Here is a 72089-nt window from a genome sequence, read left to right as displayed (position 1 = left end):
CTACCTTTTAATTCTAGAACTCCAAAGAGAAGAACACACAGACACAAGAGAACAAACCCCCTTAACCTAAAAAAAACCCCAACGCCGCTCCTTCCCCCTCTGCTTGGACGAGTACAAGAGAGAACAGACCCTCCCCTCGAGAATAAGTGTCGGGTCAGAAGTCAATTACTTTGCTTATTTAATTCTTTACTCAAAAACTCTTCGAGTTTCCAACCAAATAGGGGCAGCTGTAAACACGTAATTTTAGACTCGCACAACTTTTAAAAGTAGTATTTACTTATTTTTATTTTAATAGAATTTTTGTCAACTTTTAATTTTAATTTTAAAAAAAAACATAAGTTTAAAAATATAAAAATAATTTTATAATACTTCTTCTCCTATTAATTAGTATATTCGGTAGTATTTTTATTTTTATTTTTTGTTCAATGAGAAAGAATTGGATTTGGGCCAATTGGGAGCTCATTTTCGGGTTTAGTGGCCCAACAAGACAAATGTCCTTCTTTCCCAACTCATTAGCCCACTCTTCAATTAAATGTAAGATTTAATCTTAGCCATCGATTCCCCTCCAATGTAATGGCCCATGTCAATTCTTACACCCCGTATTTAAACCCAATTATAACCAAACCCTAACCTGCCTTTTAATTCTAGAGCAGCTCCCAAAGAAAAGAACACACCGACACAAGAGAACAGACCTCCTTAACCTAAAAAACCTCAACGCCGCTCCTTCCCCCTTTGCTTGGACGAGAACAAGAGAGAAAAAACCCCCCATTCGAGCATAAGTGTCAGATCAGAAGTCAATTACGTTGCTTACTTAATTCTTTGCTTAAAAACTTTTCGAGTTTTCAAGCAAAGAGGGGCAGCTGTAAACACGTAATTTTTGACCCGCGCAAGTTTTAAAAGTAGTATTTACTTATTTTTATTTTAATAGGATTTTAGTCAACTTTTAATTTTAATTTTAAAAAAAAACATAAGTTTAAAAATACAAAAATCACTTTATAATACTTCTTCTCCTATTAATTAGTATATTTGGTAGCATTTTTATTTTTATTTTTATATTTTGTTCAATGAGAAATAATTGAATTTGGGCCAATTAGGAGATTATTTTCGGGTTTAGTGGCCCAGTACGACAAAGGTCCATTCTTCCCAACCCATTAGCCCACTCTCCACTTAAATACAAGATTTAATCTTAGCCATCGATTTCTCTCCAATCTAATGGCCCATGTCAATTCTTACACCCATATTTGAACCCAATTATAACCAAACCCTAACCTACCTTTTAATTCTAGAGCACCCCCAGATGAGAAGAACATACAGACACAAGAGAACATACCCTCTTAACATAAAAAAATTTTAGTGTCGCTCCTTCCCCCTCTGCTTGGACGAGAACAAGAGAGAACAGACCTTCCCCTCGAGAATAAGTGTCGGGTCAGAAGTCAATTACGTTGCTTACTAAATTCTTTGCTCAAAAATGCTTCGAGTTTCCAAGCACCTAAACACGTAATTTTTGACTCGCGCAACTTTTAAAAGTAGTATTTACTTATTTTTATTTTATTAGGATTTCAGTCAACTTTTAATTTTAATTTTAAAAAAAACATAAGTTTAAAAATACAAAAATAAATTTATAATACTTCTTCTCCTATTAATTAGTATATTTGGTAGTATTTTTATTTTTATTTTTAATTTTGGTTTAATGAGAAAGAATTGAATTTGGACCAATTGGGAGCTCATTTTCGGGTTTAGTGGCCCATCAAGACAAATGCCCATTCTTCCCAACCTATTAGCCCACTCTCCACTTAAATGCAAGATTTAATCGTAGACATCGATTCCCCTCCAATCTAATGGCCCATGTCAATTCTTACACCCATATTTAAACCCAAATTATAACCAAACCCTAACCTACTTTTTAATTCTAAAGCACCTCCTAAAGAGAAGAACACACAGACACAAGAAAACAGACCCCGTTAACCTATAAAACCCCCAGCGTCACTCCTTTCGCCTCTGCTTGGACGAGAACAAGAGAGAACAGACCCTCCCCTCGAGAAAACACCTAGCAGCCTTCCCCTCTTTCTTCTTTCTACTCTCTCTAATCTGCACACTTCTCTCATTCACTTACCCTCATAGACTCATTGCTTCTCTGCACATGCGTTCAAAGTACATGATTAATGTGTGAAATCGTTTTTTAAGTTCGGAAGCATTTCCAAGATTTTGAACAAAAGATTCAGAAAACAGAGAGAGATGAGAATCAAAAGCAGTTTTCTGAAATTAATCTTCTATTGTTGTGTCTTATTCCACACTTTTGGGTTTTAAAGAGAAGTTCGATTCAAATCGCCGTTCGATTTCCGTTGCAATTGCTATTGCTGGTTCGTTGTTGTTTCTGTTGTTGGATCTCATCTTCTACTTCATACCCTTGCTTGTTGCCTTCGGCTTATTTTTGCCTATATCTAGGTATGTTCTGAAACTTCAAATGTTGAACTTGTAGTATGTGAGATAAAAAATTGAAATTCTGTTCTCCTTGATTTCAATTATGGTTGTCGTGAGTTTTGTTTGGTTGTGATTGTTATTTCTTTTGTTGTGGTTTGGTGAAAATAGCGTTAAAAGGAATTAAGCTAAAATATATCTTTAGTCCAATGCATATGTATGTTGATTTTATATAAATTCCAATGAAGTGTTGAATCCAGTTAGCTATAGAGATGCACTTTGGTAAAGTTCTGTGAATTACAAGTATTGCTACAGTTTCAATTGCAAAGATTGGATTCTTTTAAAATTGTTAAGAAATATCAAAATTTTGCTTCTATGTGTTTCATCTTTTGGAAATAGAATCGCAACGAGGATTTCATCATATGTTCATTGGATGTGTTAATTAGTGTCCAGTAATTTTTAACTGGGACTTTACATGCTCTTGCCTAAAAATAAAAATTCCTTAAGTCTTAGATTTCCACAACAATTCCAGAATCTAAGAAGTAGTAACTCATAAACATACGTAGTTGCTTTAGGCGCGATTAATAATAAATCATCATGGCCGTGGGTACGGTTCCCGTGGCATGGTCATGATATGTAATCCCCAATTTGGGTGTGCGTTTCACGTGACCCGATCACAACTTCAAACAATAATAAATAAAATTAAACACGTTATAGATTGCGGGTGTATTTTACGTAACGCAATTTGGAAATAGAATCGCAACGAGGATTTCATCATGTCTTCATTGGATGTGTTAATTAGTGTCCAGCAATTTTTAACTGGGACTTTACATGCTCTTGCTTACAAATAAAAATTCCTTAAGTTTAGATTTCCACAGCAATCCCAGAATCTAAGAAGTAGTAACTCATAAACATACGTAGTTGCTTTAGGCGCGATTAATAATAAATTATCGTAGCCATGGGTACGGTTCCCGTGGCATGGACATGATATGTAATCCCCAATTCGGGTGTGCGTTTCACGTGAACAGACCACAACTTCAAACAATAATAAATAAAATTAAACACGTTGTATATTGCGGGTGCATTTCACGTGATAGGATTTGCGATGTGTATAAACAACGAGTGTACGATAACGTAACTCATCTCATATTAATTCCATAAAATTTTAAAATACAGTAATGTAATAAAAGCGGTAAAAGAAATAAAAATGCACATATGTTTAAAACATGTATTAAATAAGATAATTATGCCAATTATTAATAGTTGAGCGACCGTGCTAAAACCACGAAACTCGGGAGTGCCTCACACCTTCTCTCGGGTTAACAGAATTCCTTACCCAGTCTTCTGTGTTCGCAGACCAAAAATATAGTCCAATTTCCTCGATTTGAGATTTAAAATAAACCGGTGACTTGGGACACCATAAATTATTTCAAGTGGCGACTCTGAAATAAATAAATAATTCCATTTCGATTAATGTAACTTTAATTGGAAAAAACTCCCTTATGGAAAAAGGAGGTGTGAGAGCTCTGGCGATTCTGTTAGGGAATCGAACCCAGAATCTCTGGTTCAGGGTTCAGAATTCTAGCTTAGAATAACTGTTATGATTGGCTTTCTTGGTCTGATATTACATGTTTGGGCCTAATGTGCTAATTGCCGCTCTTTATCGCTTTTATATTGCCGTGAACTGCATATAAAACTGTAATAACCCCCTTCTTCTCTCTTAGTCTTCTAAATCTTCTGGGAAGCGTGCATTTCGCGTGGCTTCTTTTCTGTTAGAGTCATACCCATAATTTTAGAATGAGGATCGGACAAGTTGCAAAGCCGGTGAAGCTTCTGTATTTCCGATACGCTGTCCCCGGTATGCCCCCTCCCCCCTCCCCCGGCTCGAGTTGTCCGCTCGGATAAGCCTTGTCTAGAACTCCACACCATAAGATTTAAACTTAGAAGAACATATCCTCATGCCCGATACCTAGTAGGTACGCTTGTTTGCATCACATGCATTTTACTTTGAGAACTCAACACAGGGGTTGGGTCCATTTAGGAAAGGTGTACCCAAATTAAAAGACCATCCTGATGCATCTTAAGTGCTACTTGCGCATTTATTTGTTTCGGCTTGCATGTTGATTAACTTCTAGAATAGGGAAAGAAAAAAAAACGAGTCAGAGGTAGGTATTTGAAAAAATCCGAAACTCTGCCGAAATTTTGAAAAAAACAAATAAGAGAAAGAAAATAAGCCAATATTTTCAAAAATCAAGTTTCTCCTATTCCATCAAAACAGACAGAACTACGCGGGTCTGATTCTCACCGGATGTGAGATACGTAGGCAAACCACATCGGTTCCGGCCCACAATTTTCAAAAAATCAAAAAATATTTTCCTTTACTTCCTTCTTTAGAAAGTCTTTCTTTTAGAACCAAACTTTTAAAAAAAAAATACAAAAATATTTTCTTTTTAATTTCTTCTCAAAATCCAAAAACATTTTCATTCTTCTTTCGAAAATTGAAAAGAAAGTTCAAGATTCAAAAATATTTTCTTTTTTATTTAGAAGTATTTCTTTCATAAATTCAAAATAAAAGTCCAAAAATCGAAAAATATTTCCTTTCTTCTTTAGAAGTTTTTTCTTTCGAAATTCCAGAAAAAAAAAATCAAAATTCAAAAAAATAATGTTTTCTTTCTTCTTTAGAAGTCTTTCTTTTCAAAAATTCTTAAAAAAAATAAATAAATCGAAATCCAAAAATATTTTCTTTCTTCTTTATAAGTCTTTGTTTCGAAAAATAATTCAAAAGAAAAGAGAGTTAGTTTATTTCCGTTATTGCTGATCTTCACGAACTATGCAAGATCGGATTCATGTTCTCACATGATACGTAGGCAACCCACATCAGGTTCGATCGACCATTTTAAAAATAAACCGGTAACTTGGGACACCATAAATTATTTCAAGTGGCGCCTCTGAAATAAATAAATAATCTCATTTCCATTAATATCACTTTAATTGAAAAAAATCCCCTATCCCCCTGGAAAAAATGAGGTGTGACAGAATGCCAAGTTTTTTCACAGTGCGAATTGGCAAGATGTTCTCTAAGGATCCTCCATCAACCAAAATTCGATTTACTCTTTCATCGCGCATATAGCCAACTAGGTATAATGGGCGGTTATGAGGAGTGTCTCCTAGTAGACGATCGTCATTCGTGAACGTAACTCTTTTCTCACAAGCATTAACTTCTTGAGGAATGGACTTGATGAGCTTTTTCAAAGATGGTGCCAATGGTAGGTCATCACTCTTTTCTCCCCCTTTGTCAGCATGGAAACAAGAGGCATCAATACCATCATGGGAAATCTTCATGCGGAACCAACTTGGTAAGAATTCTTCCATGGTCACTGGATGTTGTGTCTTTTGAGGGTGGTGCACCTCCATTTTTGATTTCTTCAAATGCTTAACTGGATTCTGTCTCCTTGGTCTTTTTACCATCATTTTCCTTGTTGGTTGTTCTATTGATTCTTTTCGTGGGCTCCTTTTGTGGTGCCTACGACGAGTCACTAACATCCGACCTTCATTATCATCATCATGCTGATCTACTTCGACTTTGTTATTCTCCAGTAATTCTTCATCTTTGATTTCTTTTAAACTACATAGCTCATCTTGACTGAATGAGCCAAAGGTGATAGAGACATGGTTCGCACTTGCCTTCTCATCTTCAAGCACGATCTTCTTTTCACGTGCCAAATCCATAACTTTGTCCTTAAAGACAAAGCAGTTCTCAAGGGGTGACTCACAAGTTGATGATATTTGCAGTACTTTGGGTCATCAATTTTCCCAGTTTCATTTGGCTACTTCATCTCCGGAAGCTTAATGAGCTTTAACTCGAAAAATTATAGGCACATCAGAATCCAGAAATGGGTACTCCTTCTCTTGCATTTCTTTTAGAGTCAACTTTTCACTTGGCTTATCTTGAAAAGAAATGGATTTCATACTCTGCTTCTTGCTCACCTTCGTCGTGAACTTCACAGATGATGTGTTGACATTCATAGCTTCTTGTTTTCAAACTTGGTTACGAACTTGCTCCATTTCCTGACTTCTTGCTTGTCGTTCCCTTTGCAAGGTTCATAGATGGGTAGCCTTTCATTTCCAGCGGAGGCCATGCTCAATTCCATGTCATGGGCACAAGTTTCAAGTTCTTCAAATGTGCTAGTCTTGATACCTTGCAAGATGTAGCACAGTTCCCAATGCATGCCTTGGATGCACATCTCTATGCCAGAAGCTTCGCTAAGCCTGTCTTTGCAGTTGAGGCTTGCATTCCTCCAACGATTGATAAAATCGATAACTGGTTCACCCTTTCGTTGACGAGTATTTCTAAGTTTTATCATACTCACAGTACGCCTCGTGCTATAAAAGTGATTGAGTAAATCTTGTCTAGTTGATCCCAGCTATCAATAGATCCAACCTTGAGGTCTGTGTACCAATCAAAAGCATTTTCTTTTAGTGAGCAGACAAACTGCTTGATGAGGTAATCTCCATGAGTCCCAGCATTGTTGCACGTCTCAACGAAGTGCACCACATGTTTCTTTGGATTGCCTTTGCCATCAAATTATTAAAATTTTGGAGGTTGATAGCCAGCAAGCATCTTCAACATATCAATCCTTGAAGTGTATAGCTTTGCGTAGGTAAGGGAGGACTAGGAAGTAACTTCATATTTATTTTTGATAAACCCTTCAATGAACTCCTTTAGTTGATCGATTGGAATCATCCCTTCAGATGAGACATGGATAGCCTTAGCGGATGCTACTTGTCTTGGAGGAGAATCACTATTAGGAACTTCTGGGAGCTTTCCAGCTGCATGGGTCTTCTTCCATCAAGATTCTTACCCTACCTGTTAGCTTGTCAATTCTAGCTCTTGATTTTGCATTGGTCAAGCTAGGATTGCTTCCGTCAAGTTTGCCAACCACTCCTCCACAGATGAAGCATTTGTCACCATGGCTTGCATGATTGTTGTGGACAATTGAGGGTAGCATGTATTGTCACACACATTGATCCTCGATTGGCTCACATTATGCGGTGTAAGCGGGGAGGATTTATCACTTGAAATATCATCATCGTCCTTCGCGGCTGGGTTCTTGGATCTGGAGAGGTCAAGTAGAGCTAGAGTTTTCTTGATCTTTTCAGCAATATCTCTTTCTCCTTCGGGTACGTTCGTAAAGGATCTAGCTCTTTTGAGGATGGAGATCTGAAAATAGGGGTTGATACGGACGACACTTGGAGAGCTTGTTGTCCTAAAGAGTCTACTTTGCTCCTCGTAACTGGTCCAAAACTTTCAAAAGTAACATCGAGGATGCTTTCCACATCAGCATAGAACCTGGAATTAGCAGCCTTGGTGGAAGTTGATTTGGAGTCGATTTTCTTCGAAATTATTTTGATGTTCTTGAACTTTGGTGATTGAAAAGTTGAGATGAGAGGTAGAGATTGTCCCACTTGGCGTGCCAGAATTTTAATAAATTGCGTCGAAAAAATAAAATCAAGACCGAAAGATATTGCAACAATCGTAGTATTTGATTTTAAACAATTTGAGTGTTACAATCTCTATGAATCCTCTGATTCTTTTTTTTGATAGTAAATAAATTCAAGGCCTTTGAGCTTGATCTTGAATCTATATTTGTTGCCACGAACGGTGACCTTGAATTCAACTAGTACGAACTTTAATTTGAACTCGTACTCATTGAATGTTGATTTGTTCTTCGTTCTTGAGCTTGAACTTGAATTTGGGAACTCCAGAATGCATGCCTCACTACTAGAAAATCATAAAATTCCGACTGCAATTTTCGACGGAAACAAATTGTCGGAAATTTCCAACGCAATCCGCCGGAATTTTTTTTAAAATATCAATTATATGTTTTTAAATTTTTTTCGACCATATTTCCGACCAAATCGATCGCAATATTTGGCGCAAAAACCAGTTTGACTTCAATTTCGACTGATTCGGTTGGTAGATCTTTTCCAAATATATATATATATAACGACAATTCTAACTGAATCAATCGGATTTTTTTTAATAACCCTACCCGACCCCCGTTCCCCAAAAACAGAAACTTTTCTTTTCTTCCTCCTCCTTCTCTCATCCTCCTCCTCTCTCACTCTCGTCCTTCTTCACCATACTCCTCATTATAGGTAATGTATTCTCTCTCTCTCTCTCTCTCTCTCTCTCTCTCTCTCTCTCTCTCTCTCTCTCTCTCTCTCTCTCGTTTTCAGCAGTGGTTCCGCGGTGGCAGCTGCACATTTCTTCTCCTGCATTGTTTTCGTCGAGGTAAGTTTGTTGACATATATATCTTATTTTCATTGTTAAATTTGTAGTAATTTTAGTTGTTGTAGGCTTATTATATTTTCTATATATGAACATCCTAGGCTCCTAGCTAGTTGAATTAGGTATGGTTGAAATTTTATGGATTTTAGTTTTTGAATGATACTTAATATAAAACAAAAAGAGAGAAGAATATATGCTGTTCCTATAGAGATTTTATTTTGCAAAATTCTTTTGACACCATTATAATGTAAATTAGATTGCCCAATTTGTCCAAAAAACCAATGTCATAAATAGTCACTTAATTTTGGGTTAAACAAGAATATGCTAAGAAATCGTAAATCTAACTTTAGCGATTGATTAACTTATTTTCGAAATAAAAAAGGTGACATGTTGGCATAAAGTAATTGAGAAAACAACGATAGAAAAGAAGAAAAATAAAATTTCACTTTCACTTCCAACGGTAATTAAGCCAAAGGGATGGAGGACTATATATATAAGTATACTAGAATAGAAGAAAGAAGATTGTTAAGAATTTGAAGAATTCAAAGGCTGCAATTCAAAAGCGTGGGCTATTAATCTAGAAATAAATGAAAAGTTCTACATGCCTTATTGGATTGATATATTAACTTTATAGTTTATTGATTTTAATTATATTAACTAGTTATATTTTAAAGCTTTAGTGTAAAGCTTGTTGTACTAGGTTCATTGTTGCTTGTTAATTTTATTATTATAATGATATTAAATTTAAATTTTTTAATTTCAACATTAAGATTAATTTATAAATTTGAGAAATTATTAGTTATTTTTGATTATATGAACATTTAAGAAGCTATTCAAATTTAATTATTATAGTTAAAGACTTATATTATTTAGAATGGAGGACAGAGGCAGCGAGTGGAGTAAACAAAGACAGCGGGTGGAGTAAACACAGGCAGAGTCTACGGACTTGGAGTACGTCGACCTACAGGTCATCCAAACTTACTCTTACCCAATTCTTTTCAAAATCAAGAGCAAATGAAAGATATGAGAAAAGAAATTCATGATTTGAAGCAGCAGTTGGACTCACAATTTGGAACATTTGTTAATAAGATGCAAAAATTTATGAAAAAATATGGGCATGATCTATCTGATGATGAGGATGAACAAACTGAATCTAATTTGTAGTACTCTTTTTTGAAGTGGTATGGTAGGTTTTGCGTGGTTTAATATGTTTGTTTGCTTTTTTTGCAGGGATCATAGGAGGCGAAAATTCTCTAAAGAAAGGATTTTGTTGTGTCTTCTGCGAACAGGTGAGAGTTTTTTTTTTCCAAAAAAAAATTGTTTCAAATTGAAATTGGGTAGTAGGGTGTAGTTGTCCGTTCACTTTTGATCTCAGCAGGGAGGTTTATACTTGATTCAATCCAAACAAACCAAAATAGCTAAACTTACTTATCGTGAGAGACGAGTTTATGTTTTGTTTTAAAACTTGAATGTGGGCTACTATTTGAATATTTTTGTGCCCAAAATTATTAGGTTTAATGGATTTGTTGGTTTAGATTGTGTTAATGGTTGGATTTATTGGTTTAGATGTTATATTTATTGATTGATTGTTGGCATTATTGTATTGTAATTGTTTGATAGGTGGTGTAGCTCAAAATTGAGAAGCATTCTGCCCAGTTTTACAGAAAAATCTGACTGATTTTTGAAGGAAATTAAACGGTCGGACAGTTGTCCAGTTTTTTTTTCAAAAATACCCATATTTCCGACCGAATAAGTCGAAAATGACAAAAAGACTAATTAATTTTTAACAGTTTTCGACGGATTCCGTCGCAAATTAAATAAATTTTATTTTTTAATTATTAATTTTTGACTGATTCGGTCGGAAATTATATATATTATTTATTTTAAAATAAATATTTATTTTTATTTATATTATTACGACTGATTTGATCGAAAATTTGAAAATAATTTAGTCGTCTGATCTTTTGAACGTTCCGACTACTTTGATCGGAAATCACTGACGGATTCGGTCGGAAATTTTTTTCCGATCAATTTTGGTCGGAAAGTAGTCGAAAATTCGTGATTGCCGACCGTTTTATTCAGCCATTTTCTAGTAGTGAGCTGTACATTACAGAAAAATCTCCATGTTAGCTGCAAAACTGGCGATAAATTATTTAAGAAATGCCAAAGAAACTAGACTAAACATCCCTATATATACCCCAGTAATCCGACATTGTAAATATGTTTTCTTCTCTATATTATGTCAAATCACCATAGATGGTCCAAGCAATGGCAGATGTTTTAAGGCCTACTAAGTCAAGAAATTTCGTTTGGTCATTGCAATTCCAGCTTTAATCATTAAGCACCAGAGTCAGCAACTTGACATATTATCCACCAAATGATTATCCATGCAATTATATGTCATCTCCCTATGTGAACAGAATATACTTCTTTTCTTTTTCGATAAGTATTAACACTCAACAGAGTAAACTTAAACTTAAGAGGGTGTAATTTCTCAACTGCTGTCAGGTAGCAATATCACAGTTCTAGTGCCAACTATTTGGGCTAGAAATGGAACTCATTTTACTAACTTAAACAAATAAGAATAAAGAATTGGCGATAAAATGGTTTATCTCATTCTTAAATTTACTTTTGCACCATCATCACCTAGCTGAAAAAGAACCATTTTCACAGCATATAAAGAAACCACAATCCTAGGTATGTTTCTTAGTAAGTAGAAGCATTTAGTCACCAGTTTCAATATGTTGATGACAACAAAAATAACTAGCCAATAATAGTCTTAAAATAGTCAAGGTTCGCTATGAAAATCGTCTATATGAAAATCACCTAATAAGCATTTAACAAAACGAGATACATTTATCCTAAAACTGCCCAATGCAAAGTTAAAGCATAGCAAAATGAAACAAAAACAAACAAATAAACAAAGAAAAGTACATATGAAGGACTAACAAATTATTTGGTTAAAAAAATAATTTTCTCACACTTGAAAGTCCTTTGACCATTTTCAGCTTTTAATTTTATGCGGAAAAAAAAACGAGAAATAGAACCACTATACTTATTTTTGCTAAGCTAATAGATAGAACTTGAAGAGTTTCAAAGGAAACAAAATTGGAGCTGTCAATATGTCACAATTCGAATTATAATGTTATAAGTTTTAAATTTAATGACCTTTATGTCTTTGCTATCTAATTTAGGTGAAAGTAACCTCCTATATATAATATATAGTTTTGTCTTCCACTATAGGTAAATATATATTACAACGATCTCATAGAAATATCAATCTGTGACTTCCAGTGCAAAAAAACATTAGGATTATTGTTGAGATTTTTGTTCACATAGTTTTGAAGAAACCATGTCTAGTTTCTTTACATATATATTATAAAGAATTAGTGGTTTTTCAATGCTACTGGATTGTATATTTGGTTCAAACTGCCCTTTATAATTGTAGGGAGAAATTATAAACCAAGTTAAATACTATATCCCATATTATACCATCTAAGCTAACTGCAGTCAGCAGCCAAAACATGACAAGAAAAATTGATCCAAGAGCAAGGACTAGTTGAATTGAACCTTGCTGTTCACATATTCACAGGTGGTATATATGCTGGAGGGCAACTGAAAGATAAGATTGAGAATGAAGCACGATAATGTTTTACTTAAGCAATGAAACTCAGAATTCTTACAATTCATATTTTACAAACAACTGGTCACTTGAGAATAACAAAAACACCAACATATGTATAAACATTCGAAATATACATCAGGATGGAGCGAGGAAGTGAATAACCAACTTATTATGTGCCTTTTTCTTCTATAACAGTGTCTCATCCGCAGAAGCTGCCATGACGATGAAATTAGAATTAGGATCCTATCGCTCTCCCTCCCTCTCTCTCTCTCTCTCTCTCAAACACACATAAAAACAGAGGCATGAAACCTCAGATCTAAAGTCGAAACAACAACTTCACTAACTCTTGCTATCCCCTACAATTGAAGAACTGAACTTGACGTTGACCAAATCTGCAGCAAGTCGGGCAGCAGCAGATGCACGCTCTGCAGCAGAAATAGCAGCCCGAGCTCTCTCTAATACATCTGATGTTTCTGGTCTTGTATCCTTCTTTATATCGATTGGTGCGCCCAAACTGCTGTCACCAAGTAACGGTTTATATACATCAGTAGGCCATAGAGGTGCTTTAGTAACAGAAGTTGGAGATTCAAGTCTTCTAGCTCCCGGATTGCCATTTGGAGACGACACCGTATTTTCAGAAGTTGGTGGATGATCACGAGTGTTTGGTTCTACAGATGCCCGAGCAGGTGTGGCAATTTGCTTTGGTCCATTCTACATGTATTATAATGGCATCAGATAAAATATCAGGTCAAATCAAAAAAACTCTAGAAGTCCAATAGTCGCGGGGGGGGGGGGGGGGGGGGGGGGGAAGAGTTTCAAGAATTGACTAAATCAATAATGTCCCAACACATGGTGAAATATAGTGGAAATGATCCTTGTGAATGTCCAAAATGTTAGTTCAAGCAAATCTCGAGAACTAATTTCTATTGCCGAAGGCTGGTTTTGACCAATTTAAGAGATCGTTACATGCATATGCATTCAACTGTGTCAGCATAAGAACCAGTTACAGAACTTTAAACTCCTTCCTTGTTGCAAAACATGCATGTATATGTAACGAGCAGCTAGGTGTCAGCCCCAAGTCATTAGCATATTGCATGATTTATATTATTACTGTCCAGTAACAACCGCTAAATCTGTCATTCTTAAGTTTGTGCATAACAAAGGTTAGACATTTCATTAACATCACATAAAAGGAAAAGCAAGTCGCGAACTCCAGAAGAAAATAGAGATGGACCATGGACCCTACCCCAGACAACGATCAAGCTTCTGACGGAAGACTAAACATTCAAGACATACATACAATTAGAAGATTTAACAAAGGAAAGTACCAAAAGGTCCTCTGGCTTTTTACGCAATTCTTCTTCTGTGTTAGAAGAATCCCATTCCACGTTGTACTCTTTTGCAATTTCCTTTAATACATTAAGCTTTATTTCAGCTGATGGAGCGCTGACTGAAAGTTTCTCAACAATCTGAATGTTCAAAGAATAAAATTCAGTTTAAAATAGTCAACCCTGCAAATATATAATTAGCACAATGAAGAAGACAGGAGAGCTAATTAACTGTACGGTTAACACTTGTATCAGGCCGAAGCTCAGATGCGGCGGCTATGAATTCCTTTCCGTATTTGGCTGCAAATAGATTCCTGACATGCAATAAATCTGGCAAATCTGAACATCTTGGAGCTGCAAAGATTATACTTGCAACAGCTTCCCGCAACTCTGAAGGGCATTCTCTGATACACCAAAAGAGATATTTGCAAGATTTCATCACATATGTATTTTAGCTTATAGAAACTAATTAGACAAACTCTTGTGTCCAATAGACAGCTATAGTAAATAATAAACCACTGGACATGAGTTTGTTGAAATGCGCAACTGCCTAAGGGAGAAAATGTAGCTACTCTTTCTTAATAACGTGTTTTCCCTAGTGGGGCCTTACATCCTTCACCTACCAGGTCAAATAAAAGGATGTTAAAGAGACTAGTTAGGTGGTCAACTTAGACTTTGCAATTTATGAAGGAACAAGGTCACTAGACCTCGGCAAAAAGTTCAAGTCCGCGAAGGGTCACATGCTTGTTGTAATATATAAATTTTAACTGCCCAAAGATCACACTTGACCAAGGTGCAGGTAAATTCAAAGTCATTTAAGATGATTTGACCACGTCTACTCCATGTAGAACTCTAAATGCACTGATACGTAAGAGTTACACTATGATGACTGAGGACACTAAAAAGGGAACGAGATAGATCTAAAATTACATGGAGGAAGGCATCTCAATGGACCTACCTCTTGAAATATATGCGGATTTAACGAACAACTAAACACAATGGACGCGAAGTATCTGCATAGCCGGTTTAGTCCTTGTTGGGACACTAGGTAGAATCTTTTACTAGTTTGGTTAGATATTGCGTGTCAGTCTAGAGATAAGCGTGAATTTTAAAGAATCCGTAGTTCTAAATAACCCGTAATTTGTCAGAATTCAGAAAAAATAGACCCGAATATATAAATATAGCTTGTGGTGCACGGTTTGAAACTCAGTGGATGATGGGCCTGCCTATCACCCTTCTCCACTTATATAACAGGCTTTTGTCTGTGACAAGATTCGAACCTGTGATGTGTGACTAATCCACACATCACTTGGTGCGCTCTTACCACTAGACCAAAGGCCCGGGGACCATACAACAGAATATATATAGCTGATTTTGACCAGATTCGGATTAAGGCATTATTGTTGTAGAGATGAATGCTTGCAAATGATATTGGTGCTAAAGGCTGAGATTAAAGGGAAGAAGAGTAAGGGTAGCTGCAAATGAATAAGAGATGACAATAAATGGAGAGACAGATGTTTAACATTTAGATAGAGGGGAAAAATTGTACAGCCAACAGTTCTATCATGTCATATTGCAGGAGTAGTCATTGGTCAAAATTTAAAAGGGCATTCAACATCTAGAGCTAGTTAAGGATGTGTACTAATGTCTTTGACTAGGGTTAAACACAGAAACCTCTCTTGAGGTTACAGCATGTAAAACATAGTTCATTTGGTTTTAAATATTATATAAGCCTTCCTATACTAATATGTCGTATAACAAAACAATATTTTCACCTATAGCTAACTATAAAGGTCCTGTATGCATAAATTTTATTTATTTCTATTTCTCTTTCACTTCGCCACAGGGAATCCCTTCCTGAGGCAGCACTATGCTCCTCCTCTTGCGCTTTCCCCATGCCAAAAGGGCTTATTTTGACCAAATGCTACCTAATTTTCCTCTGAAAGCTGGTAATTCAATAAACTAAAGGAAAACATTCTTTCTGAATACTCAAGAGTCCACATCTTTCCTTAACTTTTTGAAGAGAAAGAACGCCGCGGGCATGGGGTTTAAATCATCTTTTCATTGTTTTAGAGAAACTACTAAAGCAATTCATCTGGGTAAGTAGCACTGATCATTAGTAGAAAAATAAATAAGCATATACAATATTAGACTTTTAAAGAACTATTGAAGCCTAGAGGAGAAAGCATGTGGAAGATATTTGTTTACTTGGAAGGGGATACTCCTACTACCCCTGGAAAATTTCATTAAAGATACCAAGTGGCTGTTGCTAGTATTAAATGAACCGACAGACTAGAACATGATCTTAACTTAGAGTCTCTATGTGAAAGAAATGGATAATAAATGCCTTGAGGAATATAAGAATATTATAGAGAAAGCCTCAATTGGTTGGTAATCACATTAGAACAACAACGCCCTCCCCCACGCCCCAACCCTGAAATTGAAAGAGGAGAAGAAGAAAATAACTGTATAACCTTGCATATATTATACTTAGCTGAGGGATGAATAAATCAACTTGAAAAGGGTATCTGAAGCTAATTCGTTTCCTTTTTTGAAAGTGATATCTGAAGCTAATTTTAAGCTGAGAACATTCTACATAAGAACATAAACCACATTTGCCACTACAAAACATTTCCTAATCTCAATTGGCTAAATAATGTTATTACAACGCAAAGTCGCAGACCTAATAAGTAATGAAACTTCATTCTCAAAGCAAAGTCCAGTAAAAAATAACTTACTTTTGGCTTTCGAGTATAGGCACGCGGGCATAAACGAACTCGCAGAACAACTCCAAAATCTCATAAGCAGCCCATACATTTTGCTCACGTATAATATGCTCAACCTGTATAAAAGAAATACCAGTAAGAGGAAAACGTAATGGAATGATTAACAAGTACAAGTACCTCAGAATTTCTACCCTAATTCGAGCTATGGCTTCCTGGCCAGCTTGCAGAAATTGGGCTATCTCTTTGCGCATAAGTTTGAGCTGTGCATCTCTCTTGTTTTGTAATAATTTGATTCGTGAGATCGCCAAGGTCAAGCATGTCTTGCTACAAAACCATCCACCAATATCAATAGTTACATTCACAAATAGAGTCACAAGAATATAACATCAACTAAGCCTCACTCCCGAACTAGTTGGGGTCAGTGGTGTGAATCTTCTCTTTAATAAGTTGGGTTATACGAATCCTCATTAACCATTCTGCTTCATTCGGACCAGTTTCATTCCAATGCTTAGTAATTTCTCTTTACAGACTAATTAGGTGTTCTCTGAAGCTAGATATTTTCTACATTCTCTAACATAGTAACAAGAATAATTAGTTTGTAACATTATAAGCTATATACAAAGATTAACTATAGCATTAAAGGACACGACTCCAATCTAAGGAGATCAATTATGATTCAACAAAACACTAACATACTCATGTAAACACAAAACAATTTTTGAAAACCCATTGTTTGGGTCTTTAAGACATTGAAATCTCAGAAAATTTTAAAAAATCCATAAACATAAAGCTCTTACCTTTTATTACATATGAACCAAAAATTCAAATAAAAATATCGATTAAATTCTTGATAGACAAAAAGATGGAGTCTTTGACTGACCATTTTGAGCCTTGAAGTCCCCTGTTGAAGAGTTGATTCAGTAGAGACATGAGTCAAAGAAATCTACAAAATTGTGATAAATAATAACATATAAATCACAATTTTGTTATGAATTTTAGCACATACTAGTTTTATCTGTTAGAGAAAGAAGGAGGATTTAACTTCAAACTCAATTCTGATCGGTGATTTTCTACACCAAAAAAGTGATCATTGATCTATGAAGTTGAACGGTAGGTCTATGTTAGCTGTTATTCCAATGCCTTTTTAATATTTTGTTCTTATTATTGTTTTCAATTAGATAGCTTTGTAGATCGGCCCAAATTCATAGTAGTTTTCAACAAACTACTGATAGGCCCAAAATTCACTTCACTCTCGCACCTATCTCCCTCAATTCCGTGTCAAATTTCGGGGAAATGACATTGTATAGTTTTTAAAAATAATATATATATATATATATATATATATATATATATATATATATATATAAATTATTATGTATGTTATATATAAAAATTATATAAATTTTATACTATTTTTCAACTGTAGCGGGGTAAAAGTGAAAAAAGCCCAATTTCAGAGTGCGAGGGTTTGTATTGAATTTTTTTTGGTAATTTTTTGGTAACATGTTAACATGGATAAAAATTTCTTAATTTCCTTTAAATTAAATATTTAAAAGCGAAATATATAATTTCATTAGTAGATATTATAGGTTGTTATAAATATATTATATTATGGATGTTCATTTAGTACTCCGTTGTAAATAACCTTTCTGAAGAAGCTTATCCATATTCGACTCCGCCGTAAATATGTTCATCTATTTAGTACTCTATTAGAAATAAGCCTCCTGGAGAAGTTTATCATTTCAGTACTCCATTATGGATAAATATTACTTCCTATAGAAGATTATTTATAGCTGGTACAATAACAACTTACAAGAAGCTTACACAGCAGCTTGCAGTAGCAGCTTACGCAACAGCTTCCACAACAGCTTCCTTTCTTCTATAAATAGAGGAGATTTCAGTTCATTATTTATATCAGTTTGAAGTTGAATAATATATCAGTTTCTCTCTATACTTGTCTTTAGTTTACACTTTTTATTTTATAACACGTTATCAATATGAGACTCTGTCATCTCGAGCAAATACTTTGAATGTATCGAAGGTACGAACTTTATTTGTCTAAATAATGTCAAATATTTCTAAACTTGAATTTGTAGCCCTGGATATATCGGGCAAAACCTACATGCCTTGGGTGCTTGATGCTGAAATTTATCTTGATGCGATGGGTCTGGCAGACACCATCAAGGATAAAAACCAGGCATCAAATCAAGATCGTGCCAAAGCAATAATATTCCTATGCCATCACCTTGATGAGGGTTTGAAAATGTAATATTTTACTATTAAAGATTCAGTTATATCGTGGAATAATTTGAAAGATAGATATGACCACCTGAAGATAGTCGTTCTTCCACAGGCACGTTATGACTGGACTCATTTAAGGCTACAAGATTTTAAATCTATCAGTGAGTATAATTCTGTTATGTTCAGAATTATTTTCCAATTGAAATTATGTGGCGATAATATTACTGATCATGATATGTTGGAGAAAACTTTCACCACTTTTCATGCCTCGAATATGCTCATGCAGCAGCAATATCGAGAGATGGGATTCAAAAAATATTCAGAACTTATTTCACATCTTCTTGTGGCTGAACAACATAATAGGCTATTAATGAAAAGCCATAAAAGACAACCTCCTAGTTCTTGTCCATTCCCTGAAGTGAATGAGATGAACTTCCACCAAGCTAAGCGTGGAAGAGGTCGTGGCCCCAGTCGTGGTTGGGGAAGAAACTTTAATCATGGTAATAATAATGCACCAAAGAACTCTCCTCACTACCAGTAGTAGAAAAAAAGGAACAAAAGCATAAAACGGTGCAAGCAAAAAAATGCAAAAAATGCATGCTATAGATGTGGAGGAAAAGGGCATTGGTCACGTAACTGTCGTACGCCAAAGCACCTGGTTGAGCTTTATCAAGCCTCCCTAAAGAAGAAAGAGAAAAATGCTGAAGCAAATTTTATTTCTGAAGATAATGTTGACTTCATGCATTTAGATGTAGCTGATTACTTTGCACTCCCAGAAGGAGAAACAAGTCATGTGATCGGTGATGAATATATAAAATTTAAATATTTTAATTTTTGTTGTTTATATTAGATAGTATGGTTATGTAATTATTGTACATGAATAAAAACTAAGTTTTGATAATGATATTTTCTATAATATTTATTTTGTTTATGTCATTTTGAAGAATATGGATAATCCTCAAATTATGTTTGGATCAAAGAATAATCATGAAGATATTTATGTAATTGATAGTGGAATAACTCATGCCATATTCAAAGATCAGAAATACTTTTCTTATTTGCATAGGAAAAAAGTAAATATTTCTACAATTTCTAGTAATATAAGTTTGATTGAAGACTCCGGAAGAGCCACTATATTTCTGTCTAAGGGAACAAAACTTGTTATAGAAAATGAATTGTTCTCCTCCAAATCCCGAAGAAACTTGTTGAGTTTTATAGATATCCGCCGAAATGGGTATCAGTTGAGATGATAGATGAAATGAATGTGAAATATCTTTGTATTACAAAGAATATTTTCGGCCACAAGTGCATTGTAGAAAAATTATCAGCTTTATCTTCTGGCTTATACTATTCAAAGATTAGTACAGTTGAAGCACACTCTATCGTAAACCAGAAGTTTACTGATTCAAATACTTTTGTGCTTTGGCATGGCCGTTTGGGACCTCCTGGATCAATAATGATGAGACGAATTACTGAAAATTCGAGTGGGCATCCATTAAAGAACTTGAAGATTCTTACAAATGATATATTTTCTTGCGATGAATGTTATCAAGGCAAAATAATCATTAGACCATCACCAATGAAGGTTGGCATTGAATCCTCTGCCATTTTAGAGCGTATATATGGGGATATATATGGACCTATTCACCCACCAATTGGGTTGTTTAGATATTTTCTGGTCCTAATAGATGCATCTTCAAGATGATTTCATGTATGCCACTATCATCTCGCAACCTATCATTTGCAAAGCTATTAACTCAAATAATTCGATTAAGGGCATAATTTTCAGATTATCTTATAAAGGCTATTCACCTTGATAATGCTGAAGAATTCTTATCTCAAGATTTTGATGATTATTGTCTATCAGTTGGGATAAAAATTGAACATCTTATAGTTTATGTTCATACTCAAAATGGCCTTGCAGAGTCATTTATTAAACGCTTGCAATTGATAGCAAGATCACTACTGATGAAAACAAAATTGCCCACAACTGTTTGGGGCCATGCTATCTTGCATGCAACATTACTTGTCTGTCTCAGACTGACACATTATAATAAATATTCTCCGTTATAATTAGTTTTTGATCACAAACTAAATATTGCTCACCTGCGAATTTTTGGATGTGCTGTATATGTGCCAGTAGCACCACCACAACGCAGTAAGATGCCCCCCAGATAAGGATAGGAAAATATGTTGGGTTTGAATCACCTCACTATCTCGAACCATTGACGGAAGATTTATTTACTGCTCGATTTACAGATTGTCGGTTTGATAAAATAAATTTCCCACAATTAGGGGGAGAGAAAAAGAAAATCCAAAGTGAAATTGTGTGGAAAGTTTCATCATTATCTCATTTTAATTTCCTTTTTCCCCTAAGTATGTGGAAAATTACATGTATCGTGATGGCACCTATCGCGATACTAGGCAAGCCGAAAACTCACAAATAACATGCATCTTTAATTTAAATATACATGAATAGGCTTAAGTAAATAAAATCTCATAATAACTGAAAGAAATCATCGCAACTCATTACAGAATTCTCCAAAAGTCCGGGTGTCACTGAGTACATGAGCATCTATACAATAACATGGTATGACTGCGGAAACACTATCTAGGAAGATAGAACAGTACAAACATAACTAAAGAAAAAAGAGGAGAGTCAAGGTCTGCGGACGCCAAGACAGCTACCTCGATAGTCTCAGAACTGAATAAGCTCCAACACTAGCAACCTCTGTGTCCGGAAGCACCTAGATATGCACACGAAGTGCAGAGTGTAGTATGGGTACAACTAACTCAATAAATATCGTAAATAAATATGGCAAGGTAAGAGAAGCATAAATTATTAATGATACTAGCTATCACCTGTGTAGTTCCATCTTTTAAACCGTTACAGAACAATATTGAAAATTTACTCATCAAGTTTCTTAAGAAAACAGTCGTGTGTGCATGTGTACAGTTTCTCAAATACTCAGCTCAGACAATATCATGGCATATATAGGTGATAAGCAGTTAAATCAGGTAAATGATCTAGGAAAAGCAAAATCCACACAACACTAGTCGGATTCTCTCAACTTTCCATATCCGTTCCAAATCACTGATCAGTATTCTCAATAATCGTGTGTACACCATCAAGAGAGAAACATGAGAGGGTGACCCTAGGGAGATGAACCCATATCCACACGCTGTACGGACAACTCACGTGCTGCACGGATAACTCACGTGCTAATAATAGAACCTGCACGGACAACTCACATGCCAATAACATCAATATATGGATCCTCACGGACAACTCACATGCTGCACGGATAACTCACGTGCCAATATCACAATCCGTCTGGTATGGTCACATGCCTCCAGTCCAATATATCATACAAGAGCAAATAAACAAGTATACATGTATGTGATGAATGAATAACAATTCTCATGCTCCTGGTCTCGTATAAATGATGTGCTAACGTGTAGGCATGTGCATAGTGTGCTATCATAGCTCAAATCGAAAATTTCATCACTGAAAAAGCATTTATCAAGTTCGATCAGGGATTAATCCTCTATGTAGCCTTAACATGGCTTAAATAGATCATACAAAATGTTACGAACATGAGAAGTATCATAGCTTAAAACTTAACAGTCAATTCAAGGCTTATAAGAGCCCGAGCATAACCCGAACATGAATAAATGACCCCGGTGCTCGCACATGGGTTCATCCCCACGCATGTGCGCACCATTAGCGTGTAGTTATCACAATAATTTAGGTAACTAGTGCCTAAACCGAGTTTAAATATGATACTTACCTCAAAAAAATCAAATCACTCCGCTATCAAGCCCTTCCACGCGTATCGGCCTCCGGAAGGATCGAATCTAGCCAAAAATAACGTAATATTATCAACAAAAGCTATAGGAATTGATTCCAATTAATAAAGCGACGATCTTTGACTTAGGTAAAAACGTTAACTCAAAAAGTCAATCCCAAGACCCGTCTCAGAATTTGACAAAATTAACAAAATCCAAACACCCATTCAACAACGAGTCTAACCATACCAAAATTACTCAAATCCAATCAAAACTCGACCTTTAAATCCTCAAATTAAAGCCTATGAAATTTCTACAATCTTCCCTAATTTTTCTAACCCAAAACACAAATTAAATGATAAAATCGATGATATATTCATGTATATTAACCAAATCCAAGTTAGAATCACTTATCCCAATCAACTCCTTGAAAATCCCTTCAAGAATCGCCCAAATTCGAGGTCTCTAGCGCAAAATATGAAAAATGGGTTCAAACCCTCATTTTTGAAATTTAAAACTGCTGCCTAGCGATTCCTCTTCGCGATCGCGAAGAACAAAACAAAGCTGCCCCCAAAATGGCCTTCGCGAATGCGGATTACGCCACGTGAACGCGATTCACAGATTCACAGACCTATGCGATCGCGAACAGCTTCACGCAATTGCGAAGAACAACTTCGCGTGACCCTAGTTGCCTCACTTCTTTGTACGCGAACACGATCCACTGTACACGTTCGCGAAGCACAAGCTTCTCAATTTCCGTGATCGCATCCTTCAATATGTGAACACGAAGAGGAAAAATTCAACAGCCCTCAAAGACCCTTCGCGATCGCAGAACTATCCTCGCGATCACATAGAAGGAAACCAGAACACATAACATCAACAGACTTCAACAATCTTCAAAGTCCAATTCCAATCCGTTAACCATCCAAAATCCACCCGAGGCCCCGGGGACCTTAACCGAACATACCAACAATTCCTAAAACACGATACAAACTTAGTCGAGGCCTCAAATCACATCAAACAATATCAAAAACACGAATCGCACCCGAATTTAAGCCTAACAAACTTATGAACTTCTAACTTCTACATTCAATGCCGAAACCTATAAAATCAACTCCGATTGACCTCAAATTTTGCACACAAGTCATAAATGACATAACAGACCTATTCCAACTTCCGGAACAAAAATCTAAGCCCGGTAACCATAAAGTCAACTCTCGGTCAAACTTCTCAACTCTCCAAACTTTAATTTTCCAACTTCCGCCAATTCAAGCCAAAATCAACTACGGACCTCCAAATCACTATTCAAACAGACTCTTAAGTCCAAAATCACCGTATGGAGCTATCAGAACTGTCAAAAATCCATTCCGGAGCCATTTACACATAAGTCAACATCCGATCAACTCTTTCAGCTTATGTTTCTAACCTTGGGACTAAGTGTCCCAATTCATTCTGAAACATCCCCGGAACCAGCAACCACCCCGGCAAGTCACATAACAATAATTGAGCACATGATAAGTAGTAAATGGGGAAACAAAGTTACAACACTCAAAACGACTAGCCGGGCTGTTACATCCTCCCCCTCTTAAATAAATGTTCATCCTCGAACGGGTCTAGAATCATACCCGGAGTCTAAAATAGGCATGGATATCTGCTCCATATCTCCCGATCGGTCTCCTAAGTAGACTCCTCGACTGGCTGACCTCTCCACTGCACCTTCATTGAAGCTATGTTCTTTGACCTCAACTTTCAAACCTGTCAATTCAAAATGGCCACCGGCTCCATATCATAAGTCAAATAACCATCCAACTGAACAGTGCTGAAATCCAAAATATGAGACGAATCGCCGACATACTTCCGGAGCATGGATACATGAAACACTGGATGAACACTCGATAGACTAGGCGGCAATGAAAGTCTTGTAAGCCACATCCCCAATCCTCTCAAGTACCTCAAACGGGCCAATATACCGAGGGCTCAACTTGCCCTTCTTCCCGAACCTCATAACACCCTTTATGGGCAAAACTCTGAGTAATACATTCTCTCCCACCATGTAAGCAACATTGCGAACCTTCCGATCGGCGTAACTCTTCTGTCTAGACTGCACTGTGCGAAGCCGATCCTGAATCAACTTAACCTTGTCCAAAGCATCCTGAACCAAGTCAGTACCAAATAGCCTAGCCTCACCCGACTCGAACCAACCCACCGGAGACCGACACCGTCTCCCATACAAAGCCTCATACGGATCCATCTGAATATGCGATTGGTAGCTGTTGTCATAGCACTACAAAAAAACTGGAATTAGCTACGAACGTCGTCGCTAATATGTCGCTAAATCGCTCGTAGCTAGCAAAATTTCTTGATAATCTGTCGCTAATCCGCCGCCAAATAAGATTAGCAATGGATTTTTCTGTTTAGCTACAAAATTTGTCCGTCGCTAAAACTAGATTTTTTTAGTAGTGTAGGCAAACTCTGCAGGCGGCAGAAACTTATCCCAAGAACCCCCAAAATCTATGACACAAACGCATAGCATATCCTCCAATATCTGAATAGTGCACTCAGACTGTCCGTCCGTCTAAGGGTGGAATGTTGTACTCAACTCAACCCGTGTGCCTAACTCTCATTGCACTGCTCTCCAAAACTGAGATGTAAACTATGTGCCCCAATTTGAAATGATGGACACCTGCACACCGTGAAGGCGAACAATCTCGTGGATGTAAATCTCAGCCAACCACTCCGAAGAATAAGTATTCTCAACTGGAATGAAATGCGCGAACTTGGTCAACCGATCCAAAATCACCCAAATAGCATCATACTTCCTCGAAGTCCGTGGGAACCCAACTACAAAATCCATGGTGATACGCTCCCATTTCCACTTCGGAATCTCAAGCCTCTAAAGCAATCTGCCCGGTCTCTAATGCTCGTACTTTACCTGCTTACAATTTAGGACTGATCTACAAACCCCACTATATCTTTCTTTATCCTCCTCCATTAATAGTGCTGCCTCAAGTCCTGATACATCTTTGCGGCACCCTGATGAATGGAATACCGCGAATTGTGGGCCTCCTTCAACTCACGTAGCCCATCTACATTGGGCACACAGATCCGACCCTGCATTCGCAACACCCAATCTTCCCCAATATTAACCTCCTTGGCATCACCGTGCTGAACCGTGTCCTTAAGGACAAGAAAATAGGTATCAACATATTGACGCTCTCTAATGCGATCATATAAGAAAGACCGAGAAACCACACAAGCTAGAACCCAACTGGGCTCCGAAATATCTAATCTCACGAACTGATTGGCCAAGGACTGAACATCTGATGCAAGTGGTCTCTCACCTACCAGAATAAATGCAAGGCTGCCCATACTCACCACCTTTCTATTGAAGGCATCAGCCACCATACCGGGATGATACAAAATGGTAATATCATAGTCCTTAAGCAGCTTCAACCATCTACGTTGCCTCAAATTTAGATCCTTTTGTTTGAACAAGCGCTAGAGACTCCAATGATCCATGAATACCTTACAAGACACACCGTAGAGATAATACCTCCAAATCTTCAGTGCATGAACGTTGGCTGCCAACTCTAAATCATGAATAGTGTAGTTCTTCTCTTGGGGCTTTAACTGGCATGAAGCATAAGCAATCACTCTACCCTCCTGCATCAAGACACACCCAATACCAATCAGAGAAGTATCACAATACACTGTATAAGAACCCGATGCTGAAGGCAAAACTAGAACTGGAGCTGTGGTCAAGGCAGTCTTGAGCTTCTGAAAGCTCTCCTCACACTCATCCGACCACCTGAATGTAGCACCCTTCTAGGTCAATCGAGTCAAAGGCATTGCAATGGATGAAAAACCCTCCACGAAGTGACGATAATATCCGGCCAAGTCGAGAAAACTCCGAATCTCAGTAGCTGAAGATGGTCTGGGCCAACTCTGGAATGCCTCTATCTTCTTTGGATCCACCTTAATCCCCTCACTGGACACCATGTTCCCCAAGAATGCCACCGAACTAAGCCAAAATTCACACTTGGAGAACTTGGCATAAAGCTTCTCCTCCCTCAACCTTCGTAGTACAATCCTCAAATGATGGGCATGGTCCTCCTGGCTATGTGGGTACACCACGATATCATCAATGAATACTATGACAAACGAATCAAGATATGGTTAAAATACACTGTTTATCAGATGCATGAATGTTGTTGGGGCGTTGGTCAGCCCAAAAGACATCACAGGGAACTCATAGTGACCATAGCGGGTCCTGAATGCCATCTTTAGAATATCTGAGTCCCGAATCTTCAACTGGTGATATCCAGACTTCAAATAAATCTTAGAGAACACCCTCGCTCCCTCAAGCTGGTCACATAAATCAGCAATGCGTGGCAAAGGATACTTGTTCTTAATTGTAACTTTGTTCAACTACCTATAATCGATGCACATCCGCATAGTACCATCCTTCTTCTTCACAAATAGAACCGGTGTACCCCAAGGCGACACACTAGGCCTAATGAACCCCTTATCAAGAAGCTCCTGAAGCTGCTCTTTCAATTCCTTCAACTCTACTAGTGCCATACAACACGGAGGAATAGAAATGGGCTGAGTGCCCAGCACCAAGTCAATACCAATATCCTCATCGGGTGGCATGCCCGGCAGGTATGCAGGAAACACATCCGGAATGTCTCGCATTGTCGGAACAGAATCAATAGTAGGAGTATCAGTACCAACATCCCTCGCAAAAGCCAAATATGACAAATACCCCTTCCCAACCATCCGTTGGGCCTTCAGATAAGAAATCACCCTGCTGGGAACATAATCTAGAGAACCTCTCCACTCGATCATTGGCAACCCCGGCATCGCCAATGGCACAGTCTTAGCATGACAATCCAGAATAGCATGACATGGAGATAATCAATCCATACCCAAAATCACGTCAAAATCAACCATACTAAGTAATAAGAGATCAACTCTAGTCTCCAATCCTCCAATAGTCACCACACACGACCGATACATACATTCCACAATAATAGTATCGCCCACCGATATAGATACATGGAAAGGTGAAACTAAGGACTCACGGGGCATATCCAAATAACGAGTAAAATAGGATGATACATAGAAATAAGTAGAACTAGGGTCAAATAATGTGGAAGCATCTCTGTGGCACACTGAAACAATACCTATGATCACTACATCTGAAGCAATGACCTCTAGCTTGGTAGGAATGGCATAGAATCGAGACTGACCACCACCTGATCGGCCTCCCCTCTAGGGCGACCTCTAGTTACCTGAGCCCCGCCTCGAGCTGGCTGAGCGGGTGGTGTAGCTGCTGGTGCCAGTATCATCGGTCGAGAACTCTGCTATAGAACCCCACTCAACAGTCTAGGGCAATTCCTCTTGAGATGACTCAAGTCCCCACACTCAAAACAATCCCTCCTCTGACAGAGCTGCTGCTCCTGATAACCCGAGAAACCGCCTGTAGAAGCCTGGGAAGATGATGTATGGTGAGAACTCTGCGCTGGTAATGCACTGAATGATGACTGACCCGAACAAGCACTGCAAGAACCATGGCTAACTAATGCACCACGATGAACCGGACGAGCCATCTGAGCGGGCCTATAAGGACGACCCCTGTTGTAGTAAGACTAACCCCCATATGAAACACCGCGGAAACCACCCGAATAACGAGGCATCTTGGCCTCCCTCTCCTCACGCTCCTAACTACGGACCAACTTTAGCCATCGAGCAATATCAACCACCTCAGCGAACCTAGCACCTGATGCATTCTCTCGAGTTATAAATAAATACAACTGATAGCTGAGGCTATCAATGAACCTCATAACACTCTCCCTCTATGTGGGAACTAACCAGATCGCGTGACAAGCCAACTCTGAAAGTCTTCTCTCATATTGGGTCACAGACATACCCTCTTGGCGTAGTTGCGTGAACTGCCTATGCAACTCCTCCCTGCAGGTCGGTGGCACAAACTTCTCCAAGAAAAGAACGGAGAACCCGTGCCATGAAAGTGGTGCAGCACCGGCTGACCGGCCCCGTTCATAGGTCTCCCACCATCTGAAGGCTTCCCCCGTCAGCTGAAAAGTAGTAAATGAGACCCCACTAGTCTCCAGAATACCCGTCGTGTGAAGAATACGCTGACACTATCCAAGAAGTCCTGAGCATCCTCTGACTCAGCCTCACTGAATGCTTGAGCCTCCCAAACCTATCTAGTCTCTTCTGCTCCTCATCACTCATAATGGGACCCACCTGGTCCTGAGCAACTGTAACTGGCTAGGTGGGTAGTACCCCCGGTGTCTGAAGTCCCTGCACTACCTGCTTTGGAGTACGGGCGGCGGGAGTCTGAGCACCTCATTCGGCTTGAGAAGTGGTTGGTGTGGCATGAACTGAAACCGCTTGAGCAAGGCTAGTGCAACCAATCAATATCAGAGCCAGAGCCTCCTGAAGGCCTGGAATCACAATGGGCACAACTGGTTCCCGAGCTGGTCCCACCGGCTCAACCACATCTAGAATCTGCTCCTCAGCTGGAGCAACTGGTGGGTCCACAGGTCCTGCTCTAGATGTTGTACGAGCTGCACCTCAACCTCTACTGCAGCTCCGGCCTCTCGTGGCTCTAGCTGGTGGTACTGGTGGTTGTCCGCCCGGTCCGGTAGCACGTGTCCTCACAATCTGTGAGAGAACAGAATAACAGAAGTTTAGTTTCCGGAATCAACAGATTCGCACGACAAGAATACAAGAATGTGAGGGTTTTCCTAAGGGTTTGGCAGCCTCTCGAAGAGAAGTACAAACATCTCTGTACCGATCCGCAAGACTCTACTAAACCTGCTCATGACTCATGAGACCTATGTAACCTAGGCTTAGATACTAACTTGTAACGACCCAAAATTACATGTGTCGTGATGGCGCCTATTCATTATAGAATTCTCCAAAAATTCGGGTGTCACTGAGTACATAAGCATCTATACAATTACATGGTCTGATTGCGGAAACACTGTCTAGGAAGATAGAACAGTACAAACGAAACTAAAGAAAAAGGAGGAGAGTCAAGGTCTGCGGACGCCAAGGCAACTACCTCAATAGTCTCTGAACTAAATAAGCTCCAACACTAGCAACCTCCGTGTCAGGAAGCACCTGGATCTGTACACGAAGTGCTTAGTATAGTATGAGTACAACCAACTCAATAAGTATCCTAAATAAACACGGCAAGGTAAGAGAAGAATAAATTATTAATGATACTAGTTATCACATGTGTAGTTCCATCTTTTAAACCAACACAGAACAATATTGAAATTTACTCATCAAGTTTCGTAAGAAACAACCGTGTGTGCATGTGCACAGTTTCTTAAATACTCTACTCATACAATATCATGGCATGTAGAGGTGATAAGAAGTTAAATCGGGTAAATGATCAAGGAAATGCAAAATCCACACAACACTAGTCGGATTCTCTCAACTTTCCATATCCGTTCCAAACGACTGATCAATATTCTCAATAACTGCATGTACACAATCAAGAGAGAAACATGAGAGGGTGACCCTAGGGGGATGGATCCGTATCCACATGCTGCACTGACAACTCACGTGTTGCATGGACAACTCACGTGTTGCACGGATAACTCACGTGCTAATAATAGAACCCGCACAGACAACTCACGTGCCAATAACATCAATATATGGATCCACACGGACAACTCACGTGCTAATATCACAATCCGCCCGATATGGTCACAGGCCTCCAGTCCAACATATCATACATGAGCAAATAAATAAATATACATGTATATCATGAATGAATAACAATTCTCATGCTCCAAGACTGGTATAAATGACGTGTTAACATGTAGGCATGTGCAAAGTGAGCTATCATAGCTCAAGTCAAAAATTTCATCACTGAAAACGTATTTATCAAGTTCGATCAGGGATTAAACCTCTATGTAGCCCCAGCATGGATCAAATAGATCACACAAACTGTTACGAACATGAGAAGTGTCATAGCTTAAAGCTTAATAGTCAATTCTAGGCTTCTAAAAGCCCGAGCACAACCCGAACATGAATAAATGACCCCGGTGCTCGCACATGGGTTCATCCCCACGCATGTGCGCACCAGAAGCGCATAATTATCACAACAATTTAGGCAACTAGTGTCTCAACCGACTTTAAATAAGATACCTACCTCAAGCAAATCAAATCATTCCGCTATCAAACCTTCCCACGCGTATCGGCCTCCGAAAGGATCGAATCTAGCCAAAAATAATGTAATACTATCAACAAAAGCTATAGGAATTGATTGTAATTAATAAAGCTACGATCTTTAACTAAGGTCAAAAGTTAACTCAAAAAGTTAACCCCGGGCCCACATCTCAGAATTCGACAAAATTAACCAAATTTGAACACCCATTCAACCACGAGTCCAACCATACCAAAATTACTCATATCTGATCACAACTCGACCTTCAAATCCTCAGATTAAAGCCTCTGAAGTTTCTACAATTTTTTCCATTTTTCCAACCCAAAACACTAATTAAATGATGAAATCAATGATATATTCATGTATATTAATCAAATCCGAGTTACAATCACTTATCCCAATCAACTCCTTGAAAATTCCTTCAAGAATCGCCCAAATCCGAGGTCTCTAGCTCAAAATATGAAAAATGGGTTCAAACCCTCATTTTTTAAATTTAACACTGCTGCCCAATGATTCCTCTTCGCGATCGCGGAAAGTCCATCGCGATTGCGAAGAACAAAACAAAGTTCCCCCCCTCCAAAATGGCCTTCGCGAACGCGGATAACTCCACACGAACGCGATTCACAAATTCACATACCTACGCGATCGCGAAGAACAACTTCGCGTGACCCTAGCTGCTTCACTTCCTTGTATGCAAACGCGATCCACTGTATGCGTTCGCGAAGCACAAGCTTCTCAACTTCCGCGATCGCGTCCCTCAATATGCGAACGCAAAGAGGAAAAATTCAATAGACCTTAAAGACCCTTCGCGATCGCGGACCTATCCTCGCGATCACATAGAAGGAAACTAGAACACATAACATCAGAAGAATTCAGAAATCTTCAAAGTCCAATTCCAATCCGTTATCTTATGAACTTCTAGCTTCTACATTCGATGTCGAGACCTATCAAGTGAACTCCGATTGACCTCAAATTTTGCACAAGAGTCATAAATGACACAACAGACCTATTCTAACTTTCAAAACCAAAATCCGAGCTAGGTAACCACAAAGTCAATTCTTGGTCAAACTTCTCAACTCTCCAAACTTTTATTTTTCAAACTTTCGCCAATTCAAGTTAAAATCAACTACGGACCTCCTAATCACTATCCAAACACACTCCTAAGTCCAAAATCACCCTACGAAGCTATCAGAACCGTCAAAACTCCATTCCACAGCCATTTACACATAAGTTAACATTCGATCAACTCTTTCAACTTAGGCTTCCAACCTTGGGACTAAGTGTCTCAATTCATTCGGAAATATCCCCAGAATCAAACCAACCACCCCGGCAAGTCACATAACAACAATTGAGCACAAAATAAGCAGTAAATGAGGGAACAGAGTTACAACACTCAAAACGACCGACCGGGTCGTTAAAACATGTAACCAGGAGGTCCAAAAATTATCCATTTACAAAATATAGCAAATCAAATCCCATACGCGTTTACTGATTTGAAAAAGATAACTAAGTCATATATCTCTGCAGAGATTGTGCTTATCCAAATTGATTACCCCAGTAGGACCATCAACTAGCATAATAGCTAGTGAACCTAAATCACGTCTAAAGTGTGGTATTCCTTTGGGTTCTAAGGATCGAAATCCTAGAAAAAGAAAATCGACAAATATTCAAAATGATACTATGAAGGGATCTCCTGAAGAGACCCAAGATCTTATTAGTTCTGAGATTCCTGAAGAAATCAATGAACCCGAGACTCAAGTGAGCGAGGAACTTTTAATAAGTTCTACTGGTGATGTCACGACCCAAATCCCATAAAAGATCGCGATGGCGCCCAACTATGCTGTTAGGCAAGCCAACGCGTGAACCTCCACTTAACTATCCATTTAAAAATTTTAAAATAATGAACATCCACTAGGAAACCCCAAAACCCAGTGTCACAAGAGCATGAGCATCTACTAGAACAATACAACACTACCACAACATCTGTCTGGAATATAAAATAGACAAGATATAATAACTGAATAAGATGGAGACTCTGTGTGCTGCGAATCGTAGCATAGAAAGTAGCTTACCATAAAGTCCCCTCAACAGCTAAGCCAATGCGCCAAGATGACCACCTAATGTACATGCCTCAGTACCTGCACATTCAGTACAAAAGTATAGCGTGAGTACGTAAATCAACGCATACCCAGTAAGAATCTAGCCTAACCTCGAAGAAGTAGTAACGAGGGGTCGACGTTGACACTTACTAGTGGTCCAATAAATCAACTATAACAAGATAGACAAGTATGAAACATGGCAAGTAAACAGTGAGAACAGATAGGCAAATCATATGGTCTACAACTGAACAATGAACACAAAGTCCTCAATTATCGGATACCTCCTCAAATGGAATACATAATGGTCAACACCAAATCAACGGTCACATCTCAAGTCAGGAAACTCATGAGTACGCGGACTCCTTATCAAGTATTTCGCACGATTCTGCCGAGGCGAATGGCCTGATCCTATAAGAGTATTTCATAGAACCACTGAGGCAAATGACTCGATCCCATAAGAGTGTTATACATAATCCTGCCGAGGCGAACCGCATATGATATATGATGCTGCCGAGGCGAATAACCCGATCCCATACAAATATGTTACTCTACCGAGGCCAACAATCCAGTCCTATAAGAGTGTATTACATGATACCGCTAAGGCGAACGTCCCGACCCCATACGATTATTGTTGAGGCGTTCATCCCGTTCCCATTAGAATATGAAACTTTGACAGGTCATTGACTCTACTCACGAATATACGTGTGAGTTATAAAATTCAAGAAAAACTATCGGACGAATATGCACATCTCGAAAGTAATCCGTAAAGGAAAGTATAATTTCCACGGCTAATCAAGTAGCTCGTCAAGTATCTAAAATAGCATGTCTGGTACTCTACGTAAGTCTAGTCTCAAGCTAAATGTAAATTAAAGCATTTAAACATGCAAGAGTAACTCAAATAGTACAATTAAAGCATGGCGTAAGTCTAATAGTACTCAGACATAATCAGGAATTATAGCATACGCACGAACACTCGTTACCTCATATATGCGTAGCTCCCACAACATTTAACATGTAATAAATATAACACTTAGGGGGTAAATTCCCCCTCACAAGCCCTCACTTCGAAGTTCCATAACTGGCTCCAACCCCTCACTAACACCTCATAAAGATGTCGAATGATCTGAAACTAATCAAATAACATGCAAACCGATCAAAATATGCTCCACCACTCATAATTAATCGATTTATAACAGTTCCCAACTATGCTCGAAAAGTCAACAAAGTCAACCCTCGGGACCACGTGCCCAGATCACGAATATTTTTGAAGATAAATATTACTCATAATACCACGAACTCAAATATATAATTTTTTTTTCCCAATTCCATGTTTAATTTTGTGGTCAAAATCTAAAAATATTAATTTCTAGGTTTTCTCCTAAAATTCCACAATTTCCAAAATTTTTCATGTCTACCTCATTTTGAACTGAGTAGTGACATTTCCCCTCTATAATATCTTATATAAGTTCGATTGAACTGAATTCAGGCCCAACAACCTTGTCTTACGCAGTACAAGCTGCTCGACCGACAAACCACATCAAAAACCACCTAAAATCTCATACGACGACATCAATGCATCAACAAGCCACAACTCGAATATGATCAATTAAGGAAAAATAAACTCGGGTAAAGAACTATCCAGCCCGCATAACGAATAAAACGGCCAAACAGATGCTATGAACCTAACTCAGAGATGTGAAACAAGACACACAAAATACGTATAAGGAACCGCACTCAATCTTACTATTGCGGCGGGCAACCCGATCTACATATTATACCGTTGCGACGTGCAACCCGATCCAAACATCATACCCATGGCGGTGTGCCACCCGATCCAAACATCATACCCATGGCGGCAAGCCACCCGATTCACATATAACAATTAGTAAGGGAAATACTCATCGAGTCAAAATGCTCATACCCACAAAACACACGTATATCAATAATAAGCATGACGAGTACATAAACATAACCCTGGGGAGACAGATAGCGTCATACGCTACAAGGGCCCAAACATGACTAAGGTGTAATAAATAGATCAGCATCTCGAAAGCCATATCGCTGATATAACACCACAAGCTGCACAGGATCACTACACACATGGAAATAATCAAGCTGCCTCACAAATCACATGGCATATGAGAGTAGCACTTGAAATAGACGACTCCAGGAATATCATCCACTATGTCCGAAGACCCATACATAAGCAATGCTATGCCGAATAAGTATATCTGATCTAGTATAAAATAGACATTCACATTAGGTCTACCAACGGACCTCAAACCGATTCCGATCATCCTAAAATAGACCAATAACCTTCCAAAGATCCACAATGACCCTATTCATGACACATACGATATAGCGTTAAACCTGGAAGAAAGTCCCACAGTCTGCAACCAAAGAAATAGCCTCTCAGACATAAACTCTCCCATCATTGACAGTACTAGAATCTCCATACCTGATTTCAATCTCTACCACATAAATGGCTGACACGTCACACTTATACAATCATCCCGCGGGAGATACTCCCACGACCTTCCACACCAGGTAGCAAAATTTGCACATCCATGGCTACCAACCATACGATTACTGTAATGCAAATCAAGAATCCATAAATTAATACACAATGCCTCTTCTACGGAACATCATTCTTAGGTGACACAAAAATAATGCCAACATGCTCTGAACATCTGAAATCTCTCCCAGGTCTTCCAAGCTCGTGACAGTCCTGTCAGAGCTGGATCACAACCTTGATCCCCAAATTCCAATTCTATACCGTCCACTGCACCTATCATGCTGCTACACGAGAGTAGAAGAATTTCATCATAACTCCTGAGCCAACTTCATCAGCTAGAACTTTTCACTTCACTCATTTTAGAAGAAAAATCGCAACATATAACCAACTTCCCATTGCCGCAAAATACATAGAACTCAAGTCGTGTTCTAAACCGCCATAACTCTTCCGGGGCCTATTCTCACATAATCAAAACCATCAGAATCAAATACCTCTAAATCAATCAAGTTACGAAGACTTTTAAGCCCGCACATACAGCCACGAAACACCTGCATTGCCTTACCACACCGAAGGAACCGATCATTTCCTTACCATGCCGATCCAAACCACTACTAGGTTGACTCAACTTCTTCCGATTTCTTCTTGACTTGCCTTCAGAATCAATACCTCTATTCAATCACATAACAAATCCCAATCAACACTCATCCCGAGTGACCCAAATCATGAGACCACGTCATTTCAATTCCCATAAGCCATTGCATACCCTCCTCATGCAGTCTATAGTAACTCTAATTGATACACCTACGCTGATTAGATCTTCTGTGAATCCGAATTTGTTTCTCCCATTTTTCTAATACTGCACGGTAGACCCGTTGATAACATAGAAATGCTCCAAGTACCCTTCACACTCTATTGCAAAACCCAATCCTCAACCACATAACGAACCTAAAAATCCTTAAGCACCACACCTAAAATCTCAAATCCATTAGAACTATTATTGAGAATCACCCACTCTGACCTAGTCCCGAGTATATAACCAAACACTAGTGCTCTGCTAGCACGTGAACACTCTAAAGAAGCAATTGAATGAATCCTTTTTCCTTCTATATCACATCCACAAGAAGTATAAAATTTGAGTCATCCCAAAATCTGTAAATGAATTGATAAGGTGAAATGTAACACACATTCATTAAATGCCCTGCCCGAATTACCCTTGATGTTTTCTTCCCTTAGTCATAACTAACCCACCAATGTACCGATACCCCGATACTACCAAGGCACAGAACCACGTGACCCAATCGTAGGTGGTAGGCTCCCCCACTTAGCTTCAAGCTATGTTCACAATGATTCCTCCTTCTCTGCTACAGGGATCTCGCACCGTTACTCCGCCAAATTTCACACAAGCTCTTGTTGTACTTATTATAACACATCCTGAATTATCAATCAAAAATGCATACTCAACTTCATAACAGTCGTGCCATCCTTCTCAGGCAACCCAAACCTACATTGTCGTACTTGCCTCATGTGGGATAGAAGGTAAAACTTTTCATAGGAACTTTATTCGAAATCATACAATCCCTACCCTTCTCACAGGAGATGGCCCACCTGTGAAACCTTATATTGTCCTCCTCCAAAGTCATTGCCATAGTTACATCCATCATGAAATCAATTAACCTCTCTGAGTCCACACCATTCTGCCAGCCGTAAGAATCCTTTAATTCATTAGCATCACCCGAAAGTCCAACAAAATGTTTAATACTCGTAGCCATATTGCATCCAAAACAATAATAAAATATTAATATTTTCCTACATTAAAATCAAGCCCTACTCATCACATTCAAACTTTCTAGTACAGAAGCCACCTCAGGGATCATCTCCCTTGAACCATCAACACTGGAAATGCCAATTCATTTCTGAAGTCGCAACACACCGCCACCTCTGATAACTGCTTCTTAGGTACTATCTCACAACACCGTGCCCAGAAGAAGACAAATAAAGACGAACATACCGACGAGCCTTAATGCATTCAATCAAGGACGAGGACACCAATATATTAACAAGAATTCCACCAAATTTGGAAATATCAAATCTCACGATTCCATCAACCAACGCCTGAACATCCATAGTCTGATTACCTCCTTACCGCTGGAATCAATTGCCGAATCCCCAATCATGAACCAACTAATCCTCTTTTTTGAATCATCCATTGTCGCGACACATAAGTAATCACCCTACAATTCATACTGGCACCGTGCAATTACAACGCATGAACATCACGATACACTATGCATAACCTCAAAACCGTAGGCAACACCAACACTGGGCTGAAATGACAGAACACTCCTCCACAAGGCGACGATAGTGGTCTACCCGATTACGTAGGGAAAAACATCCCGCACCACATCTGTAGCATCTTAACAACTCGTTGGTGCCCAAATGATAACAAATTCTCGACGTCGCGTACGAATGAATAGAAAGGGAATTAAAGGCGTAAGCTTCAACAAAATCAAATCGCACGATGAGGAATCAAGGAAGGGAAGCTCTCCTAACAACCATGTAGCCTCTCGAAGATAAGTACAAACGCCTTTGTACCGATACGTAAGACTCTACTAGACTTGATCATGACTCGTGAGACATAAGTGAACCTAGCACGCTGATACCAAGTTGTCACAAACCAAATCCCATAAAAGGTTGTGATGGTGCCCAACTATGCTGCTAGGCAAGCCAACGCGTGAACCTCCACTTAACTATCCATTTAAAAAATTTAAAATCAAGAATTTTATTAAATAAATAGAATAAAATCTTGCACTCATTGAAACCTGTGTTTTTCTTTACCAAATTTCCGAATATAAATAAATCATAAAGTAAATTGATAATAATAATGTAAAATAAAATAATGAACATCCACTAGGAACCCCCAAAACCCGATGTCATAAGAGCATGAGCTTCTACTAGAACAATACAATACTACCACAACATCTGTCTGGAATATAAAATAGATAAAATATAATAAGTGAACAAGATGGAGACTCCGTGTGCTTCGAATCGTATCGTAGAAAGTAGCTCACCATAAATTCCCCTCAACAGCTAAGCGAATGTGCCAAGATGACCACCTAATGTACATGCCTCAGTACCCGCACATTCAGTGCAGAAGTGTAGCGTGAGTACGCAAATCAATGTAAGTATCTAGCCTAACCCCGAAGAGGTAGTGATGAGTGGTCGACGTTGACAGTTACTAGTGGTCCAATAATTCAACTATCATAAGATAGACAAGTATGAAACATGGTAAGTAAACAGTGAGAACAGATATAGGAAAATCATACGGTTTACAACTGAACAGTGAACAAAAAGTTCTCAATTATTGGATACCTCCTCAAATGGAATATGTAATGGTCAACACCAAATCAACGGTCACATATCAAGTCAGGAAACTCATAAGTACGCGGACTCCTTATCAAATATTTCACACGATTCTGCCGAGGCGAGCGGCCTGGCCCCATAAGAGTGTTTCATATAACTGTCGAGGCAAATGGCCCGAACCCATAAGAGTGTGATACATAATCTTGCCGAGGCGAACGACCCGATCCCATAATAATATGATACATGATACTGCCGAGGCGAATGACCTGATCCCATAAGAATATGTTACTCTGCCGAGGTGAACTGCCTGATCTCATTAGAGTGAATTACATGATACCTCTGAGGCAAACGACCCGATCCCACAAGTGTATTGCTGAGGCATTCATCCCGATCCCTTTAGAATATGAAACTTTGATGGGTCACTGACCCCACTAACGAATACACGTGTGAGTTATAAAATTCAAGAAAAACTATCGGACGAATATGCACAACGTGAAAGTAATCCGTAAAGGAAAGTATAATTTCCACAACTAATCAAGTATCTCGTCAAGTATCTAAAATAGCAAGTCCGATACTCTACGCGAGTCTAGTGTCAGGTTAAATATAAATTAAAGCATTTAGATAGGCAAGAGTAACTCAAATAGTACAATTAAAGCATGGCGTGAGTCTAAGTATATCCGGACATAATCAGGAATTCTAGCATACGCACGGACACTCGTCACCTCATACGTGCATAGCTCCCACAACATGTAGCATGTAATAAATATAATACCTACGGGGTAAATTCCCCCTCACAAGGTTAGACAGGAGACTTAACTCGCTCTGAAGTTCCATAACCGGCTCCAACGCCTCATTAACACCTCATACCGATACCGAAGGATCCAAAACGAATCAAATAACATTCAAATCAATCAAAATATGCTCCACCACTCGTAATTAATCAATTTATAACAATTCCTAACTCAGCTAAAAAAGTCAACCCTCGGGCCCACGTGCCCGGATCCCGAAAATTTCAGAAGCAAAATATTATCCATTACATCACGAACTCAAATATATAATTCATTCTCAATTCCATGTTTAATTTCGTGGTAAAAATCCAAAAATACCAATTTCTAGGTTTTCTCCTAAAATTCCACAATTTCCCTAAATTTTCATGTTTAATTCCACACATAGTCCATGTATTTAACTCACAATATTGTAAAAATTACTTACCTCAAGATTGATGATGAAAATGGCTCCTCCAAATTGTCCAACAATCACCCAAGCAAGAGAGAAATGAGCAAAAATTCCGATTGAGTAACATATATTCTGCCTAGGCATTGCCTTATGCGATCACGGTCTAAAGCCTTGCGATTGAGAAACAATACTACCTCTGCCGCCAAAAATGCTCTATGCGATCACGTCTAACTCCTCGCGATCGCGAAGCACGACTAGCCCACCAAACACGAATGCGGGACAACTTCGCATTCGCGAAGCCCAATTCCATCATCCCCCGCTTCAATATAATGCTAACACGTACCTCCACTCGCAAACGCGATGATCCAGCCCAGGAAACTACGCGATCGCGTATCTTTTCCCGCGAACGCGAAGAACAAATGACTATTAACTCCCACTTTCCTTCTGCGATCGCGTCTCCCGCTTTGTGATCGCGAAGCATGCCAAAGACACCAGAAACCAGCAGCTGCAAATCACCCAAACTTGGTCTGAAATCACCCCGTAACACACCCGAGGCACTTGAGACCCCGTCCAATCACACCAACAAGTCCCAATACCTTATTCAAACTTATTCAAAGGCTCAAAACAACACAAATAACACCAAAACCATGAATTGATGATCAAATTCATTCTTTTAACTTTCAAATATTCAAACTTCGACGAACGTGTCCGAATCACACTTAGACATTCCGAAATGACGCAAAATTTTACGTACAAGTCACAATTCACGATACGAACCTAGTCCAAGGCTCAAAATCCCAAACAGACGTTAATAACACCAAAGTCCACTTCAAATCAAACTTAGAAAATTCAAAAAAGTTCAAAATGCTAACTTTTCACAATAAGCGTTGAAATGCTCCTGGTCCACCCGAAACTCGATCCGACATACAACCAAGTCCAAAATCACCATACCAACCTATTGGTACCTTCAAATCCAATTCTGAGGTTGTTTACTCAAAAGTCAAACCTTGGACAATTCTTCCAACTTAAAGCTTCCAAATTGAAATATTTCTTTCCGAATCAACTCCGAACTTCCCGAAATTTAATTCCGATCACACTTACAAGTCACAATTCATAAAGTGAAGCTACTTAAGTCCTCAAATCACTGAACGACGCGCTAGAGCTTATTTACCCTCAAAATTGGATAACAATTGAATTTGTAAATAGTTTTAAGGATATGTGGACTAACTTAACACGAAACGATAAATTAGATTGCAATTGAAATAAAAAATGATAAAGTAAATGCAAACCACATAAATTGAACAGCCTTAGCTTTGGAAGTTTAATCACCCTCAAACCAAGTATGCTTCGATTGGTGTCAGGACACAGAAGAACAAGAGCTTAAAGAGAAATAATAATGATGTATTGCTTTGGAGTGCGTGTTACAATATGTTCAATGAATTATCAAACCCCCATTTATATAGTAGAGGAGTCATACTTTATGTACAATTCTATAAAAGGTAAAAATTCCTTGATTTGCTGGTTGGCGGTTCCTCACTGATACGCGCCGAGATTCCTGCCGCAATATCTGCCTGGTTACGGATATTTCGGTCTTCCATTGGTTATGCTAACAATGTTTGTCCGGGCTTGTTCGGGGCTAGGGTCAACTCCTGGGTCTCAGACTCAATGTTCTCGAAGGCAGGTGTCCTGACCCCGGGTTCTAGCCCAGCGTGATTCGGGGCCGATCTTCAGTCTTGCATTGTCATATTCCGAGTCTCTCTTTTTATGTTGTAGGTGAACTCAATCTCGACCGTATACAGATAGTCCCCTCATTTTTCGGAGAGTAGATGAAGAGAAACAACATGAGCCTCCGATTCTTTCTTTGACACCACATGACAGAAATAAAAAAATAGTCGAAACATCTCGTCAGTCACGTCTTAATGGCATTAAATATTTGTCAGTTGTTGGTCGGCCACTCCTGGATGTGAACCGCCGTTTGAAAAACTATAAATACCCCCTCATTTGCTCATTCAAACTTTACATTCAAACCTTCTGCACTTGTACCTTAGCAATCTTAATATTTTCAAGCACTTATATTTCGATTATTTGAGATCTTTTTATAAGAACTTTTGTTTCGTTTTCATCCCAAACCATTAAGTCTACTCTTTTAACTTCCATATTTTTCTTTCATTTTCAAAGAAATGGCGAAGACTTCAAAAACCGTTCCCCAAAAAAGAAATTCCTTCTACCTCGCGGTCGGATACCGAAGAGACCGTTTCGCGTACTGCTGTCGAGGAACCAGTTCCGGGACCTCCTCTGAAAATGTTCATCCGGGGTGGGGGGTGCCCGGTCAACGCTGAATTTAAGGTCAAGAAGACCTCCTCCATACCAGGCCGGTGCGAGGAGGTCTCGAGGTATATATGCTCGATCACCGAGGATGTTCTCTCTGAAGTAAAAAAGGACTGTAACTGGGTCGACAAACATGTAGTAGTTCCCGAACCTAATGAAGTCATCACCACCCACGTCGAGGGATTTTTAAGTGTGTACACTTATCCCTTCACGTTGGGCCCCTTGGACTCGGTTATCATCAATTTTTGCAAAATATACGAGGTAACCCTCGGTAAAATTCACCCTTCTTTCTAGAGGATCGTAATCCTCCTCCGTTTCTTCGTAAGCAAGATCGAAGGGTGCCCTTTCACTATAGACCACCTCATACATTTATACAGTCCCCGACTCTATTCGGGGGGGAGGGGGGGAGGGACTGATCAAGCTTGCCCGTCGAGCTAGTAAAGCCCCGTTCGATGAAGATAGGGATCGAGGTAGGCTAGGTCATTTCGTCCGAGTGAGGACCTCGGACTTGATCCCGACCGAGCACATGCCGTTCCCTGAGAAGTGGAACATGTCATGTAAGTATAATTTTGCTTCCAAAATTTAATTTATCACTTTTTTCCTTCCTTCTTATCGGTGTTCTGTGGTGGTGCAGCTGTTGCTCGGGTTCCGAATGCAGTTCCTCGACTGAAGGAGTGGGTCGAGGGCATCGTATTATAAAGGCCTTATTCCGAGCGTTCGTGGCGCGAGCTTTCGATGGGTCGATGGGAGGCCCGTTCCCATGGTGAGATCCCTTTCATGAGTAAATAATACTTGAGTTCCTTTTTGCTTCATTAAGTTCTCACTTGTTTTACTTCTTTTTGCAGGTTTACCTAAGGATGCCACACTGAGGCCTCCATACGGTGGCGAGAACCTCCCCGCCGAGTCCGCTGCTATGAGACAGGCCAAAGAGAAGAAAAGAAAGAGGTCCCCAAGTTCTCCGAGCTCGGAGAAGAAGAAAACAATGAGAAGGATGGTGCGCAAGTCTAAAGAAAGCACCAGTGCTCGAGCACCTTCTTCGGATTCACTCTATCGGTTGAGGGATGAATCTGAAGAAGAAGATGAAGCCTTCGATCTGATAGCCTGCATGTCATCGCGACTCGAAGGGCAAGGGGAATCCGAACCGGAGAAAGATGAGGCCGATCTGCCTCAAGGTAGGGAGGCCAACAAGGAGGCTATGGCCGAAGCTTCTCGGGATGTGGGAGACGCCCCCAAGGTAGCACATGGTATGATCGACACCATCGAGTTGCCTTCGCTCATTGAGTCCATGTACAATGAGGCTCAGACGGTGAAAGAACATTCTAACAAGGGGGTCTTTAGAGCGGATGACCCCTTCCGTGGCTTTTTTGATGGAGTGGATTCTACTGCCATGGAGGACGTCACCGGGTTGGGTGACTTGGAGGTGCCGAAGAAAATTCCATCTTCGGGAACAAGCGGGCCTTCTTCAAGCCCGAAGCTGGTCAACCGGTTTCCTGCTCCGAGTGTGGATCCCGACCGGAAGCGGTTGATCGTCATCTTCATTTCGGAGGATGCCCGGATCCTTTTCGCCCTTGTAGGGATGGCCAGCTATCTTTGGCACTTGGTGATTGAGGAGGACCAAGCTAAAATGATTGAAGTAGATGCGCCCTTCCTATTAAATGAATCACAACAGGCTCTAAACTGGGTAACTTCAAATATCTCTTGATGATTTCAATTCATACTTAGACTAATTTGTAGATAATCTTAACATTTGTCTTTGTGTCTACAGGCCTCGGTGCTTCATCATGAGACCTTTCTCCGATATCAGGATGAGCTAAACAAGCTTGAGGCCGAGGTCCGATGGCTCACTGAGAGGAGTGATTCTTACAAACTTTTCAGCGAGCAGCGTGAGGGGGAGGTTAAGAGCCTCTGAGCTGAGCTGGAGGTGGCTCAGAAGGAGCATGCCGATTTGGTCGAGCATGTAAAAAAAAATTTGAGGTTAGTGACGATGAGCTAGGATCAGTGACTAATGGTAGGGTCTAACAAAAAAATCGATCGGATCGATCAATTGCGAGATGAGATGGATGCTGTCAAGGCCGAGACCGATTAATGAAGGGGTGGGATGGACCGCCTGGCCTCGAAAAAAGAGACTGCTCGGGCGCAGCTGGCTTCCGCTGAGGCCCAGCTTCGAGCGGCAAAAGAAAAGTCTGAGGTTCTGGCCAAAAGGGTTGAGGAGCTCCAGTCTCATCTAAGTGTAGTTGTCTCCGACCGAGGAAATCTTGCCAAGGAGATAGAAACGGCTAAGTCGGTGATCATTGTTGTTAACGCCAATGCTGATAAAATGGTGGCCCAATATAAGGCCGATGCCGAGGCAGCCTAGGTCCGAACGAAATATATCATCGAGCATGAGAAGCGGCAATCTCGAAGGGAGGCCCTCAAGAAGATTCATGCTCGGGGTTTCAACTTTTCGGCCCAAATCGAGAGTGTAAAGGGGCTCGAAGCCGAGGCCAAGAGGTTGGCTTATCCCGAGGAAGACTCTGAGGGTTAGAGCAGATCCGAGGGTGGAGGAGACTCTGGCGACGAGGCAGGCTCTGGTAAAGACCATGCCGTTTAAGTGTCTTGTACATTTTTTGTATTTTTGTACTTGTGTACTTTTTGTCAAGGCCGTTTGGCCTTTGTAAAGACTTTACGTATATAATACAAGGCTTGTTTTTCCCTTCGGCAATCTCTGAGTTTTGTTGTGAACTTTGCTTTATTATTTATATTTGCAAATATCGAAATGTCTTAGCATGAGATAGTTAGGTCATGTTCGAAGGTGCGAACAGGCCTTGCCTTCGACATTATTTTGTTTAAGGCATCGCGAGGGTTTGGTATGACCGGAAACTTTTCCCCAAAGTACTTATAATTTTTAGATTATAGTTTGCCGAGAATAGCATTTAGAACCGATTTTGAAATTTTTCAAGGCCTTGTTTTTTATTATGTGTCACAGACGTCTCCGAGCCATTTTAATATGGCCGTAGCCTTCTTAGTTCGGACGTTGCCCAGTGGTGTTGTCACCTCGAGTTATCCAGGCTTGCCTAAGATAAAAGTCCCCGAATGGGTATGGCCGTAGCCTTTAAGATTCGGGAGCTGCCTAATAGATCTTGTACCCCCGGGCTCTAATAGCCCGAGCCGTCCGATTTTGTTTTTGGACATAAGTCCCCGATTGGAAGTGATCGTTTGAACCAGGATAAGGCATCCCTTGGGCTCGATACCTTTAGGGGATCGTATGTAGGAAATTCCTTAAGAAAGAAAAGAAATTTTTAAGGGACAAGATATTTATCCGCAAGGTAGAGACTTCTTTTTATTTTTATGCATAATAGTTACACATGTGTACAAGCTTTATGCCAGGACTCGAGCAGTCTATGCGGGAACGATTCATTTGACCGCTTGGCCCTTACAGTAAATCCTATCGTTCAAACCAAGACCATTCAATCATAAAACTTCTTTCCTTACTAAAATTGTTATCTAAGGGTAATGCCCACCAGTGTTCGGGGCCGACCATAGATAGGCCTCGAATACTGTTGTCGTGATCTTCGATACCGATTCGTAACCGGCCTTCAATTCTAAGTTAGCACGATTTACTGTTGCCTCGTTAAAATCCTTGCTGGAAAACCCATTTGGGACAAAACTGGTTCAAGGGAAAAAGAGTGTAATGCGTGTTTTCAGGCATAAAGATTGCATCGTACTTTGATGATTGCATGTAAGTGTTAGTTCGGGATGCAAATAAATGAAAGGAAATGAATGAGGTCATACCTTAACAATAGTATCGCTTCAAGTGAGCTATGTTCCAGTTGTTCGGTAGTTGCTCATCGTTCATTGTTCCGAGTTTGTACGATCCTTTACCGGTGATCTCGATAATTTGATAAGGGCCTTTCCAGTTTGGTCCCATATTTCCTTCGTTTTGGTTTTGGGTATTTAGCGTGACCTTCCTTAATACCAAGTCCCCAATATTGAAATGTCGAAGGTTGGCCCTTCGATTGTAATATCTCTCGATCTACTATTTTTGGGCGGCCAACCGGACAAAGGCTGCTTCGCGCCTTTCGTCTAAAAAATCTAGTCTCGTATTCATAGCCTCGTCCTTTGATTCCTTGGTTGCATATCGGAACCTGAGACTTGGTTCTCCGACTTCTACCGGTATCAGAGCTTCAGCGCCGTAAACCAGTGAGAACAGGGTGGCCCCGGTACTGGACTTCGATGTCTTACGGTATGCCCATAAGACTTCGGGTAGGATTTCCTTCCATTTCCCTTTGGCATCGGTCAACCTCTTTTTGAGGTTTTGGAGTATGGTTTTGTTGGTCGATTCTGCTTGTCCGTTCCCACTAGGGTGGTAGAGTGTCGATAGGATCCTTTTGATCTTATGATCTTCGAGAAACTTACTTACTTTGCTGCCGATGAATTGTTTCCCTTTGTCACATACGATCTCGGTTGGCATTCCGAACCGGCATATGATTTGGTCCCAAACGAAATCGATGACTTCTTTCTCCCTAACTTTTTCGTATGCCCGGGCTTCGACCCACTTAGAAAAATAGTTAGTTATAAACAATATAAATTAAGCCTTACCGGGTGCCCATGGAAGGGGGTCAACGATATCCATTCCCCACTTCATGAACGACCATGGTGACAAAATCGAATGCAGCAGCTCCTTGGGCTGATGAATAATCGGAGCGTGTCTTTGACATTCATCACATTTTCATACGAACTCCTTCGCGTCTTTTTCCATATCGATCCAGTAGTAGCTGGCTCTGATTATTTTTCGAACCAATGATTCGGCGCCTGAATGATTTCCACATGTGCCTTCGTGGATTTCCCTCAAAACGTACTCGGTATTCCCTGGTCCTAGACATATTGCGAGTGGGCCATCGAATGTTCTTTTGAACAGGATTTCATCTTCGGACAGGATAAACCGGGCTGCCTTTGTACGTAGGGCCCTCGATTCTTTTGTATCCGAGGGAAGTTTTTCGGTATTCAGATATTCTATATATTTATTTCTCTAGTCCCAAGTTAGGCTCGTTGAGTTAATCTCGGCATGGACTTCTTCCACTACCGATCTCATAAGTTGTATGACTGCCCCCGAGTTAAACTCATCATCCTCGGACGATGATCCTAAGTTAGCAAGGACATCGGCCTCACTGTTTTGATCCTGAGGTACGTGTTGCAAAGTCTATTCTTTGAACCGATGTAATTTACCTGCAACTTATCCAGGTACCTTTGTATTCGTTCTTCTCTGACCTCGAACGTCCCATTAACTTGGTTCACCACGAGGAGGGAGTCGCACTTGGCTTCAATCACCTATGCCCCCAAGCTTTTGGCTAGTTCGAGACCTGCAATTATGGCCTCATATTCGGCCACGTTGTTAGTCAATTTCACTGTCCTAATAGATTGTCTAACTATATTGCCTATTGGTGGCTTCAATACGATGCCAAGTCCGGACCCTTTTGCGTTCGAGGCGCAGTCCGTAAAGAGGGTGCAGATCCTTGAGGAGGTCCCTGAGTTGATTAATAACTCTCTTTCGACCTCAGGTATTAGGGCCGGTGTAAAGTCGGCCACAAAGTCTGCCAAAATTTGAGATTTAATGGCGGTCCGGGGTCGTTATTCAATATCGTACCCACTGATTTCCACGGCCCATTTGGCCAACCAACCCGAGAGCTCGGGCTTATGCATAACATTCCTCAACGGGTAAGTAGTCATGTCACATATGGGGTGACACTAGAAGTATGGTTATATCTTTCTAGAGGCGCTGAGCAAAGTGAGTGCCAGCTTTTCTAGGTAAGGGTACCTAGTTTTGGCCTCACCTAGGGTCCTGCTAACATAGTAAATTGGAAATTGCGTACCTTGCTCTTCCTGGACCAAGACTCCACTTACCACTATCTCTGATACTGCCAAGTACAAGTATAGTTGTTCGTTTGTCTTCGGCATGTGAAGCAGCGGTGGGCTCGATAGATATTGCTTGATTTCCTCCAAGGCCCGTTGGCACTCCGGGGTCCATGAGAAGTTATTCTTTTTCTTCAATAGTGTGAAGAACCGGTGGCTCTTGTCGGAGGACCTTGAGATGAATTGCCCCAGGGAGGCTATGCGCCCGATTAATCTTTGCACGACCTTCACGTTGTCCACAACCGTGATATCTTCGATGGCTTTGATCTTGTCGCGGTTGATCTCGATTCCTCGGTTGGATACTAAGAACCAGAGGAATTTACCTGATCCAACTCCAAACACACATTTCTTCGGGTTCAGCTTCATATTGTACTTCTTCAATATGCTGAAGGTTTCCTGCAAATATTTTAAATGGTCTTCTACTCGTAGGGACTTAGCCAACATATCATCAATGTAAACCTCCATTGATTTTCCTATTTGTTCCTCGAACATCTGGTTTACTAGGCGTTGGTAAGTGGCACCAGCATTTTTTAATCAGAATGGCATCACATTATAATAGTATGTGTCGTACTTAGTGATGAAAGAGGTTTTTTCCTGATCATCTGGGTTCATCCGTATTTGGTTGTACCTGGAGTAGGCATCGAGAAAGCTGAGGATCTCGTGGCCAACCGTGGCATCGATCATGTGATCGATGTTGGGCAAAGGGAAGGAGTCCTTGGGACATGCTTTATTCAAATCCTTATAGTCTACACACATTCTTAATTTATTCCCTTTTTAGGGACTACCACTACATTTGCTAACCAATCCGGGTATTTGACCTCCCAAATGGACCCTATTTTAAGGAGCTTAGATACCTCCTCCTTGATGAAAGCATGTTTGACCTCGGACTGGGCCCTCCTCTTCTGCTTGACCGAATGGAACTTTGGGTCCAAGCTCAGTTTTTGAGTGGTTATCTCCGGCGGGATCCCTATCATATCAAGGTGGGACCAATCGAAACATTCTTCATTAGCTATAAGAAATTGAATGAGTTTTTTCCTGAGCTCGAGGCTTAACCCCGTGCCCAGGTATATCTTTCGATCGGGAAAGTGTTCACTCAATGCGACTTGTTTCAGTTCCTCGACCATTGATTTTGTAGCGTCGGAGTCATCGGGGGCTATGAAAGATTTGGGACCCCGCAATTACCATCTTCATCAGTCCCCTGTTTCTCCAGTCGAGTCCGTGCTAGTGTCGTTAATTGCTATTTTGCTTCTTGCTTTGCGACCGAACCCGGCCTCTTTGTCGTTGCAAGTGCGAATATCGGAATCGCCTCTTCGACCGCAAACATATCTTTTGCGGTTGGCTGTTCTCCGTAGATTGTTTTAATCCTACCTGGTGTTGGGAATTTTAACACTTGGTGTAGAGTCGAGGGCATTGCCCTCATGTTGTGAATCCATGGCCTCCCAAACAAAGCGTTGTACCTCATGTCTCCTTCGATCATATAAAATTTAGCTTCCTGGATGGTCCCGGCGGTGTTCACCGGTAATGTTATCTCCCCTTAGTGGTTTCACATGACATGTTGAATCCTTTTAGTACTCAGACTGCAGGCACGATTTGATCTTGTAGTCCAAGCTGCTCCACGACCCTCGATCGGATGATGTTGGCCGAGCTACCTGGATCAATTAACACACGCTTAACTCGAAATTTATTTATGAGTATAGATATTACCAGTGAATCATTGTGGGGATGCACGATCCCTTCCGCGTCCTCGTCATTGAAAGACAAGGTTCCTTCCGGCATGTAATCTCGAGTCCGATTTTCCCTCGTGATGGTCACTTTGGTGCGCTTCAACATCGGCCCCTGAGGGACATCGACCCCACCGATGATCATGTTAATGATGTGTTGAGGTTTTTCTTGTTCGGTCTATTTGTTAGAATCCCTATTCCTTAAATGATTCTTAGCTCGGTCGCTCAAGAATTCTCGAAGATGCCTGTTGTTGAATAGTCGGGCTACTTTCTCTCTCAACTGTCGCCAATACTCCGTTCTGTGGCTGTGAGTGCCGTGATATTTACACATCTGGTTAGGATCCCTTTGGGTTGGATTTGATTTAGAGGTCGAGGACATTTGGTATCTTTGATGCGTCTGATAGTTGATACAATGGCGGTAGCAGCGACGTTAAAGTTGTAATACGATAACCTCGGTGCTTCTTTAGGCCCGATGAGCCTGTCGAAGCTGATTTTGCTCATGAGTCCCCGGTTGCTCTGACCTCGATCACTTCTCCTTTCTTTTCTCATAGTGTTCCGCCCGGGCCTACTGCTTCCTCAGTCTCCATTATACGGCTGATACCGATCCATGTTTGATCTCAGTTCACGATCGATGTCTCTCTTGACTCTGTCGATGGTTCTGACGGGATAAACGGACCCCGAAGGGGCCCCGAGTTGATCATCTTTGACTCTGATTTTTGGTTGATACCGCTTATGCACGTCGGCCCAAGTAACGCCCGGATATTTTATCAAGTTTTGTTTCAACTGCTGTGAAGCCACCGAGCTTCGAACATTGATCCCTTGGGCGAAAGCCTGAACGGCCCAATCATCAGCGACCGGTGGCAGGTCCATTCGTTCCATTTGAGACCGGGACACGAACTCTCTGAGCATCTCGTTATCCTTTTGTTTTACTTTGAAAAGGTTTGATTTCCTGGTCTCAACCTTGATGGCCCCGGCATGTGCTTTCATGAAAGAATTCGCAAGCATAGCAAATAAGTCAATAGAATTAGGAGGTAAGTTGTGATACCATATCATAGCTCCTTTTGACAGGGTCTCTCCAAACTTCTTCAATGTGATAGACTCGATCTCATCATCCTCCAAGTCGTTCCATTTGATGGCACATGTGTAATAGGTTACATGCTCATTTGGGTCGGTCGTTCCGTTATACTTAGCAATCTCGGGCATGCGGAATTTCTTAGGGATAGACTTTGGAGCCGCGCTCGGAGGAAAAGGTTTTTGCACGAACTTCTTAGAATCTAGCCCTTCCAATATCGGCGGTGCTCCTGGGATTTGGTCTACCCTGGAATTGTAGGTTTCCACCTTTTTGTTATTAGCTTTGATTTTCTTCTCCCCTGATTCTACCCGTTTTGTCATTTCTTTGAGCATATTTATCATCTCGGAGTTAGCCCCCGATTCATTTTCATTTGACCTTTCTGCGACCAGTTCATCCCTGCGGGTGACTTCCCAGGGTGGATCGGGTTTAACTCTGCTCGGTGCATGACTTTGGTTCTGTTAGTGAGCTATTGCCGCATGTTGAGCCTGCAGCATTTCGAAGATCACCCGTAAACTGATCCCATCTCCTCCAATGTTTTATGGATTTTGAGTTGCCGATCGGGCTCCACTACGGACACTATTCTCGGGGTCGATAGGCAGGTTTGTGTTGATAGCCACATGTGAATTAGTATCAATCGGGTCCGCGGTCGGAATTCCGATGGGATCAACGGGCGGTACCTCGTCACCGGGCACTATGTTGTTATTTTCACCGCGATGACCAGACTCATTTTCAACATGTAGGGTGCTGATTGAGAGCTCGACATTTTGAGTTTTAACCTGCAATTAGAGACACTTCAAAGAACAAGTGTAAAATAGTGTGTGTTATGGAGATTTGTATAAAATAACCACTATTATCCTTGGCCCTACGGTGGGCGCCAAACTGTTTACCCTCAAAATCGGATAACAATTAAATTTGTAAATGGTTTTAAGGATATGTGGACTAACTTGACACAGAACGATAAATTAGATTGCAGTTAAAATAAATAATGATAAAGTAAATGCAAACCACACGAATTGAATAGTCTTAGCCTTGAAAAGTTAATCACCCTCGAGCCAGGTACGCTTCGATCGATGTCGGGACACAGAAGAACAAGAGCTTAAAGAGAAATAATAATCATGTATTGGTTTAGAGTGCGTATTACAATGTATTCAATAAATTATTAGACCCCCTTTATATAGTAGAGTAGTCCTACTTTAGGTACAATTCTATAAAAGGTAAAAATCCCTTGATTTGTTGGTTGCCGGTTCCTCACTGATACGCGCCGAGATTCCCGCAGCAATATTTGCACGGTTACGGACATTTCGGTCTTCCGTTGGTTATGCTAACAATGTTTCTCTGAGCTCGTTCGGGGCTAGGGTCAACTCCGGAGTCTCTGACTCAATGTTCTCGAAGGCAGGTATCCTGACCCCGGGTTCTAGCCCGGCGTGACTCGGGGCCGATCTTCAGTCTTGCATTGTCATGTTCCGAGCCTATCTTTTCATTTCGTAGGCAAACTCGATCTCGATAATATACAGAGCTCAAAATAACAGGATCGGATCGTTACATGTGATGAGATTAATTTAAATCAATCTAAAATAGTGGTGGATAATATTTTTGCATATCATGTTGCACTTAATACTATGCAAGATAGTGAGAATCTTAAACCCCGATATCTCAAAGAATGTCAACAATGATCTGATTGGCCAAAATGGCAAGAGACAATTCAATCATACACTTGATAAAAGAGAGGTCTTTGATAAAGTAGTCCAAACAACTACATGTATAAAACCAGTTGGTCATAAATGAGTTTTTGTGCGAAAAAAGGAATGATAAAAATGAAATTGAAAGATACAAGGCTCGTCTTGTCGCACAAGGATTCTCATAACGACCTAGAGTCGATTATGAAGAAACATATTCACCTGTTATAGATGCCATAACATTTTGATATCTCATCAATTTAGCCCTACATGAAAGGCTTGAAATACAACTAATTGATGTAGTTACAGTTTATTTGTACTGTTCACTTGATAATGAAATTTATATGAAAATTCCTGAAGGATTTAAAATTCCTGAAGCATATACAAAATCTCGAGAAATGTATTCAATCATATTACAAAGATCTTTGTACAGTTTAAAGCAATCTGAGCACATGTGGTATAATCGCCTCAGTAAATATTGTTGAAAGAGGATTACATAAATGATGTCATTTGATCATGTATTTTTTATAAAGAAAATGGCATCAGAATTTATTATACTTGCTGTTTATGTTGATGATATAAATCTTGTTGGAACTCCAGAAAAGCTCCAAAAGATAATTGAATATCTTAAGAAAGAATTTGAGATGAAAGATCTTGGAAAGACAAAACCTTATCTTGGTCTGCAAATTAAACATTTAGCAGACGAGATCTTTATTCATCAATCTGCCTATACCGAAAGGATCTTAAAACACTTTTACATGGACAAAGCGCACCCATTGAGTACACCAATAGTTGTTCGATTACTTGAAGTGAACAAGGATTCGTTCTGACCTTGGAAGAGGATGAGGAACTCCTTGGTCCTGAAATACGCTATCCCAGTGCAATTGGTGCACTTATGTATCTTGCTAATGCTGCAAGGTCTGACATAACATTTTCTATTAATTTACTAACAAGATATAACTCTTCTCCTACACGGAGATATTGAAACGAGATTAAGCATATATTGCGATATTTAAAGGGAACTCTTGATATGAGTTTATTATATGCTAACAAAGGTACTATAGATCTTGTTAGTTATGGAGATGTAGGTTATTTATCCAATCCCCATAAAGCTCGATCTCAAACCAGGTACGTATTTACATGTGGAGGTACTGTCATATAATGGCGCTCCACAAAGCAATCTATTATTACTACCTTTTCAAATCATGCTGAGATAATAGCTATTCATGAAGCAAGTAGGAAATGTGTGTGGTTGAGATCAATAATTTATTTTATTCGAGAAAAATATGGTTTGGAATGTGATAAAAGACCCACAATTTTATATGAAGACAATATTGTATACATAACCCAATTGAAGTGAGGATTTATAAAAGGAGATAAAACGAAGCACATTTCACCAAAATTATTCTACACATATGATCTTCAGAAAAATGGTGACATTGATATGCAAAAAATCCATTCAAGTGATAATCCGACAGATTTATTCACTAACTCTTTACCAACTTCAACTTTTAAGAAAATGGTATACAAGATTGGAATGCGGAGACTCAAATATTTGAAATAAGGTTTTCATCAGGGGAGTAAGATACACGTTGTACTCTTTTTTCCCTTACTAAGATTTTTCCCACAGGGTTTTCTCTTATATGGTTTTTAATGAGGCAGCTAGCAATACGTATTACTAAATATGTGTACTCTTTTTCCTTCACTAGGATTATTTTTCACGGGGTTTTTCCTAGTAAGGTTTTAATGAGGCATATTATCTTTTAATGAATATCCAAGGGGGAGTGTTATAAATATATTATATTATGGATATTCATTTAGTAGTCTGTTGTAAATAAGCTTCGTGAAAAAGCTTATCCATATTGGACTCCGCCGTAAATATGTTGATCTATTTAGTACTCTATTAGAAATAAGCCTCTTGAAGAAACTTATCATTTCGGTACTCCATTATGAATTAATATTACCTCCTGTAAAAGATTATCTATCGTTGGTACAATAAAAACTTACAACAAGCTTACACAGCAGCTTGCAGTAGCAGCTTCCACAACAACTTCCTTTCTTTTATAAATAGAAGAGATTTCAGTTCATTATGTACATCAGTTTGAAGTTGAATAATATACCAGTTTCTCTCTATACTTATCTTTACTTTGCCGTCTTTATTTTATAACATAGATAAAGTTTTACTGATAATTTAGGCGAAATCATTATGTACTTGTTTATTTAAAAATTGATGACAATTAAAGGTTCCCGCGAGCTTCATATATTTTTCCTTTCTTGCCAACTTTATTGATATCTTCTTTTGTTTTCTGAGATTAGATTGGCTCAAATATTAGATATCTCTACTTAATATTAGTGGTGTCAATGGTTCGATTCGCTCGGTTATTTAAAAAAAAAATGTATCGTACTAATCATCTTGATTTCATTTAAGTATCAGTACGGTTTGGTTAGTTTTCTATATTTTTCTTAAAATCATATAAGAGTCGCTAATAGAAGTTAGAACGCAATAATTTACGTACTTACTTAGGACTTTGTCAAAACTCTCTAGACATTTTTACTATTTAAAAGACGATAAATCAAGGGAATACAAAGGATAACAGAATAGAGATCTGTATCACTGTTCTACTAAAACATAAGAGAAATTAAGCAAAGACAAAAAAAATATAGATCACACCAGTGAGAATAAATTAATCAAGATTGGATTCAAGAATTAAGTCTATTAGAAGATTAAGTTATTAATAAGAAAAATCAAAATCGTACAAGAGGAAAGATATTCAATACCTTATATCTTGCTACTCAAGATTGCTGGAATACCTTGTGCTTTGCTTCTCAACTAGAACTAATTTAGTTTCAATATGAGTAGCATAATAGGTTTGAGAGTTGAGACTTTGGGTTTTAATTACTTATTGGCTTGTAAACATTTCTATAATCACAAGGCCCAAGGAAAAATTAATTTTATTATTTTTAAACTTAAAATATAAAAAATATATTATTTAAATAAAATTATCAGTACGGTTCGGTATTTTGTCGATTTATTTTTTGTATAATTAAAAACCTACCCTAATTATGGATATGGTTATAAATTTATATAAAACCTAAAGTTTTATTAAAAAAAAACCTAATAATCAGTTCTATTTGGTGTGTTTTATTGGTTTTTAAAGATTTATTGATACCCCTACTTATTATATGCCTACTAGTATACGTCACAATCTATATATACTCTTTTTTTGGCCCCTCTTTCCTGAATGAGCCAATCCAATTTTTAACTTCTTATGGTTGCTTGGAGAGGTTGAAGCAGAAAACAAGTTTCAAACTAAGGGTGGCAAGTGGACCGGTCCGGGCCCGGGACCGTGGTTCAAACGGGCCAAGATCGGTAGATATGGACCTGGGTCGGTCTCGTGATCCGGTCCTTGGCTTAGGACCGTTAAGACCGGGGCCGTTTGGCCCGCCAAGGGATCGGGACCGGACCGGTCCCTTGGCGGGCCAAACGGTCCCTGACGGTAAATTATTTTTTTAAAAAACAAGAGCCATTTGGAAAATTTAAAAAAAGCCGTTGGGCTGTCAAAAATAGCCGTTGTCTATTTAAAAAATAGCCATTTAACCCTCCCAACTTTGTTTTAATCCAAAAACTTTTTATAATTACACTTTTTCCTTATTTTAAACTATAAATACCCCCTCATTCTTTTATTTTTTTCTTACAAAATCAATATCAATCTATCACAATCTCTCTCTAATTTTCTTATATACTTGCTACTATTGCTTAATATTGTTAATATTTGTGAAAAAATTATGAAGTTGGTGAATTGAATTATTCAAGTCTTCAACAATAATCAATTTTCAACAGGTTGTTCGTCAATTCGGTAAACTCGTTCCAACTCTTAAGTCTTAATATTATAGTTTTTGTTTGTTTTATTTATTTTCTATTACTTGATTAATTAAGATGACTTCCTTAAAAAAATATTTTTTCAAAAATAAGAATAAAAAAAAATCTAAGAGTGGCGAATCTAGTGGTACTATTGTTCCTCCTCCCCTGCCCCCCGAACCAAATCCCATATCCGTCCTACACATGCTAATAGTTTATTATAATTTACCGATAGTTAATTTTACCATAATATTGCACCCTATGAACAATTAGATTATGAATTAATGAATGCTCTTTATTCTAATAATTATAATACTATTGATGAAAATGATGATGAGGAAATTGATCTTGATGAAACTCAACAGGATAATGATACACCCACTAGTCATGCTCCCTGCTAATCTAAATGATGACCTATCTGATACTCCTGTTACTGCCCCCACTTTTTTTAGACAACCATTTTTTACACAACTAGTTCTACAAAATAAGACTAAGTATAAACTTGTGGTACTGAGGTAGCTTTTAAATATGCTGCTGGATCGCGGGAGGGGAGGGGGGGAGAGAACTTTGGCTAGACACATAAAAAAATACCCTAGAGATAGAATAAAATATGAACGTCTGAAAGCTTTGGCGATAGAATAAAATATGAACGTCTGAAAACTTTGGCGGAGGGAAGAATTATACCTAGTCCTAGTCAGGGTGACCCTAGTACCGGTTCAAATCAATTTCAACCGGGAATTAATACTGTTACCGGTGATATTTTATATTATGATCCAAAAAAAGATCGGGAAGAATTGGCAAAAATGGTAACTGTTATGTGCCTACCCTATAGTTTTCCTTCTGACCCTTCGTTTGTGCATTATATTAGAAAACCTTTTAATCCTACTTATAAAAGTTTTTCTCGCACAACCGTAAAGAGCGATATTTATAAATATAAGCATGAATATGAACAATATTTGCGCTATTTATTTACTCATATAAATTATCGTGTTGCTATTACAACTGATATTGGTAGAAGTGGCAATAAATGTGATTACCTTACTATTACCAGTCATTGGATTGATGAGGAATGGATAATGCAAAAGCTCATAATTGCTTATAGAATAATTAATTCATGTCACACAGGACAATTTATTGCTAGCACAGTTACATATATTTGCAGATATTTTTGCATTAGTGATAAAATAATGTCGGTTTCAATGGATAATGCTGCTAATAACACAAATGCTATTGACTTGTTTACCACTACGCTAAATCCTGCATTTAGTAACATTTTTCATGTTAGATGTATTTGTCATATTTATCATATAATTGTGGGTGATGGTATGATAATTTTAAATATTGAAATTGAAAAGGTTAAAATGGCTCTAAAATGATTTTTTTTTTATTCAAACCGTAGAAGTAGACTTAGAGAATATTTTAAAAGATGTGATGAATTTGGCCTAAGAGAAAGAAAGGTTCCTAAACCTTGTCCAACTAGATGGAATTACATGTATAAAAGTTTGGTTGTTGCAAATGAATATAGAAACCCCATAAACTCAATGTTTAATGCACATGTAAGTGATGATGATGATGAGCACCTTACAAATGAGGATTGGGCTAATGTTAAAATACTTGTTGATTTTATAGAAAAATTTCATATTGCTACAAATGAATTTTCTGGGCAATATTATCCTACTATTTCTAACTGTTTAGTTTATATTGCAGAACTTGCAAATTTGTTTACTCATTTTTCAGAGGGTGAGAAAATTTATAAACTTGCTATTGATTCTATGAGAAAAAAGTTTAAAAATATTTTTTCCTATTCCCCCTATTTATGGTGGTGCTGCTTTGTTAAATCCTTTTATGAAATTAGGAGGTCCTCAATTTTGGTATGAAACTGTTTATAATGGTTTAGTACTTGAAGATGCTGAGTTGGCTGGACTTCCGGAAGCAATAGCCTCAATTAAAACAAATGCTCAAACTATTTATAATGCTTATCAAGTTGCATTAAATCATGCTAGACCAAATATTCCGACTCCTTCTTCTTCTGATTCTCAATCATCTAAAAGAACTGCGGGAGTAAGAGCACTTAGTGCTTGGGCGGGGTTTAGGGGTTCTCAAGGTTCTAGTAGTAATGATGTTTCACAAATAAATGAGCTTGAATTTTATTTGTCGCAGCAAATTGAGGAAGTGAATCCCGACGGCTCCTTTAATCTTTTGCCATGGTGGAAGGACAAAGAAAAATACTTTCCGATTCTTTCAAGGATGACCCGAGACATTTTAACTATTCAAGCTTCAACAGTGGCATCGGAGAGCGCTTTCAGTCAAGCAAGACTTCAACTCGGTGATTATAGAGCGTCTATGAGGGAGAGCTTGTAAAAATCAGTACTTTTCAGAGATTGGATCTATTCGAAAAGAAGAAAGTTTGGACTTGCTGAATCACAACTAGAGGAACACGAAGCTTACGAAGAACTGCTAGCTGAACTTGCGGAGGATGCTGCTTCGCCCGACAATGGAAGCGGCGATGACTAAGCTACTTTTCTGCCACCACCAACGAAAATTCCTCCGAACCTTGAAGGATTTATGAAGTTTGTAAGAGATACCATGTAACTTGTATGAACAAAAATTAGTGTGTATTATATAACTTGTATTTTGGCACATCTTTGATTAGTTTCTTTTTTTTCTCAATGGTGGTATTAGCACCTTGTTGTGCTCATTCCATAGGGAGGAAGAAGACTAAGAAAGATATTGCCATATTCTTTTAATACTATAATAAAATTATAAGGCATTGCTTTAAATATCTCTTTATAATATTTTTGTCTTTAAATTTTGAATTAAAAAGTTTAGGTCACAATTTTATAAGAAATTTTACAAGGCATTGCTTTAGATATTTTTTTTACATCTTTTTGTCTCTAATTTCAATTCTATTTTTTTTTAAAAAAAATAATATTTTAGCCGTAGGGCCTACTTAGCCCATTTAGCCACGGGCCCGGCCCGTTTAGCCAGGGACCATGAGTTCGTAGCCCGGTCTCGGGCCGTTTCCTAGAAAAAAACCGTTTAGTCTAGGACCATTTGGCCCGTTTAGTTAGGGACCGGATCGGAACCATTTGGACTGGCCCACTTGACCCGTTTAGGACCCGGACCGGCCCACATACCACCCCTATTTCAAACTGGCATTTTCCACGTACTGATTTTAGTTATGAAATTTGTTCCATGATATGTTTTAACTCTAAGATAAACTGAAATTATACTCGAAGTATCTGATCGTAGTAGTACCATACGTATCAACTGGAACATGCCGTGACATATTCAGAGCCCATTTGGATATAAGAAATTTTTCATTTTTTTCAAAAAATTTTTACTTTTTTTTTTAAAAATCAGTGTTTGGTCATAATTTTTTTAATTTTTACTTTTTTGAATTTTTCGAAAATTTGAAAAACTCAAAATGTTGATTTTCAAAATTTTCGCTCAAATCACTCACAAAACTTCAAAAACAACCCAAAATTATATTCATGTCCAAACACAACTCTAATTTTCAAATACTATTTTCACTTAAAAATATTTTTCACTTTTTATTTTATTTATGTTACAATTCTTATGTCCAAACGCCCACTCAGTTATCCTAAGTTGTGAATTGTGATTAAAAAGATATACAGATTCTCGTGAATACTGTTACAGATACGATGACGGTCAGAGGCGCATGTTAGCTGCGGAATTTCACTGAGGTCATTTTCCTACTAAAATGATGACATTAGATAGGGATTTTCTCTCTAAATACTTGTTTCATTCTAGTGAAATAGGATATTTACTAAGTAAATTCCACGCTCTACTATTGAAAATCACCACGTGCAAACGATATATATATATATTTTTTGTGATTGTTTGAGATTTACTTTTTCTTCTTGAACTTGCCTTTCTTATTATTGTAGTATTTGAGTATTGCATGTGAGAATGATTTTATCGGAAGGGCGTAAAGACGATGTACGATTTTGAAAGATAGGAAAATTAAAGTAATATGACTCCTTAAATAAAATTAAATAAACATGAAACGTTACATGTTTAATTTGTCCTAAAACTTTTGTTTTTACTTTATTATATTTGGTTTGTCTGTATGCTCAAGTGGAATTTTATTTCTTAAAAGAGAAGAGGTACAGATCATTTGATCTGCAAGTTGTAAGTATAACAGCAGCCAGAGAGAGGTCAAGAATTGTTTACTCAATAAAAAAAGACATAGACTTTATAAATGGTAAGAGCCCCAACTCATAAGTTTTAAATATTTCTATTGGATTCTAGTCACAGAAATGAAAACACTATATATCCTCCTAAATTGGAATGGATTTAAAACAAAAAAATAAGTATATTTAAATTTGAACAAAATACCGAAATACAATTATATGTTGTATCTCCTGAAATTATTAACGATTCATGCTCTAAATCAATAAACACATTCATATACACCTTTACTTCATGGAGTTTCATCTAAACATCTATAAATCTTGAAATATACTTCCTTTGTTCTATTTTATGTGACAAAGTTATAGTCAAAGTTTTTAATTTTTACTGTGTATTTTGGTATAAATTCTTTAAGTTTGATGTATACATATATATGTATGTATGTGTGTGTAAAGACTACAGAAAAAGAACTATTAGTTAAAATAATTTATAATTCAAAATAATTATAAATTACTTAAGAAATACGTGGTCAAAGAATTTTTTTTCACTTCCCAAATATTAATAATTTTGTCATATAATTTAAAACAGATAGGGGTCGTTTGGTACGCGAGATACTGTGTTTGGTTGACGGTATAAATAAATAAATTTATATCATCATTCAAACATAATCTTAGACTTAGTCGTGAATATACCACCTTAGTCCGTTAAACTTGAGATTATTTTATCCTACCTCTCAGGTAGAATAAGTTAATCAAGGAATTATAATTCTAAGAATGTAATCCCGAAGAAATATAGTTGGCATACCAAACAACCCCATGGATCGGAGTACTATATTAAACACCTCAAGTGGGTGCTATTTCTACTCAATTGGAAGTAGACTAGTAATTATATGAAGTATGACAGGAATTTCTACATATAGAAATATCAATTGGGAGAAAAAAGGTTGACCAGAAACAGCCGTTCAAAGCCGCCTCCTTTATTCCAACCAACCAAACAGTACGCCTAAATAATTCACTCTTCCTGGCAGAATTCAGAAAGAGAGAAATAAGGAACAAACAAATTAAAGAAACAAACAAGGGAAAGGAAAATCATGTTGACGAACTTGATTAACAATGATGGAGTGAAAGGTGACATAGAAGGAGGAAACCTGCTCTATCCAGGCATTGGAAATGGTGAAAATGAGCTGCGTTGGGGTTTCATTCGCAAAGTTTACTATATCCTCGCCGCTCAGATCCTCCTAACCACCGTTGTCTCCGCCGTCACCGCCCTTTACACTCCCATTAACCAACTCCTCCGTGGCAATATCGTCCTCCTCATTCTCCTCATTTTCCTGCCTCTCATTTGTAAGTTTCATCTTTAATTTTGTGTCATCTATAAATTGGTCGGCGGTCAGTTTTCTGAAATCGTTGACCTTGGATATAAGATTGTAAAGTCAATGAAAATGGATGTGTTATATGCCAATTTAATAAGAAAGTTGCAATAGTCAATTGCTTGCAAATAGGAGGGGTACAATAGTCAATTCATTTGGGGAGTTAGTTACATGGTTAATAGGGAGTAGCTGTTAATTGTGAGTTTGTTAGTCAGTTAGTAAGTAGCTCATCATGTGCATGAAAATGGAGTACTCTGATTAGAAATTAACAAGGAAAACTTGGAGTTATGGTATAATTATGTTAGTGTAAATAACGTGTATGACTCGGTTTGGTATCTCTGCTGTTTAAGCATGTACTTTGACGTACTAACAATTCGTTCTTGCATGTGCAGTGTTGTGGCCCTTGTATATCTTTCAACAAAAGCATCCATTGAATTTTGTTTTCCTTGGCCTCTTCACTGTTTCCTTGAGTTTCGGTGTTGGTGTGAGCTGTGCTAATACAGATGGTCAGTAGTTAGTTTAGCTTTCTATGTAATTGTTTTTTTTAAAATTTGTTTGGACTTCTTTTCCACTTCAACCTCTTGGATATATAATTTGCTAATGTTTGGAAATTACAGGAAGAATTGTTCTTGAAGCCTTGATCTTGACATCAGCTGTAGTTTTATCTCTTACTGGTTACACATTTTGGGCTTCCAGAAAAGGCCAAGACTTCAGCTTTTTGGGTCCATTTCTCTTTGCTAGCCTCTCTGTACTTGTCTTGGTTGGATTTATACAGGTTGGTATCCTTTTTTTCCCTTACGGATCGGAAGAGAAACATAGCAACAAAAGAAAACTAACCAGAAATCAAGCGAGGGAATGAATGAAACCTCAATAACATCTCCCCTACACGCAAAGAAATGGTCGAATGCACAAGCGCATGCCATTCAAACAAGACTGTTAACTAAAGGTCAAATTGGCTAAACCATCAGCTACCTAATTAGCTTCCCTATAGATATAAATAATAGAGACCACCGAGTTCCTATCCATGAGATGACGAATGCGGTTGACAATATCACTATTCCGATGAGCCACAACCCCTCTAGACTGCAACACATGAACCATACTAGAATTATTAATTTTACGTATCCTATTTAATTTGTAGCTCTGACCTTTGATACTTTGCCCATTTGCAGATATTCTTCCCCCTTGGATCTACAGCTAGTGCTATTTACAGTGGAATCAGTGCTATAGTTTTCTGCGCGTATATTGTGTATGACACAGACAACTTGATTAAGAGGTTCACGTATGATGAGTACATCTGGGCATCTGTCAATCTTTACTTGGACATTCTCAACCTCTTTTTAGACATTTTGCAGTTGCTAAGGCGGTGAAACAACTAGGTGTGCAATAAATGTGCATATTTGAAATTCTTTTATGAACGTTGCTTTGATTTTTCATGAATATGAATGGAAGTTGGCTATGTAGATAGATACATCTCTCTACTTACATACTCTGTAAATTGTACTCACAAATTCGTGCTTTGATCTTGTCAAGTATAGTAAGGTGGAATTTCCAGCATAAAGTTTCATTGATGTGACTGTAATTGACTGAGAAAATGCATGGGATTTCTCGTCAGCCTCAAGAAAGTCTAAAAAAACAATTTTTAATACCCAAATACAGTTCATATGTGCTGGAAGGAGCGACTAAATATTTAGGAGACTAACTAGTGTTCTTGGATCCAAGAGTGCATAATATACATCCGGGGACGAATTCAAGATTGAAACTTATCGGGTTTAACTTTGCACTGAACTAATTATTGCATTAAAATTATGAGTTCACATCTAATATTTGTTAAGATCTTATTAGATTTTTACGTATATATCTGTATTTCGTGTCGAAAGTTATGAGTTCAGTTGAACATGTAATCGCAAGACTACATCCGACCCTGTATACATATATGAAACTGACCCAAGTAGAATGGCTACAAATTATTGATCCAAACTAATTTGGATTGAGACTTAGTTGATAGATTGAGCATAGTATTACATATGTTTCATAGCTAGATGGATGAGATCGTTTACTAGCATTAGGATAAGATTACGAAAGATCTGATTAGCAGATGCCGTTAAATTTCATCTCAATCAATAAAAAGTTTGAGGAAGATTGCCAAACTAAAAAAAAGGGATTATGTCAAAGTTCTTAAAGGCCCATTGAAAGATATGACATCAATAGTTGAGGTTGCTCAATTGTAGTAATTATAGCGCGGGCTACTTACTTTTCAGTCTTGTAATAATTAAAAAATAACTACTTCATGGACAAATATTTTTACATGATATAACTAGCATCTTCTAGGTATTTACAATCCATAACTATAATTTGAAATAATTATAATACATAGCTAATGTTTATATTTTATAACAAATTTACCATCCATACACAATTTTGTGATCTCTCCCTCCTCCCCACCATCTATACCTCTGCACTGCCATCGTCGCAAATCACCGTCGCCGGCTGACGGTCTCCAAATGGCCCCAAATTTTCAGCACCTCTTGCTCATCCTTCATCCTTCTCTACATGAATCCATAACCCATTTCTTTCAGTTGCTCATAAAACTCCGTAGATTGAGAAAAATCAAAGAAAGTCAAAACTTTATTTCTCATATTCGTTGAGTTCTGGCCATTTTCATCCCATGAAACATACATGAAAGGATAGATTTTGGGCGACCTATCTTTTGACATTATTTTTATCCTGAAAGTTCGATGAAAACTTTTCCGGCGAGCCACCGGCGATGCGCTAGAAAAGACATTTAGTGTAGATACTATGAATTATTGTATGTATTCTTTTTTTAAGTGTAAATATAATGTATTTTTGTTTTATTGTATTTTCTAATTATATTTCTCAAATCTGGCCGATCAGATCTAGCCGGATTTGAGTGTATTTCTCAATATGAATGTAAATACAATATATCTTTTATATTTTTGCTTGTATTTTATGTATTTCGAAGGATATTGTTTTGGAAAATTCCTATAAAATTTTCAATTTTTGTTGTTTGAATTCAACCGAATTGAATATAATAAATTGAATACAGTGTAAAAGTAACAACGAATGCAGTCAAATATTTCTATATTTTTTGAATTTTGGTTATTTGAATACAACTGGACGCAGTGTAAAAATAGCTACAAATGAATACAGTGAATTGAATACAACCAAATATCCCTGTTTTTTTAAATTTTTTTAATACAGTCGAATTGAATACAGTAGATTGATTTTAATGGAATACACCCTATGGCAAGAAATTTGTAACTACTAGCCGTAATTAGCTAAATTTTAGCTATGACTTGTTAGAAGCATCCAAACTATAGCTATTTCCGTAAGTTCTCCTTTCAAATTCAATAGGTGAAACTCCATGATATTATAGGGGCTAAAAAGTGGCTATTTGTGAATTTTACCCCGCTCAATTGCATCATTTTTACTTACTATTAACTCTCAGTTTTTAACTACTATTATTCTTTTTGTTATGTGTAAGAATGGTTTGCATGATTTGACTGTAAGTTCCCCTAAGCAGGCTTTCGGAAAACACTACACTCTAAAAAGGATTTTTACCTTCCTATACATTATATAAAATCTTATTATTCTCCCTACTTAAGTTAAAGTTTATTTACATAGGCATATACAATTTACCAATTATATACATTTTAGAAATTAAATGAGATATCAATTAACTCCTTTAATCACACTAACGTACATATCTCACCCCCCACGTTTCTCTGCCCAACTCCTCCCCCCACGATTCTGATCATCTCTCCCTCCATTAACGCTTTCTTCCATTTTTGTTCAAAAATCTTTTACAATTTCTCTCTCAAATTTTCTAATTTCTCTCTCAAAATCCCTACGAAATTTTTATTGCTTCAAATTTTCCTTCCTTTACGATGAAGAAGAAATGAACTCTGAGGGAAAGCCCTAAAAAAGCTACTGATGGTGATATTCCTACTTTTGATTTGGGTGCTTTCTCACAGGATTCACTCAAAAAATAGTGAAATCCCGACATGCAAAACCAGAGAGAAAGTCCAAGCTTTCCCCTCGTGAAGCTAGGGCAGAGGCGTGAACAAAACTGAAGCATGACAGAGATGCTGCTGAAACTTCGACATCTGCTAAATCAGTAAAACAGAAGGGCAAAAGTATTGCTTGTGATGACGATTTCGTCGAAGAAGAAGTAATTCTGAAACCTACAAAAAAAATCAAAGTTTCTCCTGCTGGCAAACCTTCAAAAAGGAAAAAGGTTCAAAAATTTCCTAAAAACATACCCGAACAGTCATTAGAGAAGGTAAAATTGTAGTACTTACAATTTTTATTTTTATTTTTAGTTAAAAAGCATCCTGATACCTATTTTTTTTGTTCTGTAATTGTAGAAATTTTGTCTATTTTTGATACCAGAAATACATACTGTAATTGTAATTATAGAAATAGGTATCAAATTGTTGTATATTATTTGAAATTATTTTTTTAGGGTATGTATTACATGATTTAGTTGATTTTATTGGTTAATTTTTGCTCTATTTGTAGATGTTAATTTTATTTTCTGTAAATAAATTGTATATAATATGTCCAGTTATTAGTTTTTCCCCTAATGTTTTAAATGTAGGTTACTTTCTAGTTTTTTGTTCTAAACATAAAATTGTCACTTTATTTGTAGCTTCATTGTAGTTCAGTTATTGTATTTGTTTATTAATTTTATAATTTATTTGTCTGCAATGTAATACTGTCTTTCTGGCGGAAGACAAAGTGTAATGGAATTGTTATTATTTTGTTTTTCTATCTTTAAACATGTTTCATCAACTTTTGGTGTAGAATCGAATATTTTTTGCACAATATGATATTGATTATGGCATCACTAGGTTTCAAACATTATCCAACCCTGCTGCTCTGACCCAAATCAATGTATTATTCTCTGAAAATGAGATAAAATTATTTAAGAAGACATATTTCAGGCACTTTCTTCGCACGCCCAAAATATGTATCCAAAATCAGGCAATTCATCTTCTGATGAAGTATGAATTGAACACATCCGGGTCTGTTTTTTTATAACAGAGATAAAGGGTGAGAGGCTGAATTTTGGGTTGAGGGAAGTTTGCTCTTATTACTGGCCTCAAATATTTTTCAGAAGTAACTGACTTTGATTACATACCTAAGTATGATAGTAAAACAATGAGGAGTTATTTTCCGAACAAGAAAAAAGTTGAGAAGTCGTACCTGAAACAAATTGTAACCAGCCGTAGTTGGGTGAATGATGAGGATGCAATCAAGAAAGGTATTATTTATCTGATAGAGTTCTTCTTCTGTCTTTCTGAAAAAAATAATAGTTTGATAGACCATTTAAGTTCTATTTGGTTGGCTCAGGGTAGTATGTGAATTTCGCATGGTGTATAAGCTTATACACATTTACTTGAGTCTGTTAGGCATAAGTTGAACCCTTCTATGTATTTTTATCTCCTTCGAGGTTTTTCACTCGCTATGCAAATTTTGTTATATGAGTGTTGCTCTACAGTCAACATAGATATAGCTACAAGGGTTGGTAATTCGATCCCCAGTATCCTTAACTGGACAACAACAAAGGACAAGATATGGATTTCTGCATTGGAAGAGAGGATGATCAAACCATCATGGATCAAGGTAATATTTTTTACTTTTGTGTAAGGTATCTCAAAATATTGACATACTTAACACAACAATTCTACATGTTTATGGTACAGACAATATAACTACAATTTATATACAAATTATATACAAATTATATACATATGATGACTAACTCCCTCATATTTCTATTTTGCTCATTTCACCAACATGATTGTAGCCCCATAAGAGCTTTCTAGAATGACTTTGCCAGACAAAGTTGAATATATATTTGAAGAAGCTGAAACACAGGCCGAGCATCCGACAGATGCTCCATCTTTATCTGGCAATAAGCAATCAATGAGAATAGATGACAAGAAAGCTATTCTTAAACAACTAAAAGAATTAAGAAAAGATTTTGATAAGGTAACAACTTATGATATTCCTAGCTGGTTTCTGTAATTTATGTTATGACAAATATTCCTTTAACTCTTTTTAATTTTTGTCATGACCCAAAATCCAACTAGTCGTGATGGCACCTAACCCCAACCCGCTAGGTAGGCCAATTAACAATATCCAATTATAATGAAATTAATAAAATAATTAAATAGAAGAGATTATCTGAATCTTATATATTCCCCAAGGACTGGAAGTATAAATCATGAGTTTCTAAGAATAGAATTTACAAAGCTGGTATAAAATAAATATATTATCTGTTCAAAAAGTACATAAACGGAGTTTTATGAATCTAAGACTACCATGACCAAGAGGCAGCTGCAACCGGAATGCAGGTATGTCTTCAAGTCCAGCTCCCGTCGAACATAGCAACATCATCAGTCAATATCTGCACGCAAGATGCAGAAGTGTAGTATGAGTACAACCGACCCCATGTACTCAATAAGTAATAAACCTAACCTTAGGTTGAAAGTAGTGACGAGATGGAATAAGGTCAGGTCTAACACCAATAGCCAACAACAGTTCGTAACAACGTAAAGTAACTAATAAAAGAATTAATTCAGAGATGAAGTGCTCAGCTTATTTATAGTTTCCCGGAAAATAGTTCTGCCTTTCAAGTATATCAGTGAAAACCCAAGCAACTTACCGAAGTTGCCAAAAGTATGAGTAAGTTTGAAAACAGTAATTTTCCCAAAATTCCTCTCAACAATTACTAAGATGTTTCATTTTCTTTCCAGATAGCCAATGTAAAAGGCATCCCTATGCCCATATGCCAATATGTGTGAGAAGTCATGAATGACGTGATACCATACAACATGAGAAAAATACATCTCTATGCATGTATATCATGTGTGCATGTCAATGCAATGTATCTCAGAGATGAATTCATGTACTCACACTCTTAGAGTACTCAATCTTACTGTCTCACACTTTATACCCATCATGCTCAATCACTCAGTACTGTATATGGCCAATCCGGCCCAGGGAAGATCCATCCCGGAATGTATACATCAACTGATCATCAGTCACTCAGTACTGAGTAGGGCCAATCCAGCCTGTAGGGAAGATCCATCCCTAGGTATAAATGCTTCGGACAAGATCCATGTCCAGGGAATATCCATCCCTCAATATAAAAGCTTCGGACAAGATCCATGTCCAGGAAAGATCCATCCCTCAATATAAATCAACCACGCTCACTGGGGTGTATACATACTTCGGAGGGGCTCATTCAGCCCAAGCGCTATCATAAATCAGTATAACCGCTGCGGCATGCAACCCGATCCCATAATATCACTCATAATCAGGCCTTTGGCCTCACTCAGTCATCAATCTCTCCAGTCTCTCTCTCGCGGGCTCACAATGTCATGAAACTAGCCCGAAAATGATGATATGATGTATCAATAAATAACAACAGAGACTGAGATATGATATGCATATGAATACGTATGACTGAGTATGTAATGCAATAAAAGCAGATAACTCAACAACAGAAATGACCTCAGTGGGTCCCAACATGATAAACATGTAACCTAGACATGGTTTCTAACATGGATTACAACTCAACAGCTCAAGAATATAGAAATTTCATGGTTACAGGTAAGATCAGGTAACTACACAATACCGTAGAATAACGGAGTCACAATTCACACGGTGCACGCCCACACACCCATCAACTAGCAGGTATATCACCTCAACATCGACCACATAACACGTAATTTGGGTTTTCATACCCTCAGCACTAAGTTTAGAAGTGTTATTTACCTCGAACAAGCCAATTCCAATATCGAGCAAGCCAAGCGATGCTCTAAAATGCCATCTCGCGAGTACCGACCCCTGAATGGCTCAAAGCTAGCCAAAAGAAACTCAAATACATCAAATAAAGCCCAAGGAAATAATTCCAAATGATAAAGATCGAATCCTTAATCAAAACCCAAAACTGGCCAAAAGTCACACCTGGGCCCGCGCCTCGAAACCCGATAAAACTCATAAAATCCGATAACCCACTGAATTATGAGTCTAACCATTCTAGTTTCATTCAAATCAGACTCCGAACTGCTGTTCAAAACTAAACAATTCGTTTTATGAAACTTTAGGATAAAACCCCTAAATTGTTCTTTAAAATTCATCAACCAATTGCCAAAAATGAAGATAGATTCATGGAATACGATCAAAACCAAGTGTAGAATACTTACCCCAATCCTTGTGATGAAATGTACTTCAAACATTGCCTCAATCCGAGTCCCACATCTCAAAATATGAAGAAAAAACCAATGTTGGCCCAAGTGAAGGTTAGTTTTGAAGATTGACAAAGGAAGCTCAGGCATGAACCAGGTCCATCCTTTGTGTGTATAGACACAGGCAGATTCGAGCATGTGGGATGCACGTGAAGGAGATAAGCTTAACTTGGTATAATTGATATCTCCTAATCGAAAAGGTTGTATAATTGATAAGGAGAAAGACTCCTTAATTAAAGAGAACACTATCCAAGATAAGGGAGGAGTTAGAAGTTGAGATCAACTAGAACTCTTCCACCAAGGAAGAGTAACATTAGAACTCTAGTTATTTTATACTCTACTAACTCTATAAATTATAGGATGTTCTCATTCTACAGCGACGCACAAAAGCAGAAGTTAAACGTGAATTGAGAGCAAAATAGGAAGGCATTTTGCAAGTAGTTTGTATGTGATTCAAGTGTGTAAACCTGAAGCTACATGAACCAGATAGAAGAACTAGTTCCAAGTGTCTGTCTTTTATTCTAGTTCAATTGTAGTAGGTGCTTTCATATTGTATCTTTGAGCTTTATCTAGAGGCAATTATAATAGGTACTCAGAGTATTCAAGTTAGAGTTAACTTGAAGTTGTCGCAACGATTAAAGGTTATGTGCCACAATGGGATTAGAGTTAATCCTAGGTTTACAAAAGTGTTTTGTAAATGCAGTTTTTGGCTCAATGATTTAGTGAAGAGTTTGGGAAAAACATACTGGGAAGTAGGTCGTGGTTATTTTCACCTTTTGAGCCAGGTGTTTTTCAAGTAAAAATTCTTGTGTTCTTTAATTTATGCATTTATTATTCCGCAACAGTAGTATAAGGAACACATAGAAGAACCAGGTCCTTCTATAATCTGTGCACGCGAAAAATTGGACACCACACAAATGACCCCCCCTCTTGTGTGGTATTAAAGTATAAAACATCAATTGGTATTAGAGCTAGTTATCCTTGAAGAGGCTAACACCTTAGGAGAAGATCAAGATGAGTGCACCACCTGGAAACTGGGAAGGGCAATCCATTGCTAGGCTACCACTTTTCAATGGCCAGTATTACTCTTGGTGGAAAAACAGGATGAGAGATCACATCATAGGAGAAGACTATGAGCTATGGGACATTATCACAGATGGCCTACTGGTACCATAAAGATAAATGCCAAAGAAGAAAAGGTGGAAAAGACAAGAGCTGACTGCACTGATGACGACTTGAGGAAATGGGAGATGAATGCTAAAGCCATGAAATGGCTTGTTTGTGGACTCGGTCCAGATGAGTACAACAGAATCCAAAGCTGTACCACTGCTAAGAAAATCTGGGACACTTTACAAGAGGTCCAGAGGAACACTACTATATTCTCAATATGAGAATTTTACCATGAAGGAAGGAGAAACCATCCAAGAGATTTATACAAGGTTCACCACGCTGACAAATAAACTTAAGTCTCTTGGAAGGATTATTTCTGAAGAAGACACAGTTGAGAAGATTTTGTCAAGGGTTCTGCCAGTTACTTGGGAGAGTAAAATCACTGCCATTCAGGAATCAAAAAACATTGCCATTCTTAGGTTGGATGAGCTAATTGGAAATCTCACTGCTTATGAACTTAGAAGGCAAACCATGAAGATGGATGTACCCAAGAAGGAAAGGATCCTGTCACTCAGAATCACTGAAGGTTCTGATCTAGAAGATGATGAAATGGCTATGATCACAAAGGACTTCATAAAGTATCTAAAGAGAGGAAATGGTCCTTCAAGAAGTTGAATCAACAGAAAACCAAAGGCTCCTGAAAGGCAAACCAATGAGGGATGCTACAAGTATGGTAAGACTGATCACCACATTAAGAACTGCCCTCAATGGGAAATTGAATGGAAGAAGAAAATAGCTAAACGAAGAAACGGGAAGAAGGAACTGGTTCAACCCAAGAAGAACAAAGGCT

At 38.3% G+C, this 72089-nt stretch overlaps 2 protein-coding genes across 2 annotated transcripts; one reads left to right on the top strand and one right to left on the bottom strand.

Annotated features, from left to right (window-relative positions):
• Positions 1 to 12338: 12338 nt before the first annotated feature.
• On the bottom strand, positions 12339 to 17535 carry LOC104115262 (uncharacterized). The gene is made up of 6 exons (XM_009625881.4): positions 17270 to 17535; positions 16581 to 16713; positions 16402 to 16505; positions 13896 to 14067; positions 13664 to 13804; positions 12339 to 13046 (listed from the first exon to the last, which is right to left on the bottom strand). Exons 1-6 carry the CDS (start codon positions 17317 to 17319, stop codon positions 12675 to 12677), a joined length of 972 nt encoding a protein of 323 aa, XP_009624176.1. The 5' UTR covers positions 17320 to 17535; the 3' UTR covers positions 12339 to 12674.
• Positions 17536 to 61422: 43887 nt separating this feature from the next.
• LOC104115176 (BI1-like protein) lies at positions 61423 to 63318 on the top strand. The gene is made up of 4 exons (XM_009625786.4): positions 61423 to 61821; positions 62240 to 62353; positions 62465 to 62622; positions 63020 to 63318. The coding sequence occupies exons 1-4, from the start codon at positions 61569 to 61571 to the stop codon at positions 63215 to 63217; spliced, it is 723 nt and encodes a 240-aa protein (XP_009624081.1). The 5' UTR covers positions 61423 to 61568; the 3' UTR covers positions 63218 to 63318.
• The last annotated feature ends 8771 nt before the right edge of the window (positions 63319 to 72089 follow it).

The sequence above is a fragment of the Nicotiana tomentosiformis genome, chromosome 4 (genome assembly GCF_000390325.3).
Source record: "Nicotiana tomentosiformis chromosome 4, ASM39032v3, whole genome shotgun sequence".
In the NCBI taxonomy this organism is placed as follows: domain Eukaryota; kingdom Viridiplantae; phylum Streptophyta; class Magnoliopsida; order Solanales; family Solanaceae; genus Nicotiana; species Nicotiana tomentosiformis.
The sequence above is the reverse complement of the archived record's forward strand: the minus strand, read 5'-3'. Positions and strand labels throughout refer to the sequence as shown.

Excerpts from the sequence above, each read along its gene's own strand:
- LOC104115262 (XM_009625881.4), bottom strand. The coding sequence starts at position 17,319 with ATGTCTCTACTGAATCAACTCTTCAACAGGGGACTTCAAGGCTCAAAA. Across the intron at positions 16,506-16,580 it reads AAGCCATAGCTCGAATTAGG|GTTGAGCATATTATACGTGA; the intron begins GTAGAAATTCTG and ends TCTTTTATACAG. Across the intron at positions 13,805-13,895 it reads ATACAAGTGTTAACCGTACA|ATTGTTGAGAAACTTTCAGT; the intron begins GTTAATTAGCTC and ends TTGAACATTCAG.
- LOC104115176 (XM_009625786.4), top strand. The coding sequence starts at position 61,569 with ATGTTGACGAACTTGATTAACAATGATGGAGTGAAAGGTGACATAGAA. Across the intron at positions 62,354-62,464 it reads GAGCTGTGCTAATACAGATG|GAAGAATTGTTCTTGAAGCC; the intron begins GTCAGTAGTTAG and ends TGGAAATTACAG. Across the intron at positions 62,623-63,019 it reads TCTTGGTTGGATTTATACAG|ATATTCTTCCCCCTTGGATC; the intron begins GTTGGTATCCTT and ends GCCCATTTGCAG.